The 72,089-nt window shown below is 30.7% G+C and overlaps 1 protein-coding gene across 1 annotated transcript; it reads right to left on the reverse strand.

Moving 5' to 3' along the window:
• Positions 1 to 33,983: 33,983 nt before the first annotated feature.
• Positions 33,984 to 48,582, reverse strand: LOC135949000 (ankyrin repeat and sterile alpha motif domain-containing protein 1B). Its single transcript, XM_065498458.1, has 12 exons — positions 47,572 to 48,582; positions 47,152 to 47,512; positions 47,005 to 47,084; positions 43,353 to 43,694; positions 43,075 to 43,279; positions 41,647 to 43,015; positions 41,357 to 41,580; positions 41,030 to 41,284; positions 40,794 to 40,968; positions 34,570 to 34,812; positions 34,330 to 34,461; positions 33,984 to 34,260 (listed from the first exon to the last, which is right to left on the reverse strand). Exons 1-12 carry the CDS (start codon positions 48,521 to 48,523, stop codon positions 34,084 to 34,086), a joined length of 4,515 nt encoding a protein of 1,504 aa, XP_065354530.1. The 5' UTR covers positions 48,524 to 48,582; the 3' UTR covers positions 33,984 to 34,083.
• Positions 48,583 to 72,089: the final 23,507 nt, after the last annotated feature.

A 72,089-nucleotide genomic window follows, 5' to 3' on the forward strand; every position in this document is an offset into this window, starting at 1 on the left:
ATTATTATTGTTAAAATAAATCATATTTTATTATTTTGGTTTTCCAAAAAAAATAAAGAAATCAAATTTTTGTCTAAATTGTTGTTGGCAGGTCAGGTTGTATATTATTTATGTATTTATATAAAATTTAACTCAAATTGGCATATAATTTTCGAATACAAGAGATTCAATTAAATATTTAAATTTGAGTTTTGCAGTGTAAAACGAAATGGATATCTGTGAGTGGTTGAATATTTAATAATGTTGCATGCTAATGTGTTGCCTGCTAGTGAGGCTCTCAAAGTATTGGTATACAATTCATTTCTGGATTGCTGTTCCTTAAGAAAACATTAACTCTGTTTAGTTTTATGGTGAATAGTTTAGCAAGTTTTACTTGGAAAATTTTTAATTTATAACATTTACCATCATATTCCAATATGTTGAACTAAATCTAAAACGAACCAATAGTTGTAGTCTATAATACATTATATAGCGTACTCTCAAAACTCTTTAAAACCATTAAGCGTATCAAATTGTTTCATTCAAGTTTTTCTTTTTTATTTACAAAAAATGACACCTGTTATGATATTTTTCCACATTTTAATTATAATTTTATAAAATTCACTTTTTTACATTCATAGCCACTAAAAGCTACAAATTTTTAAAATAAAACAGAAATATGCCCTAAAGCTGAAATTGTTGTTGCTTGCTAATAATTGTCATTAAAAGTGTCTATGTTTATTAAAAAAATTTAACTGTTTTTATCAATAACTCTAGCAAATATAATCTGTATTGACCCACATTTTTCAAAAAATACAAAAACACTATTTGGTACATCTTTGCTATAATGACAAAATTTTAAGGCAGCTGGATTGAAAAAAAAACATACAAAACAAGTGCAAGATTTTAATCGCTGCGCAAATTATTTTAAATTGTTGGAAAAACATTATTAAAGTAATAAAAAAATTGTATGCTTTAAATTTTAATTTGTTACACTTAAGAGATTTTCTAGATTATCTTGGTTAAATTTGTCATATTTTGATTGAAACTAACAAATGCTAAATTTATGGTTTATATTAATAACTAAAACATGTCAGTGCAAGAAGTTAAGTGTAATAGGTGACTTTTAAGTGCACTTCAAGTTAAAAATCTGTTAACTACACAAAAGAAAAATTGGTTTCAAAATAAGTATTTTGGCTCACTGTAGCGCCGACTGTGCTTAAAACTCATACTGCCAATGACTTTATTATCAAAGTCAACACCACCTCTATATATATATCTGAACGCTACAATCAGGAGCAAAAACATTTTTCTTTTAAAATTTCACTAATTTTTTTCTGAGTGTTCATCGGAAGCTATGGCCAATTATGGATCGATCGCCATGGAATTAGGCAGCCTGATTTATTTTTATACCCTTCACCATAAGTAATTTCTACATTTTTCATTTGCGACACCACAAAGTATATAGAGTGGTTGACAAAACAATGGAAACTTTTCCAAATATTTCATTAGTGGCCTAAAATCTGAAATAATTTTTTAAAAAATTTTAACATTTTTGTAGTATTTAATTTGTATACTTTTACTAACTTAATTTAACAAAAAACAAAGGACATAATTAATTAAATTCTAAAAATGAGAAAACAAAATTAAAAGATTTCTTTATTACGGCATTGACAAAATAATGGAAACTTAGGTATTATTTTAACAAATATGGTCTAAACTTTGCAATAACTCAGTATTTTGTTGGATATCCCTTATTTTTTGAACCAATTTAAGAGTCAATGGTCTTCTTTGAAATATTTTTTGCTATTCCCTTATAAGCGCCTCCGATAAATCTTCCTTCCTGTTGTAATTTTGGGTCCTTTTTTTCGATCTACAATTTCCCATAGATTTGCTATGGGATTGAGATCTGGCGATTGGGCAGGCCACTTCAAAACACGTACCTCGTTGGATTGTAACCACTCGGTTACAACCCTAGATGTGTGTTTCGGGTTGTTGTTGTGTTGGAATCTCCAAACTAGGGGCATATTTTCCTCAGCGTATGGATACATAACATCGTTTAATATGGTTCTGTATCCTATACCTGTCATGGTATCTTTTATAATATGAATTGGGCCCATACCTTGCCCTGAAAAACATCCCCATACTATAATATTGCCACCGCCAAACTTTGCAGTACTATTTGTGTACTTTGGATCTAATATTTTTCCCTTTGGTCCTCTTACAAATGTTCTCCCATCACTGCCTCTTAAATTGTATTTGGATTCGTCTGAAAAGAGGACAGTATTCCATTTCTGTATTGACCAGTTTAAATGATCCCTGGCAAATTGTAGACGAGCAGAACGGTTCTTTTTAGAAATGAGTGGTTTCTTCACAGGACGATAGCAACCAAGACCAGCCTCATTTGCCCTGCGACTAACTGTTTGGGTACTTATTTCTAAGTTTAGGCTATTAACAACCTCTCGAGGAGTTATTTTTGAACTCTCTCGCTATTAAATGATCTAGTCTAGGAGTAGTCTTACGAGGTCTTCCACCTAAATGTTGAGTTTTTACAGAACCGGTCTCACGAAATTTCTATATAATTTTTGAAACTGCTGTTTTATTTTTGAATATTTGTCACAGATACTTTTTTGTTTTAAACCAGCTTTAAAATCATTAATTATTTTGTTTTTTAAGTCTTCACAAATCTTAACTATAGCCATTTTCGTTAACTTTGAAAAAAGCAATTATGCGAAAAACTTAGAAAAATAAATTGTGAAAAATTATCAGAATTTAAAAATAAAATAAAATAACTGTAAACAGGATTCTTTTTACATCGTCCTTTAAATATTATTTTCGTTTTACACTTCTTTCTTGCGGATGTTTAAAAGTTTCCATTGTTTTGTCAGTAGCGAAATAGTGAATATTTTTAATTTTGTTCCCTTTATTCAGAATATAATTATGTTGTTTGTTTTTCAGTTAATTTATATAAATAACACTATACAAATTAAATACTAAAAAAAATAATAATAAAGAAATCTTTTAATTTTGTTTTCTCATTTTTAGAATTTTATTAATTATGTCCTTTGATTTTTATTAAATTAAGTTAATAAAAGTATACAAATTAAATACTACAAAAATGTTAAAATTTTTTAAAAAATTATTTCAGATTTTGGGCCACTAATGAAATATTTGGAAAAGTTTCCATTGTTTTGTCAACAACTGTATATTCTGGATCGTTATAGATAGCGAAGTCGATATAGCCATGTCCGTTTGTATGTTGAAATCAACTTTCCGTAGCCCCAAAATAACTTATTGATTTATACATATAAGTCTCAGTTGCTATTTAAAATCGACAAAATCGGCCCACAAATGGCTGATATATAAGAAAACACCGGGATAACCTCGATTTTTGGCTTTTTTTTATATCTATATCTTGATTATTAAGTTATTAATATAGACAATATGGATATCTAATGATAGATATTTCAAAGTCCATTGCAACGATGTATATAAGGATATAGTAAGTTGAACCTATAATGGGTCAAAATCGGGAAAAAATTCTTTAAACCAAATTTTTTTATTATCATAAATTCTGTCTCCAAAAAAAATAAAAAAAATTTGGAATAAAATGTTCATTTTGTTTACCTAAAAATATTAAGAGTTTAACGATCACTGTCGTAATTTTCGGAAGTGAGTCTTATATGGAGCTTTGGTCAGTTATGAATCGATTTGCACAACATTTTTTTTTAAATGTGATTTATTTTTGTATAAAACTTGTTTTTGGAGGAAACAAAAATATAACTAAACTATTTTGTTTTTATTGGCATAAATATCCAAACCGCTCTAAAAGCTTTATAATCATAAATTGCTTCTTCTACTAAGAAATCATAGAAAGATCTTTTCTCGAAATCATCCAGAAATATATACGACTCGAATACACACTCAACTCAACCTGAAGTTAGTAAGGCTATCGGCTGGCGAAAACTAATCAATACGCCTCACTTCGCTAGAACTTAATTATATGGTGTTTTAAATGGATGGTATCTGTACCTCTCAGCCCAGACAAATTGAGAGTAATTGTCACTCTACAAGATATTTTTTATTTTTTGTAACAATCACAAACTGTTGGGAATCGAAGCCTCAGGTTGATAGCACAGCACTCTTTTGGACACCCAAATGAAATTTTCAAAATGATTTCTTGACAATAATATTTAAAATTTGAAAAGTATTAATACCCAACATTGTCGTCAGTAAATACCTTTATTGCTATTAATTATTTCATTAAAAAATAATATAAAGGTAAAATTGTTTGTTAAAATCTATTAAATCGTTTTTTCTTTGACAAAAATGTATATATCCATAAATTTAAAATAGTGTCTATTTATTTCGTATTAATTTAAAAGTTAATATAAAACTTGTTTTTTTTTTTAGCTTTTTCGGTTAAACCGAAAACCGTTTTTTTTAATTTGTCGGTGTTTTTGGATACTCTATCTAGTCAATATGTATTTATTGTTTCAAAACTAGCGCTACTTACTACATATTTTAAATTTTGCATAAGGTTAAAATCCATTTTAAATCCTGGTTTCTAGGAAAAGTTGCTAAGTAAAATTATTTCGTGAAAACAAAAAATATTGGGTGTATCAGTTAAAAATTCGGGATATGCGGGAAGTTTTGCTTTGCTTTTTTAATTTGATTCGGTGTACATCAAGTTCAACTGATGTACACCGAAGCTTGCGGTGAATGTGCTTCATCGGACTAAAAGTCCGAGAGAAGGTTTGTGCAGTTAAGAAGTGGTGATTTTGAAACGAAAGATAAACTCATGCCAACCAAAAAAGTTTGAAGACTAAGAATTGGAGGCATTACTCCATGAAGATTGTTGTAAAACTCAACAAGAGCTTTTCAAAATCAGCTACTCAGGCAGCAATTTCAAAATGTTTGCGAGCAGCAGCATTCATATAAAAGCAGACATGAAACCGTAATATTCCGTAAACGCTCAGGTTGCAATATATGTTAAAAAAAATTTAGAACAGAGTGGTTGGGAAGATTTGCCTCATCCGCTTTATAGTCCAGACCGTGCCTCGTCCGACTACTATTTGTTTCGATCGATGCAGACCGCTCTTTCTGCGATACGCTTCACTTTGGAACAGAGTATCCGATATTGGCTTGATTCGTTCTTGGCCTCAAACTAGTTGTGAGCAGTTCATTTGTCTCGGAATACATATGTTGCCAGAACGATGGGGAAAGGTCATAGCTAACAATGGCCAATACTTTGAATAAATTTATATTGTACAAATGTTTCAAAATAAAAGCTAAAAATTTTAAAAAAATTTTCATTTTTAAGTCATACACCGATTAGAAAAATGGAACTGAAATACTATATCTCATTCTTTGCTCTGGTGATTTTATGCCTTAAAAACATAGGTCTATTTTGATTGTGTTCCTAAGGTTTGACTTAAATTATTTAAAGTGTTACAAACAAAATACAAAAATGCACAACCTTTTTAAATTGTGTTGGAGTATTAAACTCGTAGAAAACATTATTTTAATATCCACCTTAATTGCTGCGCATTGGTGTGAGTATTCCCAATATTGCATTTACTAAATTCTATATATGTATGTATGTTTATATGTTTATATGCATGTCTGCAAATAACAGCAGAAACTAATTTGCGACCACCTTTTAATAACACTATTACAACCAGATAACACATCAATATTAGTTTCTATATTAAAGCACTTTAGGTACATATACAAATACATACATGTATGTATGTACTTGTATTTATACAATTAATTTAAATTTGTCAGATTTTTATCGAAAATTTCAATCAAATCATTTCGTTTTATTTTATTTTGTTTGTATTTTAGCCAATATCTACTCGCATTTGAATAGAAACACACATACATAATATAAACGTTTATTTTTTTTAATATTTAGTGTAAAAAGAGATTAAGATTTGGAATATTTGGTTTGATTAGCATTAGAAAATTTGCATATTTTATGTTAGCCTTTAAATTTTTGGTTTGCCATTCGAACAACCTATAGTGTTTCAGTTTGGAAAATATTTGTTTAACCCAAATAGGGTTTAAAGGGGTTAAAGCTATAGAATTTTAAAACAGTAACATTTTTGGCAAAACGTGTACTAACATCTCAATTTTAAAGGTTTATTGATGAAACTATAAAGGAAATATTTCAAAAAGAACATAGAAAATACTTCATGTCCTTATTTTTTTTTAATGAAATCAATGTCCTTTTATACCCCGCTGGGGTATTATGCGTTAGTGCTAATATTTGTAACTATTAATTAGCCTATCTCCCACAGGTAGAATCAGAATCGCTTCCTGAGTCGGTATACATAGGTCTATACACAAGTTTTAATGCAAAAAATTTGAATCAGGTGGCAACTCATAATTTAACGTTAAGCTGTCAAAGTTGAAGCTTTTTTGTTTGATTTGTTTTCATACATTTCACACTTAAGTAGTAAGGAAAAACAAATTTCTAATAAATAAAAAGTATATAGCTTTGTAAACTTTTTATATCTCTCCGGATCATATAAAAATTGTATGTATGTATGTAGTTCCGAAGAAAATTTTTTTTCTACAAAAGAAAAATTATAGATACTTTTTTGGGAAAAAACTTAAAAAATACGGCCCTTTTTACATGTTCTAACTTTGGATGCGTGTAACTTTTTAGATAAATATATCTGATTTTTTCATATCTAAAAAATCAAAAAAAGTTCGTCCAAAAATTAAACAAATAAAACTAAATATATCTTAAACTAAGAGAGATAACCTACACATGTAAGCGTATTTTTTATAGATCTTCTCGAGGACTATTTATATTTTATAAAAAGATGTATATTAAGATGAGATAGGCAAGATTGAAATAAATAAAATTAAAGCCAACATATCTAAGTATCCGAAACAAGAACAAATTTAAGAATATACATATATTGTCGTTTTAATTTGAGATCGCCTCAAAAAAAAGTGGGCTATGTTCTCCCTATACTTCTTGGTTCTACGATATATTTCAAAAGGAATGAATGACAAAGTCAATATAACCACATATTTTCTGATGTAATGTATTAAAATTTGTAAGTGAATTCACTGCTTTATAACAATGACTTTACTTTATATATATTAAGTAAAGTTTATTTGATTATATTACATATCGCACTGGTTAGTATAAAGAGAGTCAACTCAAAATTTTTAATTTTCACATTTAGCCAGAAATCAATGTTCTGTTTCGGCAAAAAATACGGTTGTAAATTTTTTACCTCTGCCGAAAATTGTTAAACTTTGAGTTGACTCTCTTTTGAGGAACCAGTGCGATATATTTTATGAGAGAAAAACAAAAGTCATAAATATGAGGGATTTCATGTCAAGTGAAATATAAAGTTACAAAATATTTATTTTGATAGATATCCCATTCCACTAAGCGACTAAACTGATTTTCAAGGAAAAGATCTAAGCTTTCTTTTGAGAATTTTTTTTTTTAAAAATGGGCCCATTTTGGAAAAAAAATCGATTTTGCCAAAAAAACGTCCAAAATCGTATGTCTTGAGTTACAAAATAATTATTTTTATAGATATTCCACTCGCATACCACTAAGCGGCCTTCAAGGAATATATCTAAGCTATCTTTTGAGCAAAAAAGGGGACCATTTAAAAAAAAAATTCAACAAAGTTTTTGATTTAAAATTTTTTAAAAACATTGTTTTCATTACTTGTTTCTAAAACATTAAAGTAAATACTTGTACCGAAATAATAAAATCCACCTACTTAATTTGATTACTATAATGGCATAAAAGGGTAAGTAAAAGTATTATAATGGAAAATATTCTATATTAAATTTTAAAGTCCCTTCTCGATATGAAAAACTAAGTATGCAGTTTTAGCAGGTACAGCCTGTACTTGCAGACTGTACTTACTGTATCGATTTTGGCCATTCTCAATACTTAACATTACAACAAAGAATATATGGGGAAAATGTAATCTCCCTAAGGCGCTCCATCCATTGTGATTTCAACAGATGGACAGACGAAATGACAGATCGACTTAATATAATATATTGGCCCTTATAAAAACACAGGTCAACGGCAAAACAAGGCTTCACTATAAGTACAAAAATGATAAAATTTTTTAATTCTATGGATAGATTTTTTTTTTAAATTTATTTTTTCTAAAATTATGAATTTTGTTAGATGTTTCTCCTTATAATTTATGATAACTTAAAAAAGGTTAGACCGATATTATTGAAGTAAACTTAGAAAAGTTCAAATTTACATAGCCTTTAATCTGTTAATATATTGCATTTTAATCGGCTCAGTAGTTTCGGAGTTATAAAACCAAATTGAAGCAAAAAATATATTTTTTATGTGAAAATAGCAAACTTTTTAGTTTTAAAAAACTTATAAAAAATCGAATACGACAGAACTTGTTTGTCGCAAAGCCGCATATAATAGAAACAAAATGAGATTTCCATCATACACGCAGAGAAAAAACATGGTTGGACATGGTTACGACAACTATACTATGTTCTCTGTAACAATATATTGTTGTCGTAGACATATAATTATTGTTTTAATTTAATTTCAACAATATTATAGTTACTGTAAACGTTTATATTTTCATCGCAATTATAAATATGAATATGGTTTTCGAACAACTAAATAATGATAATTAGGAAAACATATTATTTTTATGTACAACCATTAAATGTTAAGTTTATATACGCGTAGTCATAATATGTTTAAGATGTTAACAGAATATGTTTACAACAACTAAATAATAATATATGTAGTCATAATATGTTTAACATGCAAACAAAATATGTTTACTTTTAATAGTCTGTTTTCCCACCATTTGTGAGTGTTGGTGTTTGTCTCAGCTATGTTATTTTTACAAGTAAATTTTGAGTGTCTGTAATTCCCATTCGCTCTATAGTTTTATTTGTATATTATTTTTAACTTTCCTAGAGCGAATAACAATAAATTTGATTTAATCAATAATATTTTAATTGTGAATTTAGTACTTTAAAACTAAAACCTATTAAAATTTTGTATTTCCAAAAATAAATTTTAATAATAATGTGATTATTTTGGATCATAATATGATTTAATTGGGTCATAAATATGATGACTTTGGGTCCTATTATGATTGATTTATATCATAACATGATTATTTCAAAACATATTATGATTGATTTTCATCATAATTTGATTATTTCAGAACATATTATGATATTTTATGATACTAATAATGATCATAATATGTTTTGGACTACAAGCAAAAATTTGATCATAATATGTTGCTCTTAGTTTATGGTTACCACAACCATGTTTTTTATCTGCGTGTACAAATCGATTGATTATTTTCGAATTTATTCACAAAAAAAAAAATTAAAAAAAAATCTATCCATAAAATTTTTTTTTTCCAAAATATAAAGTTGTCCTTACTTATATGGACTCGAGACTGATGACTAGGGGGCGGATTTATATGCAAATGCATTTTTTTTCTCGAACGTCCAAATACAATGTAAACTAATTATCTATCCGAATCGCACATTTTGATGCAAAATGGCATCGATTTGTTAGTGCATATTTTTGCATATTTTATTGATAATGCATATTTTGTTATATTTTACTTCAAAATGCATATTTATATCCATATTTTGCCAATTTTTAATAAAAATATAATTTTTTGTCGTTTTTCGACAAATTTTTTTTTGTCGAATTTGTTATAGAAATAGCAGTAAATGTTATAGACTATAGGGTTCTATAAATCGATTGTTCGAACAATCGACTTTTTGCTGAAAAAAGTCGAAATCGACTTTTTGGTCAGAAAAAAGTCGAACGGTCGATAAAAGTCGAATAGTCGATAAAAGTCGAATAGTCGATAAAAGTCGACTTTTTAGATTGTTAAAAAAAAATATTTAATTGCAAAATTATACTAAAACTATTGCAATTTGGTACACTATTTGTAGTGTGTGCTAATATAAATAATAAATAAATGTTTATAAATTAAAGCTTTTTTCTACACAACATTCTTCTAACTATTATTGCCTTGATAAATTTAATTTTTATTGCTAAACATTACAAAAGGCGCATCAATAAATGTAGAAACTATGTATTTTTTACAAGAAATGGTAAAAAGTTGAAAAAAGTCGAAAATAGTCGGAAAGTCGAAAATAGTCTAAAAAAGTCGATTTAACTAAAAAGTCGAAAGTTCGAAAAGTCGATTTTTATAAATTACCAAAAGTCGAAAGTTCGAAAAGTCGACTTTTTAAAAAACGGAAAAAGTCGAAAGGTCGAAAAGTCGACTTTTTGTTTCAGCTATAGAACCCTAATCGACTAACTTCTTTCGACATGGAGTAACTGACATTAAGTTCTTCATTTCTCTATCAGTAATTGAAAATTATCATTTCAAAAAATTGTTCTTCAAAAAAGTTTAGTATCATGAATTCATTAAATGTATCGAAAAACATTCATATTTGTTTTCATTGCAAATTCGATTTATAAGAGATTTCGTTATCGAAAGATTTTGTAACTCCACATACACAGTTACCGCTCCTGACAGTCATTTCCAAGCAGTTCTACGAGACTGTCGTAATCTAGTGATTTTGGATAACTTAGAGACAAATGCACTACACAATTAACGTTTAAAGTCCCTACACTAGATTACATAGAGACACTTAAGTGACAATTGTCTTTATGCTAGATTACATGGGATGTATAAAGTAACCAATTGACTTCTCTTTGCATTACAAATAGCACGTCAAATGACCCAAAATATATAAATTGGAGTCAGCCATGTTCAGCTAACATTATTAACGTCTATAAGGGATACATTTACTAATTGCTTAATTTTTGGGTTATTACGAGATAAAAATTATGGTTGGATGCTACTTTACAGCACGATCAACATATTGATGATTTTAAAAGGAAAGTCACAATATAGAAGCTCTAAAGATTATGGCTTTAAACAAGTATTCATACCAAGATATTACAATTAATATATCCATCGTTTTTTCAGAAGAAATATTATTTTAAAAATAGTTTTAGTGCATATTTTTTAAATTTTTAGGTCATATTTTGATTTTTTTGAAGCATATTTTAGGCGCATATTTTCCAATAATAAATGCATGAAAATCCGCCCCCTACTGATGACCTTTCATGAACAACACCCACGATCATTTTTTCATTATTTCTCTTTAGGGAATGTTTGGACATAAATACATCAAAAATATAGAATTTTTCTTATTTATATGGACTCGAGACTCGATCATGACCAACACCCACGATCAAGTTTTCATTATTTCTTAAATTCCTTTTCGAGGGTTAAAAAGTACGTGTTGTTATTTCATTCATAGAATTTATTGTATTTGCTTCACTTGATTATATTCATTTGTTTAATGCATTTTTAATCCAATGTTGGTTTTTTCACATACATTTTTGCATTGCAATGCACGTAAGTACATAAGTATATTGTCTTGTACACGCATTATATAAATTTTTATTTTAAACTGCAAATAAATAAAATATAAAAAAAATACTTAAGTTTTGTGTCTTACGGTTTCACTGCAACAGTGAGTAAGTGAGTGAGTGGCTTTATTATGTTTTGCACGTAAACTGGAGCAAGTGATTTAAATTTAAATGTCGTTTATTTTATTTGCGCAGTTTAGTTATTTATTTTTTAATATTATTTGTTTTTAATGTCGTATGTATGTTTTGCATTATTATGGCTACGAAATGTCTGTCTATGATGATAAAGTATTAACCTTCAAACAGGTAGTTTTAGCTTGAGCATTTTTTTTTGTTTTAATGGAGTTTTAATGCGTTTTTTTTTATTATTTGTGTGAAATTTGTTCGACAACTTGAGTGAGTAATAAGTTGCTGGCTTATTGTTAGATTACTTATTAAAACTGGAATATAAATGTTAAATGAACTTGTAACAATATTTGACCTTGTATTAAAGTGTAATAGAACAAATCCTCAAATGTTTAATGATACAGATTTCCTTATTGTTTTAAATCAAAATTAAATAATAAACGTATGGTAATGTTTTAAAAAAAGTTAAAACTGTAAACTTTCTCAGGCACATATATTAAAGTTCTAGTTAACATTATCAAATTTATCTTACCACCCTCGTTGTAATAAAATAATTTCAAAAAAATTCAATTATTTAGTTTGCATAAATGCACCTCATACATTCTCATATGGGAATATTTTAAATGAAAACTGTAAAATTTTCAAAAAAAAAAAGAACTGCATTTAAACAAATAAATTAGACACCACAAATAGTAATCGTTAAAAAACTACTACGAAACTATTTATACAGGATATAAAACAATTTCATATTCTAAATAAACGATGTATGAGACATGGATGCATCTTGTTGCAAAACACCAAATACTTCGCCATATATACATGCATCTTCTGTTCGCATTATGCCCTGCAGCTGTTTTTGTTTTTATTCAAAAGACACTAAAAATCCCCCAATAAATACAGGAAAAAAGCTAAAACTAGCAAAAAATATTTGTACAAGAACTGCATGCGAATTTGCAAATGATTCGGCTAATGATATTGCAATTTATTTTATTTGTAACAAATAAAACAACAAACCACAAAAATAGCAACACAAATAAATACACAGCATCGTCATTTAACATAAAAATTGCATGAGAACTCTTAAAACTGTTTGAAAAGAAATATTGTTGTGTTGGCCAGGATTGAAATGACCATTGAAAGACAAAAAGAAGTCCATGGAGACAAAATAGCAATGAATTTTTTTTAGCTTTGTAACTTTGTATGCCCGAGCAGACATACATAGTTTGAATTTTCTAACTTTTTTTTTGTTGCAGAAAAAAAGTAAAATTTATAAAAGAAGAAGGACCTAGTTTTGGTGTTTAGTGTAGTATTTTGCCTGTTAAGTAAAAACAATTGTCATCATCGATGTGTTACACTCGAAAAACGTTTAACGGTTTAGAAAATTATATTTTTTAATACCGTGACCGTCTTCTTATAGTCATAGTCGTAGTGTAAAGTCTGATTAGGTCTTAGTTAAGATTGAATCTACTCTAAGTTAAGCATCAATTGCAGTCTTAGTTAAGCTTTCGTAGAAGGTTTTTAAATACTTTTAGTTAAGCATCATCCTTATATGGTCCTAGTTAAGATTCAATCGCAGTTTTAGTTAGGCATTAGTCTAATGTCTTTCTTTAGTTCTAACTAAGCTTTATTCTGAGTATTAGTTAAACTTCAGTCGCAGGTAGTTTTATAGTACTAGTTAAGCATCAATTGCAGTCTTAGTTAATCTGCAATCGTAGGTCTTTATATACTCGACGTAGCCGACGTAGAATATCTTTATATAGTCTTAGCTAAGCTTCAATCTTTATATAGATTTAGCTAAGATTTAATCTGAGTCTTATTTAAACTTCAGTCGCAGTTCTATGTATAGTCTTAGTTAAGCATAAATTGCAGTCTTAGTTAATCTTCAATTGAAGGGTTTATATACTCTTAGTTTTTTTTGTTTTTTTTAAACAAACACAAACTCCGAAGCGTTTTGCTTGTCTGCAGATACATCCAGAGCCACTGGCGGGAATCGAACCCGCAACCCTCAGGTTAATAGTTCAGCACACTATCGACTGGTCTATCAGGGCACCCAAAGTTAAGCAACAATTGCAGTCTCTTAAGCACCGCACAGTGCAGCAGGATCAAATTTTTTTGGAAATAAATCTGAGAATTCTAAACGGATGGTCCGATCGTAACGTGAGCGTTTAAGTTATACAAATGGGATCTTCGACATGTATAATTTTAAAATACGTGCCATTTATTTGTTTCATCATCAGATTTCAAAGATTTTTTTGTACGGAATGGACTCGAATATTTTTTGTTAGTTAGACAACTGAATTAGCAATAATATATATAAAATATTTCAGAACAACATGAATTATGGATCCATTCATAAACGATTTTCAATTAAAAAATTTAAGATATTGTAGATTTTTGCTGTTTTTTGGGCGAAAAGGTGACTTAACTCTTTTTTAATTAAGAAAAACTTTCTTTAAGAACATATAACATATAACAATTTTATGTTTTATCTTTACGGTGATCATTTTGGCATAAAAATCATGTCCTAGTTTTCGCTCTGCGGAATTTGACCTATTTTTTTATAAAAATGTATACTTTGGGCCACGTGTTCTAAAATCCCAAAGCAGGGATCTGAAAAGGGAAAGCGACCTTGGAAACCTTGATTTGTTCTCTATTTATCCCCAAATTTCCTAGCTGCATAGAAAATGTGGACCCTATGGCAAAATTTAAAAAAAATACCATTTTTGGGACTTTCGCTTCAATTTTTAGGAATTGCGGGAATTCCCTTTGACCTTCTGACAATTTTTTTCAGAGAAATATCAATTATGGATCCAAAAATAAACGATTTTTAATTAAAACATTAAAAAATAATAGATTTTTGCTGTTTTTTGGGCGAAAAGGTGACTTAACTGTTTTTTAATTAAAAAAAAACAATTTTATAGTCTGTACGGAGAACATTTTGTTATAAAAAATATGTTCTATTTTTTGAGTATGACGCCAGTCGATTAAACGATGACCGTCTGGCTGGCTGTCCATGTAAACCTTGTGCGCAGAGTACAGGTAGTAATTTTGAAGATATTTCGATAAAATTTGGCCCAAGGACGGAGCCTATTGAAACTGGTAGAAATCGGTCCATTATTTCATCTAGCCCCCATTCAAATGTCCTCCCGAAATTGGACTTTATCGGTCATACATGTTTAATTTAGGCCGAGAAAATTACATTTACCAAATTTTATCAAAATATTTTCAAAATTGCGACCTGTGCGCACAAGGTTTACATGGACAGCCAGCCAGCCGACCAGCCACTCTGACAGACGGACGGGCGTCGTTTAATCAGAAAATGACTGCGAGTCGATCGGTATAATTTAAGGCATAGCTGTTAATTTTGGATTACGATTAGTAGTCAATTAGATTATTTTTTAAAAATAATTTAATTGATTATATAATTCTCTTTATAACAATTTCTGATTACTAATTGATTACGATTACAAATAATTATAAAATAATCAATATTAATTGCAATTACGAGAAAATAATCAAAAATAATCAAAAGTAATCAAAAAATAATCCGACTATTTTCAAAGATTACTTTTGATTATTTTAGATTATTTTCCAAAATTTTTGCATTTACATAATTTTTTTATAAAAAAACAGACGTATATTAATTTCAATAATAACACAAACAATAACAATTTTTGTAATTCCCGACTCAACAAAAGGGGAAAAATACATGAATAAAATAATAAAGAAAAACAAATACATTCAGTGTACATTAAATCATTTTACACAAAGAAAGGGCTATAATTTACAAATAATTAGCAAATATTGCAATTGGTCTTCATAACAACTAATTTGTTAAATGAAAAATCTGTCAATGATTGCATTGTTGACGTTCCCGGCAAAGAAAACAGTCATTCAACTGGAGCTGAAGATGTTAAAGGCGTGTTAAAAAAATAAACGCATCCCTTGCAAATCAGATTTTTGCCAAATCTCATCAAGACTTGCATTATTATTTAAATAATTGAAGAACCCTCAAATTCAGAAGTTATTCTAAAATAACCGTTTTCAGTGATGTTCGTCAACTTATCGACCTGTAGCTCAGTCAGTTTTTTTCCGACTTCAAATTTGTTTACGGATTTGGAAAGAAATCTCACTCTATTAAATGAATCTTCAAATGATACATTTGTATGTAATGAGTATTGTTTTTGTTAAGATTGTAAAAGTAATTCAACTTTTCATTAACACCATTTTTAGTATTTCTCGCCAGCACATATGAATAATAAACAAATAACAGACATTCGGCTATAAGGTAAAAATAAAAATCTTGTGTATCAAAATATTGTGATACACAAGATTTTCTTGTCTGTCCGTGTGCAAAACCAGCTCACGTGTTTTATTATTGCCCTAAGCAGTTTGGTGTTGAAAATCATCTAAATCAATAGTACCAAAGTTATGAACCAAAATGTGATACAACTTAAAAAAACAAATTATAATTTTCAAATATTTTTCGTAATTTGTGTAAATATATTGCAGATAATACCAATAAATTTTACACTCGTTACTGCTCAAAATTATAAGAATCGCTCCATGATTTCTCATAGCCCCCATACTAATTTCTTCACGAAATATGGTTTTATGGTCTATAAATGACTACAGAATTGCAGTATCCTCACAAAATTCAGGAAAAATAAGTTTAGTGCTAAAAGAAATCACAAGACTAAATTTTTTGTGAATCGGCCCTTATTTGACCATAGCCCCCATATAAAGTTCATTGCTGAAAATCACCTAAACATGCATAAATTTCTTAAAAATATAGTTATCGAGTTGAAATTAGAAACAAAAAATGTCAATATATGTATATAAAATCGCTGTACCAAATTTTTGATGATCGGCCCATATAAGAACCATATTAACATACGCAAATATCCAAAAAAAAAATATATACTGAACCAAAATTTTAAACCGATCTTTAATTTGTATTCAAGAATCATACTACAAGCTTTTTAAATATCGGTCCATAATTTCATAACTCCCATGTATGGTTCACTCTTGATAATAGCGTTGTTTAAATGAAATTCTACTAAATTATCCCTCAAATACTTAGAAATCACGTGCCACTTGCGATAATATCTAGAATACTCATATTTTATTGTAAAGATGAAATTCGATTAAAATAAATAGACATCACGTTAAAATATTTTATGACAATCGAATCACAGTAGGTCATAGCTCCCATATAAGTCCCACAATCCAGAAATATATTAAAGCATATAAACATTAATATCGATATAAAAAATTCCACAGAAATTAGTTTCAAGTAGATAGAAATCATACTGCTTAATTTTGTGACTATAGGTTCATAATTATATATAAGACTCATGTCAGGAATATTCATTAATCTCAAATATATATTAAAATTTTATGATATAACTCATTTCCATATGCAAAATTTTTGGAAAATAATCTAAAATAACCAAAAGTAATCTTTGAAAATAGTCGGATTATTTTTTGATTACTTTTGATTTTTTTTTGATTATTTTCTCGTAATTGCAAGTAATCTTGATTATTTTAAGATTATTTGTAATCGTAATCAATTAGTAATCGTGCAAATCTGGATATAATCGTAATTTAATCATTACATCACCTTTCAAAAAAAAGTAATCTAATTACTAATTATTATGATTAGTAATCATTATTTAACAGCTATGCTTTAAGGTGGGTGTCGGGGCAATATTTTTGCACGTTACAAACATCTGCTCAAACCCAATATAGCCTTCCCACTATAGAGTAGGGTATAATTATAAGAATCGGTCCATGATTTCTCCTAGCCCCCATACAAATTTCTTCCCGTAATATGGAATTGCAGAATTGCAGAAATATGGAAATACAGAATTGCAGTATCCATACAAAATTCAGCTAAATCTTAAAATCTTATAAATATCGCTAGTAAGGTGAAATTCGACACAAATAATCCCCAAGTATACAAAAGTCGTAGCACCGAATTCTATGAAGATTCAGACAAAAAGGTTCGACACTAAACAGTATCTGATAATCTCGTCTATCAAGGTCTCTAAAATAAGCTTGAAGCTGCTATATAGGAGACCTTTGAATAACAGGGAACTAACTTTTAAACAAGAATAATTATTGTCATATGTTTAATGTAAAAAAAGAATTTTGGGTAATCTTCTGCGGATATTTGGAGAGTACGGCGGATTCATCTCGCCTGAGAATGATACTATCGAATGATACGTGACAGGGTTTATTATAAAACTAGATGTTTTTTTACTTAAATTATTTATTTTAATTAGCTTATGCCAATAGGTTTCGAAATCCTATTAAAAACGTAGAGAAAATGAAATTAGACGTCATTTCGTCATATCAACAATTTTGCGTTTTTACATTTTTGGTTGATTTCCTTTAAATAAACCGAATTATATTAAAATTGGTAATAAAAACTTTAAATACTGCTGAAATGTATAAAGGGTCCTTATTTATTTTCATTTACATGACAACAGTTTAAATTTCGGAAAAGTAGACACAATTATCTTCTTGCGATATATAATTCCTCATGCTAGATAAATGGGCGCAAAGCTTATCGTTACACAGTAAAATTGCACTTTTCAAAGCCTTGCATTTGATAAGGCTATTCTGAAATAGAAAGTCAAACTCTTTCGGAGCAGCCCAGACATCTCTTGTTGGTATTCTGATCACATATTCTATAATCCGTCCGCAATCTCAAGATGATTCGATGATGTTAACTAGCGCTTATCTAGCAACATCTCCAGACTGACTTGAGGAGTAGAACCGATAGCATCAGCAATAATAATACAGCCTTATCTCATATCATATGCATATCTTTAGCCGAGTGTACAAATTTCAAATCGCATTTTATTGCCTGTTTATATGTTAGTTGGAGTCTGATTGCCTCCGGCTTATAAACTGTATTTCGATCATGTTTGTATAATGGTAACACATTTCATTTGTATGTACTTGTACGTATATGCCTAAAAGATGTATTTTTGTTGCTGGTGCTAACGCTGTTTGGCTTTTGGTTTTTTTGACCAATTGAGAGAGAAAGAAATGATAGAAAATTTATGCGCTGCACCAAATACCGCCAACGTAAGCAATAAATCTCATTTCATGCACCATCCGCCATACAACCAGCCAACCATCTATACTTACTCTAAGCCAAATAAACAACAACTACAACAAATACAAGGATACAAAACAGAGCAATAATAGCAACTGCAACAACAACAACAAAATGCATCTGGTAACATTGACCATTTTTAGTTTATACCAAAACCCTTTTATAGTTAACGCTAATGTGGCCAAAATGAACTTGACACTTGAATGCCCAATTAACAGTTTGCAGACTTTGCCGGTCAAAAGAAAACGAATTTAAACCACAACTTCATAGCTGAAGTTTTCAAAGGGGGAGAAACAAACAAAACTTTGTTTATAAAACACTCGAAAAGTCGTTCAAAGAAAACAAAAGAATTTTGTTTATAGATCGTAGAGACTCGTAGAGAGAAACAAATAAATAAAGAATTGAATTTGGCCAATTTTTATTCACTTTTGGGAGGTAAAATAATGTAAATTTTCTATTAAAATAAACAATTAGGTGAACTATTAAAATAATTTAGTTTACGTTTGTTTGGTTTAGTTTATGCTATGTATATTTGAATACATGTAAGTAAATATATTGAAAATACATATAATAATACTAATAATATTTATAAACTTTCTAAAAAGCCTTTCATAATTTGAAATAAAATGAAAGGTACTTTTTTCCAGTACATATTCCAGTACGTACTTATGTTTGTATGTTACTAGTGAAAACAGAACTATTTTTGGTAAACAATCATAATTCTCAATACATTGTAATATGAATGAAATAAAAAAATATTCAAATTGGGGTTATTGAGGCTTAAATCGAAGAATGTAGAAATAGTGTTAGAATATTTTTCGTCTTGAGAAAGGCGCATATTAATTAGGTTGACCCATAGTTTAGACTTTTTGCCATGTTTGATGCTCCCAAGGTCTAAAATTTTACTCCGTCATATAGAAATTAATTGCTAAAAATTTTAGCAAAGTCGGATAATGCTTAGACATTTCTCATTTTATTTTATTATTCATTGAAAAAAAAATCCAATTAAAAACATTTGTCATTTACCCCTATACACACATCCTCAGAAGTGAGTATGTGTATATACCAGTGAATTTTATTATTCAACTCAATCTCCAATAAACCGAAACCTTGAAATTTTAATCTATTGGCAGATTTCAGGATTTTCATTATCATAAAAAAAATTAAATCATTTTTGGTGTTTACTTACTTTTGAGGCTCACTGTATGTTTAAATATAAAATATAAAAAATTTAATTGTGGTTTGTTAAAAATACGTTTCGTAGTTTATTTTCTAATGATTTACTTATTTACAATTTTCTAATTTTAAATTTCTAGAACATTATTTACCCTATTATATCTGGGGTCTAAATTGTCCAAGACAGTAAAGTTAGACCTTGATTTTGTCATAGAGTAAGTTCGGGTAATATGGTATAGGCGGGTAATGTGATATAGCTACTTTTCTCTAAAACTAAGAGAATATAAGTACGGTACCAAGCTTAAGAGTTTTATGATCTCAGAAAATTAACATTGGGTGAGTGTACTTCATTTCTGCAGCTCATGGAAATAGTCTGTTGTAAAAGATCAGTGTGATCTTGTGGTAGACTATTTTTGTGATCTGTTAAAAATATTTTTTTTCTAAAATCACGTGTTTTAAACTTCAATAATTTAATTTTAAAGTCAAATGGGAATATTTTGCTATTGAATAACACATACAACAATATAGCATATTTAGGGTCATTATTACAACTTGCCGTTATAGTTAAAGTTACCTTTAAGGTACCTTTTTCTATTGCTTAAAGTTACCTTTAACTATAACGGCAAGTTGTAATAATGGCCCTTAGTGTATTTGTTTAATTTTATAATAATTTAACCATATCCATTGAAGATGATTTAAATAAAACGCAACTCATTTACAAATTAAAATATTATTTATGCATCGGTTATGTGGATTAGTATACAATATTAACAGAACATGGTATACCACATTACCCGCCAATTTTTTCAATGGCTTGTTTATGGGTTTCTTATCTTTTTCCCAAATTTCGCTGAAACTTGAACTTAAAAGACTTATTTACTTTGATGGAGGTATACCTAACACTTGTAGTAGAACACCAGCTGAGAACTGTTCCAATCGAATTAAGATTCTAAAAATTATAGTCAAATAAAAAAATAGGTATACCATATTACCCGAACTTACTCACCGTTTGTAACATATCGAAATATTGGTCGTAGAATCAAAAAGTATATGTATTCTCATAAGATTCTAACACTATCTAGCTATGTCCGTTAGTCTGTCTGTATGTTGATTACACGATAGGACCCAAACGAAAGGAGGTAGTTTATAAGGTTTGTTTGGTATTGAAAATGGGAAATATCGGTCTATGATTTCACCCAGCCCCACACAAATATCCCCCGGAATACTGTTGGAGCAGCCATAAATATGTTGATTATGCGGCAATCCTGATCAAATTCTGTACAAATGAGTTCCAAGTACTATACAATTATATTGTGAAGTATGAACGACATATATTCGCGTAATCATTTCTTGCGATGAAAAATGGATCCCTTACGATAACCCGAAGAATAAGAGATCGTATGTGAAGCCCGGCCAATTAGCAGAATCGACACCAAAGACAAATATCCATGTCGTTAAGGTAATGCTATGTAAAAGGATATTATCTATTATGAGCTTCTGATATCTGGCAAGACATCACATGGAACCTGTACCGAATGTCAAGAATATGCTGCCAGACATAAAACCGTAATATTCCAGACAACGCTAGGCCACATGTTGCAGTACCTGTTAAAAAGAAGCGGTTGGGAAGTTTTGCCTCACCAGCCGTATAGACCAGACCTTGCTTCGCCTTGCTACCATTTGCTTCGATCGATGACAAAAATTAAAACAGTTTTTAATTTGTTTTATTTTGAACATTTAATTTTTAAAATTTTTCTAAAAATATTGCCAAAACACGAATCTGCAAATAAAATGAGCAACCGCTAAATATCCGCTATTTATATTTTTTTTATATGACAGAGTAGAATTTTCGACCTTGGAAGCATGGAAAATCCGATAAAAGCAAAATATGGGCAACGTAATTTTGATGTATTAAAATGAACCGTTCACCTACGAACTCTTTTCCAGAATTTTCTTTCTAACTGCTGGTATTTATACTTTTACTACATAATTATTTTAAAAAATTAAAACTTCATTTTATATATTTTTTGTGTTCACATATTTATTTATTAAATTTAATTCAGTTGTTTATTTGTTAAATTTTTTTGGTTTTCGAAGTCTACAGATAATAATAAAAATGGTTGTATGTATTTTTTTTTAAATAAATGTAAATATTTTCACAATTTTAATGAGAGTTTTTATTTGTATTGTATTGGTTTTTTCTTTGTAATTATTTTAAGGATTATAATGGTTTGTTATATAGTTTTCATTTTCATTTGTTTTGGTTTTTGTTTTTTTTGTATAAATATTTAACAAAAAAGAACTAATTTATTGTTACTTTTGTTTTTTTTTTAGATAAAGTACTTAATGACAAAAGGTACGATTCTGATTTTTTTTTATTCAATGTGTTTAATTAATTTTAAATGAAGTGTATTGCACTACTTAAGCAGTATAATGAAACGTAGATGTTGTAACTATACAAAGGATATGAAAGGAAATGATGATACGACAAATATATATATATACTACATTAATTAAATATACAATGATAATACAATTCACAATCACTTTTAGTTTATAAATGCATTTTGTTTAAATGTTTTTGTGTTGTATGGACAAATTAGAAAATAAATAATAATAATTTTATATCAAATCAACAGGCCCAATCAGTTATTTTCATTACTTTTAAGGCAGAAAAACTTGAGACTATGCCTATTAACTAGAAGGTCATTTACATAAAATAATTTGGATTATGATTCCATTTCAGTATCAAAACTTCAGGGAATTGAAGATCTTCAACTGTTTCCATCTAATTCATGAAGAAACAAGTAAGAGATCTATATTCGACTGAGCCGAATATTATATACCCCTCAAATTTTTGCTTCAAAATACAATTTTTATATATTTTTAGGTAAACAAAATTTATTTTTTTTCAAAAGTTGTTAAATTTTATTTTTTTTTAAATTTTTTTTTTTAAATTTTATAAATTTTTTTTAAAAAAAATTTTTTTGGTTTTTAATTTTTTTTTGGGGAAAAAAAATTCGGGTTAAAAAAATATTTTTCCCGATTTTGACCCATTGTAGGTCCAACTTACTATTGTCTGATATACGTCGTTGCAAAGGTCTTTAAGATATCTAGTATCATTAGATATCCATATTGTATATATTAATGACTTAGTAATCCAGATATAAGTCAAAAATAGGTCAAAAATCGAGGTTGTCCTGGGTTTTTCCTCATATCTCAGCCATTTGTGGATCGATTTTGATGATTTTAAATAGGAAACTTCTCGAAAGCATGTCTGACAGAATTATTAAAGAATTGGATCCCGAAGATATCTGGGGTTTTCAGAAAATTGATTTCAACAAACAGACGGACAAACAAACAGGTGGACATGGCTTAATCGATTTCGCGATATACCGTTCTCACGAAGGCGAAGGGTATAAAGAAAACAGCTAAACATTATTTGCCGTACCCTTTCTGACTTTCAATCATAGATGACTTGCGATCAGTGTCCTTGGTTAGCAGCCTGATTATTTGTAAAGGCAGGCACAAGAACCTTGAGAACCTTAAGAAGTACAGTGGTATAGGAAAAAAGAGGGAAATAAATCTGTAACTTCTAAACGGTTAGCTCGTTTTAGAATAAAACGGCACGTGTGTAAAGAGGAAGTGTTTTCGAGTTTAAGTTTTGAATTTAGACCTCTTGGACCTAGCAGTGATGCTACCATGGGTCCCCAAAATATGACACCTCGGGTATGTTACATTTTTAAAATGATCCTATTACTTCGTTTGTGTTCGGATTTCCAAAAATTACATCTCCAAAAATGACATGCGAATAGGAGATATTCGCATTTGAAAATTAAATTTTAAAACTTTAAAAAAATAAAACTTTTTTATCCAGTTTTATGATAACAGCGGGTCCAAATATTTCCCGATTTTCTCCTTTTTACTTTTATTTAACTATCAATAAATGTATATTTTAAATAAAAAATTATTGTTTAAATATAATGGCCCATAATCATAGTCAGAAATAAAGAATACTTTAAGAGAATTAAACTCGACTTTACTCTAGAGTGGACTTTAGGTCTATCATAGACAAGTTAGAGTATACTTCTGACGTTGAAGTCGACTTTAAATATAAAACTAGCTGAAGCTGTTATTAACTCGTTTAACAACAGCATCAGCTGTTCTTCACCAAGTAAAAAAGTTCGGCAGAAAGCAAAAAATGTTTAAGTTACAAGATATTGGTAGAGATTTTGAAATTATTGAACAGTTATCAATAAAATTAGTACCAAAATATTCTAATTGTGATATTCATCTTATATATTTTATTTTTCCACAACAAACAACTTTTTTTCATTAGTTGTCCCGGTTACTTTTATTGTTTACCTTTTTTTTTTTTTTTAATTTTGTATGTCAGCTGTTCAGCGTTGCCACTTGTCTGTATTTTGTTGTATATTGTATGAAAACATTTTCTATATTTGCGATGGCACCCAGTTAAAGTCGGTTCAATTTAAATACTTTAATTTTGACTATAGTTGCAAACTAATTAAAAGCAGGTTTTTATTTTAAAGTTGTTTCTAAAAAGAACCGACTTTAGTGTTTGACTATGATTATGGGCCAATGAGTCCAAAGTCTATGCATTTGAATTTAAAAATTGCGATATTTCGCTAGTTTCCTGGGAAAAAAGTTTTTTTTTTCTTTTTAAGTTATCTACAAAATTTCTATGAAGATGTTTAAGGAATTTATACTTTTTGAAATGCTAACTTTATATAAAATATTTAGGTGAAAAAAGAATTGCAAACATCCAAAAAACGCCTATTTTTTATGTAAAATTCAACTTAGGGGCAACAATTTCTAAATCACATAGTCAAAATCAAGATATGGTAACTCTTTGTGTGGCGCAATATGTTCTTAATTATCTTGTGAAGGGTTCCGATAACCTCGCCTAAAAAATACCATATTTTTTTCAAAACTTTTTTGGGAAGTGCGGAATTCCAGATAACAAATTTCAAAAGTTGTTTTTATTTTTCCATTTTCAATAGAAAACTCTATATAACTGTATAATTTCTTAAAAAAATATTGATGAATAAAAATTTAATTTTAATTTGAAAAATTTCTATCTTTGCAAATACTTAATAAAAAATATTTTTTGTCATATTCTTTTAAAAAAATATCTATATCTATAATTTCTCTGAGTATGTTAGCACCAATTCTCTTGCACTCTCTACAAACATATTCATATTCTCTTTTGTTTAGTCGGCACTGAGATAGCGACGAATGCACATGCTAAACGGGCGTATTTCTATTTATTCAAGACCACTGAAAGAAATATTTAAATTGTTTAATATATTTTGATCTTAAAAAAATTATTGAAGTGTTGTTTCGTTTTCTCAGCATATCTAGGAAAAGCAAATCCTGCAATTCCAAAATATTCAAATAATAATATGGAGTAAAACTGTTTAACGCACGGTCAAATTCGTAACATTGACTACCTTATATAACGAACGTTTCAAAAATTGTATGCTCGATATAACGAATGGTGAGAAAAAACAAACAAAATGAAACAAACAACCAAATTTTTAACATTGATAACCTTATATAGCGAACTTTTCGAATATTGTACGCTCAATATAATGAACAGAAAGTATAAAAAACAAAAGTATAAAGAATGTAAAAATAAGAAAATAAGTCGTTACAGTACCGTTTTCAATGGTTACTCTCTTTAAAAATAGGTGCTGTAATTTTTTCTATAGTTTTAATTGCTTGTTTCACAATATCATATAAGCGAAAGAAAACTGATTCGTTCACATAAACATGAAGGTAGGGAATCCAAAATCAGTTTTCTTTCGCTTAGAATGCGAACGAAATCTTTCATTCAATATTGTGAAACAGGCAATAATTGTGCAAGTGTTCATGTGAATTAAATATGGGAAACCTTAGAAGAATTTCATTGAAAGAAAAAGTAAAAATTTAAATGAATGAACGAAATATGGAATAACAAAGTTCTCAACATTTTGAAGAAAATAAAACAAAAATTTTATCGTGACTTTCCTGTAAATTATCTTCACACAAATTAAGTCGACTCTTCAAAATTTGTTTTTTTTTTTAAATGTTTATCCCTCAGTTTAATTTTTAACAGGTTGAATCATTTTCAGAATCGAAATCCCTTACAATGAAGGCTTTATTAATACGATATTCATTCCTCGATTTTTACGATATTCATACCTCCTAATGTCACACAGCTCATCCAACCTAGGGATCAAAACGCCATACGTTTAGTTAAATTCCAATACAGAAAAAAAACATCTCGATATTTTAGGCGTTTTCTACTTTTAAGCCGTTTTAGGTAGCAAAGAGTAATATTAAATGTTTAAGCAAATAAATGGGAATTCAAAATTTAGGCCCTAATTTTGTAAATCGCGTCACCAAAGTGATATTTATATGGAAAGCAAAAACAAAATTTCAAAAATTTTAAAAATTTATTTTTGTTTTATATACAAAATTTTCAAATTATGAAAGGCAAATCAACGTTTGAATTTTGGTGCGTTTGTTCTGTTAAGAATTTGTATATAAAACAAAAACAAATTTTTAAAATTTTTGAAATTTTGTTTTTTGCTTTCCATATAAATATCACTTTGTGAAGTGATTTACAAAATTAGGGCCTTAATATCTATTATTTCGTAGAAAACCTTTGTAATCTTTTCATATGCTATTTATTGTTAAACTAACTAGGAAAGGATCTTCAAATGGTCGCAGAGTATTGAAATTTACAAATGAAAACAATTGAGTTTAGACGCATCTATTTTAAGCACTTTCATACAGCTAAATAAATGTTTCCAATTTTATATTGACTTGATATGAAAAACTGAAAAATAATAATAAATTTATAAATTATTGTAATAAATTAAAAAAAAATCCAATTTATAAAAATGTTTAATTTTATTATTAATCTAAAACAAGACTAGTTTGAGTGAAACCAATACAAATATTGCACTTATTTTGTATCTAAATAAACAAATAAATATTTAAAATAATAAAACTATAATACACTATTTGTTACAAATATTTAAGTAATAAAAAATGTTTAGATTTTTATGTTTTATTTAATTTAAATTTAATAAAGATTTTTAAGCCTTATTAGCGCTTATAACTGGATTTTATATATTTTTTGTTTTGTTTATATATATTTCATATTAAATACCAATTTTAACATTTCATTTTTTTTATAATATTTTTTTAAAATTTTTACTAAAGCCAATTTTTGGTTGTTGATTTTTTTTCTTTTTTGTAATTAATTAATATTATTAATGATTTTCTTTTCATAATGAAGATATGATAACTAATTGCTAACGTTGATTTAATTTCTTTGTTTAAATTGTTTTTGCCGCTTTTTTTGTGAATGAATTTTGAATTTATCTATGAGATTTGTTTTAATTAATTTTTATTACGTTTTTTTTTATATTTAAATATTCAACAACAATACAGTAACCACTTTTTTTGTTTTATTGGTTTAGTTTTGGTTTTTCATTATCAGTTTGGTATGTTTCTTAAATTTAAATAATTTACATTTTGTTTTAGTTTTATATATATTTAATGAATTGTTTAAGGAATGTTTTTCTTTTATTGTTAAATATATATGTTTTTTTTATTAACTTGTTTTTATTACTTAGTTTTTCTGGTTGTTTAATAAATGTTTGTTTTTGTTTTGTTTGTTTTATTAGGTAAAATTGTTAAATGTTGTTTGTATTTTTACCGGTTTTATTAAATGCTTATGTTTCGAATAGATAAAGTTTTTGAAATGTTCAAAAGTTTTAGAGAAATGCATAATAAACCCTTTAGTAGCTTAAAGGTTTGCTTAAATTTGGTGGGGTTGTTTTTAAATCGTCTCCATTTTTTATTTGTTATTCTGTTAAAGAGCTTTATGTTGGTGTTTAAATGAAAAACTGTTCTACAATTTTGAATATAATAATACATTTTTTGTACCTAAAGCAATAAGATGAACTGTAAACTATATAAGTGTAGACTTAATGTGCTTTTTATGTAGGAAAATCTACTCAAACTATAGAGAAATAGGAAATGCATATTTAGCTCATATGATATTGATTTTATGACTTCAACTTCAATTTCCAAAATATCTGAACAACGTCCCGATGTCCTGGGGCACCTTTCCCTTAATTCAGTTTTTACAAGCGACTAAAAACTTTCCACATGCCGAAGTTCTGGACATTTGGGTGGATTTGCCTCCAGTGATACAAAAATTACATTATTGCTTGAATACCACTCTAAGGCCATTTTTCCATAGTGGATCATGATGCCAAATCGGGCCAGAAATATGAAGGCACTCAGTGTTGTTTTAAGAAAGGTAAAAGCCGTTTTTGTAGACACTTCGTAACATATATTTCTGTGCTTATCATGCCTGATGTCAGAAAAGATTGGCTTATTTTGCTACAACTGCAAATGGATTGCCACACAAGAAACTTCTTGGGGAATTTTGTTTGTTTTTTTGTCCAGTATTATTCTTGAGCATTATCTCGTCCATCAGCCACATAAAAATCTTGACGCGGAAGTTGTGAAAAGTCTGCCACTACTTAAGTTTCATCATCCATCACACAACAGGTGTTCTTTTTTATTTTACCTCAATTTTTCGCTCATTATTTTCTGAATTGCGTTCTGGTACTTTCTGAACTTTATACGACTTCAACCAAGCATTAGCTTTGACTCTGCGTACAAAATAATCAGAGCATTTAACTTTACGACCTGCTTTTCTCATAGACGTGTTCGGTGATCTTCGAAAAAGTTGTTCGACTTCTATTGTCACAACAATATCTGTTAGATCTTTTTTTCTTCCTGATCCAGATTTTGTTTCAATGCTCATGTCTTCTTTATACTGTTTAATGGCCTTTGAAACAGTATGACGATGAATCTTCAAATCTTTTGCCTTTTTTTTTGAAAGTCCATATTGGATTTTTTTGAACGGTTATAAATATTTTATCACTCACTTTTTTTGCTTTCGATTTTGACCGCAATATTAGTTGAAAATTAGTGATTTCGAACAGATAATACCTGACATATTTTTAAAAGCTAACGTGTTAAAAATATTATAATTTGTTGGACCAAGGTTAAGTTTGATATAGAAGGAAAACACTCTGCCCTTGATTATTGCTGATTGCCTATGGCAATTTGATATGAACCAGAATATAACCGCTTGGATAGGCCACAGAATGTATAAATTTCGAATGACCCAAAAAGAAAAGACACTCTCAACGTGATATTTTATCCATTATGCAGATAACATTACGATATTGATCACATTTTATGTGAGAGAGAACTCAATGTAAATCCGCAAAGGATGGAAATTCATATGTTCATCAGAAAAGAATAATTCCAGGTTATGAATGACCTATATTTCAAAACAAGGCAAAATAAATAACAGAAAAAGGAAATAACAATCGAGTAGTTACCGATTGAAGACTATCCTGAAAACCGCACATTGATAGAATTATACAAAAAGCACACTGCAGAATTATGATACGCGCGAAGTGTAGTACGATCTTAAAATCATACATTCCTCGATAGTATGAATATTAGTATTCAATATTTTCAAACAATACTGCACTTCATAGGTATTTGTAATGCAATCGAAAAATTTGGTCTCCCGATCAGTGTTGCCAGGAGCTGGCGAAAAAAGAAGCTATATTGGCTTCAAAAAAAGGCCAGAAAAAGCTAAACCTCTTTAGAAAAAAAGCCAAAAAAAAGCTAAAATATTATTAAGAATTTTGGTTTTTTTAAATAAAAAATTAGAAAATATGTTCATAAAATTCATCTGCTTTACTTAAAGGAAGTACTAAAAAGTTAAATACTAGATTAACCATGGACATTGTTGGTTCTATATTTGTCCATTTGTAGTTTAATATATTCTGCCCCTGAGCCTTAAGCTTCGTAATTTTATCAGCACTTTAATTTTTCACTATCAATATGACATAATATATTTTTTTTGGTTTTACTACTTTATTATCAACGGGAAAAAAATTGATTTTGCGTAGAGTTTTCATATGGGAACCTTTGTCGCAATTGCTCAATTAGTTTAATTTGTCGTATTATTTTTGTCATAATCTTCACTAATTAAAACGTTCTTTATTTTATCTCTCATTCATCAAACTAGTATGAAAAATGTGTCAAAAACATTAAACAATTTTCAATTGGCGACGATAATGGATCAAATTCCTTGAATTTTAAATCAGAAAACAGCAAATGATTTATTTACTTTTTGTACTTTGTGCAATACTGGTTTTAAAAAAAGATGGTACGTCAAATTATAATCAGTGTATTAATTACTTAAAAGTTTGGCTTTTTAGAATTGCTGGTTTGACGAAATTAAAACAAAATGGGTTTTAACTCGAAGCATAGATCCACAAGACGTTTAACGGCTATTGATCGCCATCGAGTATCACAAGCCTTCAAGTGTTTGTGGGGCTCTTGTCCATTATATAATGATGAATATAATGTGTAATAACAATTTTGTCTTGAAAGAGAATTTGCTAGACATTTAAGCTTTCAGATATAAAATACTCTATTTCATTTTGAACCACTTGATATTGGCAATTGTTATTTGTTCTTTTAATACTGCACAATTCTTGAGTATGTTGAAAAGCTAAATGAAAATCAGTAATGAATTAAAAGTGAAAATGGTTCACAAATATAAATTTAGCCTTTTTATTTACTCTTTAGTCTCTAAATTTTTAGCCTTTTTTAATTTCAAAAAAGGCTATTTTGAAATTAAGAAAAGGCTAGAAAAAAGCCACGAAGCTACAACCAAAATTTCGAGGCTAAAGAGTAAATAAAAAGGCTAAATTTAGCCTCAAAAAGGCTAAACTGGCAACACTGCTCCCGATCATAATATTGTCTATCAGGCTGAGCTCATGGCAATTACGGAGAGTATTAAATGATTGGATATGATTGATAACGAAGTAATCAAGCGGTTATAAAACCAAATATATAGATACTGTTGAATGTTTTACATTGTAAGAATGAAATAAAATCTTGCCTTAATTGCAAAAATCTTAAGATAATCAAGTATATTTGTATATACGAAATGGGTAAGTCATTTCATTGGTATCACTAAAATAATTACTTAAAAGTAATGACTATATAACTCATTGATCGTATGAACTTACAGATACGGTTATCAGCAATTAAAAAAAATTCGGTAATGCATCAGTTGAAGGCTGGTTTTATACGAAGGCGGGTCAAATGAAATACAGGTTTTTGGATACAAAATCATTTTATTTTTCAACATAGTCTTCTTTGATCTCTATGTACTTTGTCCAACGCTTCTCCAATTTCTTTAACCGTTCCAAAAAATAAGATTTGTCGAGGTTATCAAAATAGGTATTTGTTTGTGAAATGATTTCATCGTTGGACTCAAATCTTTTTCCGCCGAGCCCTTTCTTCATGTTTGGAAACAAGATATAGCCACTCGTGGCTAAATCCGGAGAATAGGGCTGATCATAGTTCAAGGATTTTTGTCATGGAAACTGCACATGTGTGCATACTTGTATTGTGAAAAAGTACTTTTTCTTGTCCAAATGCGGTCGTTTTTGCCAAATGCGGTCCAACCAATAAGTTGCATAATAGTCACCATTGATTGTTTTACCATTTTGAAGGTAGTCAATTTGGATTATACCGCTGAAAAATCCACCTTGGCCTTCTTTGGTTACGATTTACCCCAGGAAACCCACTGTTTGCTTTCTGGTGTGTTGGGGTGGATTCTCATTTCCACGTCCACGTTTACGAAACGGAGCAAAAACTCGTCCATATTGCGGTTGAACACTCCTGCAAAGTTATCACACGATTGAGTTTGTGGTCGATTGCGAGCAAATGCGGCACCGATCTTGCGAAAAGCATTATCATACCCAAGTGATCATTTATCATTTAAATCACTGAGATATGTGAGATGTCTATGGCTTCCACAATTTCTCGCAAATTTTTTCGGGTGTGGAGACCTCAACTGGGCGTCCAGAAGGTTCGTCATCTTCCGTACTTCTACGGCCACAACAAAAAATCAGTAAACCACACGAAATTCACTTTTTTCCCTTTTCTTCTCAAGTCACGCGGTATTCTGCGAAGCTTGCTAAAATTTTGAAAGGGACATTGCTTCCCTTCAGTTTAGAGTAGGGGAATTCAAAAAGTCACTGACTCATTGACCCGCCCTCTTCTATTGAGAAATTTGTAGTGAATATTAAGAGAACGCGAAAAGTCTAATGTGTTTTATAATAATTCAGCGTCGACCAAATGATGTCTAAGTAATGCAAATGGTAAGTAAAGGGCCTTCCAATAGGGTCTGTCGTTTATTCGGTTTGTTTTATCAAATCTCCATGGGCTATTTTGTTTTGTTCGGGAAAAGTTCTGCGCGCTTCGTCCACTTTACGGTGAGGCCCATTTCTGGATAAATATGTACGTTAACAAACTAAATTTTCGAATTTGGGACAATTCCAATCCACATGTGATGCAATGATTCCTTGACAACGACGTTCGCCAGGCCATTAGCGTCGGCGGCGAGCTTTATAGGTCGGTAATTGCCATATTCTTTTGGCCTGAATTGAATGATATGTATACCAACGACATGTGGCTTCAACAGGACGGCGAGCCATACAGCTGATGCCACATTGGACATTCTGCAAGAGCGATTTGAGGGCATGGTCATCTCACAAGGAGGTGATGTGAACTGGCAACCGATATCGTGCTATTTGACCCCCTTAAATTTGTTCTTGTATGGTTTTCTTAAGTCGCAGGTCCATGCGAATAAGCCACAAACTACAGCGGCCCTCAAAGCTAACATAACCCATGCTATAATTCAAATCTGCCAGATTTACGCGCCAGAGTCATGGAAAATTGGATATTTCGCAGTCACGAACAGTTGCACGATGTGTAAGTGCCTAATGAAAGATCATTTAGTATTCATTCGTCAAAGATTCTTCTCTTAGGAAAAATCTTTCGTTTGATACAGCTGTCGCGGAGTAGACAATATTTGACCGAGAGAGACGGGACTCTTTCGGATCTAATTGTCTGGGTAAAATAAAAAAAGTATGTTAATCAGAAATAACATGTTAACAACATTTTTGTGGGATCTAATTAAACTATTCATTTTTAGATATTTAACTTACAGAAAGTATATTCTAACAGATTTGGAAAGGTTTTCTTATCTAATTAAGCACTGATTACCCTTGATATATAGAGTTTTAAAGCAGATCATATTGAAATGTTGTGTAAATAGTGAAGGTATTCATGTCATAATTTTTAACCTTTGCGGATTTGCAAACTTTTGAATAATCACAACAAAAGTTCGAAATTTTGAAAAACTTAAAAATGGTGACATGAATATTTTGAGTTAAAGTATCCGTATTGAAATAAAATTATTAAAATTATTTATTAAGCATTTAACTAGTTGTGGCACTAAATAATCTCTGTGTTAATTTTGATGTAAAATACAAATTTTCCTTAATAACGACCAAATGTCAACAATGAATGTGGTATGAAAGAGATCTTGTTCATAAGTACTAAAAATAGACAGAAATAGAAAAAAAGAAAGAAGATGAAGAAGAATTTTAAGCAACTGTAATTTGAATTTAGAATTTGAAATTTGTTTGTTGTTGAAAAAAAAAATAGAATAAATTTGTGATCATGCATTTCTCCAAAATGAAAAAAAGGAAGTATTAAATAAATAAAGAAATATGATTTTTAAACAATAATAAAATAGTGTTAAAAAGGTTTGATTGTTTTAAGCTCAATAATAAATAATTGTTTCTTTTTTTTTTTGGTTTGTTGTTGGTGTTTGTGCAAGTAAAAACATTTTTGTGCTAAAAAGTTTATATAAAAAATTCAATATTTTGTTTTTTTTGTAAAATTTGTGCAAAAAATTTCAATTTGTAACTTTACAACATTCCGCCCTTATTAAAGTTAAAACATTCTAAACACTTTGTTTGTATAATGGTTTTGATAAATATATTTTTGTTTAAGTTTAAGACTAGAACCGTTTTTTAAATATTTTCTGTTATTTCTTTTGTTCGTTTCATAAAACACTGACTTACTTTACTAACTTAAATTAAAAACTAAAACTAAAAAAAAAACACTCAATTATAAAGAAATAAAAAGAAGTCTCTTTACGTATGAAAAAAATACACTATTTTTGTTTGTTTGTTAGTTTTAAGATTTAAAATTAGTTTTGGTCTTCTTACGCTTCTTGGGTTTTAGTATTGATCGATGTCTGTTGATTGGGAAATTCAAGACCTTGTAGTATACTGTTGTTTAGTGTGGCCAATGGAGTGGCCGTAATGCCATCACGCAATGCCAACTGATAGGCCACCTCAAATGCTTGACCCAAAGTCAATATTATATCGGAAGCCAAGTCCTGCAAACAATTAATTCATAATTTATGCAAAAATTTCTGTCTAAATAACAATTTAACAACAACACTTACCATACTCTCCACATAAAACACATGACAATAGTGCACATCATTTTCCTTGGTGATGTAGGCAAAATGTCGTAGATCGTCTGCATCTTGACATGCACAATTTATATTTTGTATTTCATGTTCACAAATGGTGTTCTACAAATCATAAATGAAGGAAATCCCAGAAAAGACACAAAAACAAAAAATACATTTAATTGGAATTGTTGTGAGGAAAATTATTCATGGATCGTGCAACAAACATACCTTGCTGTTCACATCTATGAACTCAACACCCCTGTGCGAGATGGCCAATGACACTAGTATACGTTTTTGTTTATTAAATGATTGATTACGGGCAGCATTTGTTTCTGACTGGGAAGACATTAACATATTGGTAGCGGCGGCAGCAGCAGCAGAGTTATGCTGTTGATCTTGTTTTAGTTTTTGTATGGATTTGCGTGTCGATTCGGTGCCACGTAATTCTTTCACAACCGTTGAGCCTAAATACTGCAATGAATTAATTGGAATTTTATTTTTATCACAATGTGACACAATTTTCAATTTTGAGAGGGTAGGAAACAGTTGTTATATTGTTATTCTTAATTTCCAAAGAGCCATTATTTATAATTAATATAGATTTTAAATATAGATGTGTAATAAAAGTATTGAGGAATAAGTATATACTCTTACATGTCTTAAGATTACAAAGTTTTCTTAGGTTGAGGTATGGAAATCAATTTCTTGACATCTGTTGCCATAATACGGATGGTTGTTTTAAAAGTATATTATCTATTATGTTTTATTTAGTCAAATATTTTATTTATCCACTTAACATTTGTTACACATATGTATATTGATTTAAGAAATTCTAAAAATACGCTATATTAAATATAATTATTTTCATTGAAATCACGGAAATGTCTTTGAAACTAAACCAATTTGTTTAGTATGTATGTTTAAGGGCTGATTTATTTATCAGAAATTTTTTCAATATTAAAACAGTCCTAGTTATATTAAGCTGTGTGTGGGAATGTTTTTAAAAATTTCCAATTTGTAATGGTAACATTCTTGTGGACTTAAAGGAGACATTAAGTCTGGGCAACTTACAATATTGCCTTCATCCCCAAGGGAAGAAAAACATCTTATATCAAGGCCAAGATCTTCAGTTCAAACTTTTGAAACAATAATTGATGTTTATATTATTTCTTTTATCGATTCACGCACATTATTCAAGGCTCAATATGCCGACACGAAGAGTAGATTTACAAAAACTGCGCTATACTCATTAGTAGGGGGCGGATTTATATGCAAATGCATGTTTTTTCTCAAACGTTCAAATACAATGTTGAATAATTATTTATCCGAATTGCACATTTTCCTGTAAAATTTCTTGATTTATTAGGGCATATTTTTGCATATTTTATTGATAATGCATATTTTGTTATATTTAACTTCAAAATACATATTTATAAGCATTTTATCCAAGTTTTTAATTAAAATATATTTTTCTTCGTCAATGGAAAAAGTTTTTTTTTCGAATTAGTTATAGAATTATCATTAGATGTTATCGACTAGCTTCTCTCTATATCGAGAAATTGGCATTAAGTCTTCTTCATTTCTCTATTAGCAATTGAAAATAATAATTTCAAAATATTTTGCTACAAAAAAATTAGAATTTTTCATATCAAAAATTCATTAAATGTATCGACAAGATTCATATTTCGCCCGCTTAATAAAACAATAGTGTATATTTTTTTTGTCATTTCGAAATAATTGAGATTAAAATTTTTGTGTTAGTAGACATGTGGAACAAAGGTAATATTGTTTTATTTTTATTTAAGAGATTTTGTTACCGAACGATTTTGTAACACATGCACAGTTACCGATCCTGATAGTCATACCCAGCAGTTCTAGGAAACTGTACTGAACAAGTGATTTTACCTATCCTTTAGGGCGATAACTAGTTATATAACTAGCTACGTGACTAGTTATTTTATCACGTGCATATTTTAAGCAATAAAAAATACAATTGTCTTTACGCTAGATTACGTGGAATGTATAAAGTAACCAATTGACTTCTCGCTGATGTACGAATAGCACATATGCATCAAATTACCCAAAATATATAGATTGGAGTCAGCCAAGTTATCAGACATTAGCGATAAATACTGTCTATATGGGATTAACTACTTCCTTAACAGCTGGGTTATTACGAAATGAAAATTAAGGTTGGATGCTACTTTACAGCACGATCAAAATATTGATGATTTTAAAAGGCAAGTCGCAAGATAGAAGCTCTAAAGATTATGGCTTTAAATAATTATTCATACCAAGATATAATTAATATATCCATTAGGCCGGGTCGATGATTTTCGTGAAAAATCGTATAGCAGAACGCATTTTACGGAAAATTCTAAGAACTTTTCGCCAAGAAACCATAGGTCTAAAATCATATCCTATCTTGCGCATTTCGTCTTTTATCCAATGATATTTCAATAAATATCACTAGTTTACAATGTTTTTGCTCATGAATTGAAACATATGGGGATTTGTGTAATTAGGTCTTCTAACTTCGGAAAAAATATTAAAAAAATCCTGGACGTCAAACTTTTGAGATATTTCTTAAAAACGAAACATATAAAAATTTACATTAAATTAGTACAAAAAAATTAAAAGTGAAGTGTTTTAGTTCTATTTTTATAATTATTTTCATTTGTCTCCCTCACGACAGTCCAACAGTAGTCTCCCAGCATATTCTGATCCCAAAAACCTTGATAATTCCTCTCGAAAATCTTCAAATCTTGATGGAAACGCTCTCCATGTTCGTCACTCATGTGTCCGAGGTTTTCCGGGAAAAAATCCACATGAAAATGTAAAAAGTGAATTTTGAGGGATATATTTACACCATCAGTTCAAAATTATGTAATAAATTCACAACAATATCTCTGTAAATTTGACTTTTCTTATTCCCCAAAAATTCTTGAACAACAAGTTTAAAAGAATTCCATGCTGCATTTTCAACGTCGGTTAATAGACACTCAAATTTGGTATCAACCAAAATGTTTCTTATTTGACGACCCACAAATATGCCTTCTTTTAGTTTAGCTTCGGAAAGACTTGGGAACACGCTGCATAAATATTGAAATGCTGGTTTTGTCTTATCTAAAGCTTTTACGAAATTTTTTAATGTAAATAAGCATTTTGCAGTGTTTGTGTTATAGGAAAACCTTGATTTGACTGAATAATTTTTCCGCAAATAAAACAAAAATGGTCTGGGTTTATTTTACACTTTCCAGAAGACATTTTAAAGTAGTTTTTACTTTAGAGTTTTGTATTTAATAGCGATTTATTAACGTTTATCTACAGGAAAGATGCACTTTTAAACAGTATTTATTTTTTTCCCGTTATTTTTTTTTGGAATTTGTCAAAAGAATACAACTCTGAAAGTATCTAGTAGCTTCGCCAGAGTGTTATGTACCCAAAAACGATGTGAATACCTAATTACCACAATTCGGTACACTACAGTATGCATTAGTAGTACTCAGGTCAGGGGAAAAATAAAAACCCATATATCTCAAAATTTGGACGTATAGAAGGGAAACAAAAAATGGTCAATTAACTAGCGTCCCTAGCTCTTCTCGAAAATATAAGTTTCATTCCATGAGCAAACAAAAATGTTTGATTTGTAAACTAGTGTATTTTTTTAATTGTTTTTTTTATTGGATAAAATACGAAATGCGCAAGATAGGATTTGATTTTAGACCTATGGTTTCTAGAGGAAACTTTCTTAGAATTTTCCGTAGATTGCGTTTCTGCTATACGATTTTTTACTTTTTGATCATCCATACAAATCGACCCGGCCTAATATCCATTGTTTTCTCGGAAAAATAGTTGTAATTTTAAAGCTTTAACTATTTAATTCCTGGTATAAATTAAAGAGTCCTAATTACTGGGAACACTGTTGTGTATTTTTAGGAAATTGAGCAAGCCATAGCTAATTAGTTTATGTTTCAGCACAAAAATATATGTGCATATTTTTTAAATAATATTTTCATTATTTTGAAGCATATTTTAGGCGCATATTTTCCAATAATAAATGTATGAAAATCCTCCACCTACTCATTGCTAGTCATATAGTTTTCTATATCCTTGAACTGTAAGTATCATCATTAATGTCAAACCGAAATTGATCCTGTAGTCATATCATTTGCTGGACGAATAAGATACTAATCCATAGAACCAGCACAAGAAGAAGGTGTACTCTTCCAACTGCTGAGGAAGCCATGCTGGAATTTTGTTGCATGACTATTGCTCGAGTGGGCGATGTAAAAGTGGAAATAAATATGTAACTTCTAAACGTATAGTTCACGCGCTGTAAATATTTTATTGATATTTTGAGCAATATAGTTAAAGTATCTACACCCTCAGCCTCCTTGGGATATTACATATACTTAAAATGTCCTGGAAATATAGAATCACTGTCTATCTAAAAAAGATTAGAAATCTTTTTATCGCCTTTAAGGATAATAAGGAATCAAATCGTGGAAATTATCTGCAAAACTTAGACTATACTAAGAATACTGAAAGAAATACAATACCCCTTTGTTTACGAATCCGCTATATGACTCCAAAACGGAGAATGGTCGATGAATACTACCGAAAAAAACGAAACATTCGATAGGTACTTATAAAATGTATTTACCCCAAATAGTACACCCTCTTGTATTAATCCGACGATTATTAATGAGGTGGTTCCCTCAAAGGTCTCAGAGCATGACAATCTACTCCAATGATAAGTAACCTGCCTAACTAAGAACTGCAACATGCACTAATAACAAACATAAGGCGCAATTGCAGAGTTGTCAACAAAAACTTTTCTCCTTCTTTCACCACCTCCTTCTACAATCTATACCCTTTCTAAAGAAAGTAACACAACTAATATATAGGCATATTAAATGCCTGTGTTACTTCTCCATATTACTCATATTGTGTTTCCCGACCTTATACCATATCTTGATACATATAACATTACTCATGACCATCAATTTGGTTTCAGAAGGAGACACTATACAATTGAACAGGTGCATCGAATAACAACACTTATCAGGAAAGCAAACAGTATAGCTCTTCATTATTTATAGATATATCTCAAGCATTTGATAAAGTCTGCCACGATGGACTTATATATATATACATCACTTAAAAGTTATATAATAAACAGATCTTTCCAAATAAGATCAAAAGATGTCATATCTTCATGTCGACAAATATCGGCTGGTCTACCTAAGGGATGTATTCTAGAGCCGCTCCTATATAAATTATAACTCACATATACAGTTTTGCATCTGTAGCATCTGGACAACTTCAGTCTCACATCAATGAGTTGAAAAAGGGCTTCACAAATGAAGATAGAATTTAATGGAAGTGTTCACGCCATATTTACTTTAAGAGGAGATAGTTGCCCCTCAATACAGATTAACATAATCAAAACAAAACTATGTGAGGTATCTTGGTGTTCACCTTGACCGCCGTCTAACATGGATCCACCATATTGAATCGAAAGTGACACATTTAAAACTAAAGTCTTTTAAAATTTAATGGCTTCTTAGTCCTCGGTCAGAGCCAGACGTGGACTACAAGGATCGCCCAGGCCATCTAGAAATAAAACCTAGAAATGGAGGCATTACTCCATGAAAATTGTTGTAAAATCCAACAAGAGCTTGAAAAATTATTGGGAGCAATTTAAAAACGTTTGCAAGCAGCAGAATTCATTCAAAAGCAGGGAAATTGGGTACCATACAAATTATGCTTGAACGTTATAAAAGAAAATCATTTTTGCACCGAATCATTACTTGTGATGAAAAAATGGATCCATTACGATAACCGAAGCTTAAGAGATCGTATCAGAAGTCCGGCCAACCAGCCGAATCGAAACCAAAGCCAAATATCCATAGCGCTAAAGGGTCTATTATGAACCTGTACTGAACGCAACTAATCCGTTTGAAGGGTACATTGTCCGATAAATGCCCAGGATATGCGGCCAGACGTAAAACCGTAATATTCCATCATTACAACGCTAGGCCACATGTTGCAATACCTGGTTTGTCCCGTACGACTACGTTGTTTGCCTCAACAGATGAGCAGTTCTTTTGTCTCGGAATCCATATGTTACCAGAAAGACGGGAAAAGGTCATAGCTAACAATGGCCAACAGTTTATATAAAAAAAAATAATACACCCAATAATATCGAAAATATACATCCATAGGGAGTCAATGTTCCTATAATACGTGAGGAGATCAAATACTCTACATAGAACTCATGGCAATGTAAAATTAAAAAATAATTCAAAACCCCTTACAAGTGAATTTCTCTCTTTTGAGCGTCCCAGACGCCTTAGAAGCATGAATATCAGCTTTTTGTTGAATATTAAAATTTGTACACGAGAGCAAATATCAGAATTAGTGCTTTTAAAATTCGTAATACTTACATAAACTTCATATTTTATTTGTTCGTTGAGCAAATCATTTGCAGAATGACGCCACTTTGTGCGTACGTTATCAGGTAAACCCAAAAGTAACTCCGAAGGAGCACGTATATCCAAAGATGTTTGAGCCGTTGGAGTTTGTTGTGTAGCCTTCTGAGTGGGTGGTTGAGGAGCAGGTCTTTAAAAACAGAAAAATTAACCAAAAAACAATTAAAATATTAACAAAAGCTGTAACAAACCTATTTTTGCGATAACCACTAATCGATTGCCTTTGAGTGCCATCTTTGTTGGTGGTAACATTCAAAGAAATCTTGTTGGTCTCATTATTTTCAGCCAGGGGAGTTTTGGCAGATTTCGGTTCACGCATATGTTTGATAAAGGCTATCGATTGTAGTATACGCCGACGATGACCCAGTTTATTGATTTCCAATACAGTTTGTAACTCAACATCCCAAACTCCACAAACACTATCCAGAGTGTTATAGAGATGTTTGCTTTATATAGAAAAGAGAAGAGGTAAAACATAAGTAATTTTGAATGTTTTAAAATTGTAGCATTTAACTTACTTAAATGATTCAATATATTGTGGCAATTGTATGCTGTGTAGCCATTGCTGCAGAGATGAAATACCTTTCAATTCAGTTAGAGATTTGTTTTCCTGTTGATTTTTCTGGGGAACTTGTGGTAGAAATTCTGCTTTAGGTAAAGTTCTTATAAACCTAAGTAATTTGGCACCATCCTGCTGGGAAATATTTAAACACTCTATATCTGATTCCTCGAAAATAGCATTCTGAAAAGAACAATTAGAAAAAAATATTTAATAGTATGTTTTTTAGATGTTGTGTTAGAAACTCACCATAAATTTAACATTATCGTAACCATGCTCAAATAGTTTCTTTTCCAAATGCATTAGACCTGATTTCCTTAAACGACTTACTAATTCTTGCCTTTCCACTGGTATTTCGGTATCGTCGAAATCCAAATCATTTGTAGGAGAAATGTCCGAATTTAGTATACTACTACCAAATGATTCGAGAATTTCCGAGATTTTCTTTCTAGCTTCTTCGGCATTGAAAGGACTTAGAATGCTGCTCTCGTGAGACGTTGTCGAGTTATTGGCTATGGAACTTGTGTCTTCATTGGAACTTTCATTAGTAGGTTGTGACGAAGTCAACTGTGATTGTTCTTCATTTGAAGAGCTGTTGATGGAACTCTGATGACTTAAAATATCACTGGGTGGTTTCTCCTGGGATTCTTGCTTGAGTTCGTTTATTTTACTAATGTTGTTCTCCACAATCGTCTTTGTTTCAAAGATATCCTCATACAGGTCTTCAGAGTCATTTTTCATTTCTTGATCTTGATTTTCTATTTCGTTGTTGCAGTCAGACGTTGTGTCTTGCGGCTCTGCCGTTGGCAGTTGTGGTGTTTGTGCTTTGAAAAGTCTTCTCTCGGGTACAACCGGTTTGGCTGGTATAGGAGGTCTTGCTTTGTAAGCATTTTGCTGTTCTGCAGCTTGAGCTGTTATCGATATACCCCGTTTTTTGTGTATGGTTGCATAAACGGGCACCTGAGCTTGTGGAGGCAGTTGTTGTTGTGGTCTAGGTGGTGGTAGTTGGACTTGAGGTGGGTTCATTTTGGATGCTTTATTAACCGTGGCATAAGCCGGTTCTATTTTTTGCTTATTACTACTATGGGCAGCCGAACCCTTGAGGAGGCCGGCAAATGGTTGATCTCCAATAAATTCTTCTACATTTTCGGTGGAACCACTATGATCAGATAAGGAAACACTGGAACTCAGTGAACCCATGGAACCTCTAATGCCACCGGATCCTATAGTGGAATAGATGTTGGATGAAACAGTATTGGTATTAAGTTTAGTGGGTGAGGGCTGTATGTAGGCGTAATCATAGTGTGATGTAAGATTCGTGTTGTTACTATTGTTATTGCTGTTGCTGTTGCTGTTGCTATTCATATTTATTTGCCGCAGTGGTGAAGTACCCATATCAACCAATAATTGTTGCTGTTTTTGCAATTGCAACAACGCCGATCGACGTTTGTATTCTTGACTCAAAGGTCTTATGCGTTCGTGTATAATTTTTTCCGCCTGACTTGAAGAGGGAGGAGGATGATCTGGAGTGGGTGGTTGTTTATAGTTTGTAGGACTTTGGGGTATTTGAGGCTTATTCTCATCACCCTTTTCATCTTTCTCACCCAAAGTTAAGGAGCTGCGAAAATATTTCGAGTTATAAATACCGGTTTTTAATCAACTTGTCCAAATACTTACTAACTATTGCGATTCCTCTTTAATTTACGATTTGGATTGTATGATTTCAGGGTGGAATTTTCGTTACTTATTGTAACCTCATTAATATTATTTATATTTCTTGGTGCTGGTTTTGGTCTCTTCATTGAATTTGTAATTTCCTGATTTGAATTTGGCACTAAATTCTCTACATCATCACTATGATGACGTTTCTCCAACATATCAGCTTAATGAATAGAATATTTGTTTTTTTATTTTGTGGAAATAATTGAAATGTTTTAAAAAGTTTTAGCACTTACTACTTGAGCTTAATGATATTCCGCCCGATGTGCGTGCAGTTTCCCGGGCACTAGCAAACAAGCGATTTCCTCTCTGACGTTCTGTTAGTTGCGATTCATCGAAACTTATGCCACCAACACTGCCGTGACTTTGATGGGAATAGGGACTGTCATTTGATGGACTTCGTGTCTGTCTTCTGCCATAGTTGTTTTGTTGTTGATGATTGGGTGAAGTGTAACTAAATGGTTGGCCACTGTTTGTGGGTGATACCGATAGATTACGTCGCGGTGGTTTTTTAGGTGGTCCTCCGGGTCCAAAACTACTCATAGGCGGTAGATTGCCTACGAAACTAGAAACGCCTCCTGAAAAATATAGTTAAAGCAAATTATTACCATATTTTAATTTAAGAATATCTATCTATATTTTAGAAATTATATTAAATTGGATATCTAGAGATCATTAAGCTTGTTTTGTGGTCTAATCTATCTGCAATAGAGTTCTGATAGCCTCATTAGGTCTTCATTCATAATGAGGAAAAGGCTTTCACATTACTTATGAGGAGTTTAGAAAGCTATGGACGATGTCTATAGATATATATGGAAACCTTTTGATATTTTTGATCTGGTTGGTTTAATCCCCCAATATGTGGGCACATTCGATTTGAATTTTCCTACATTGAAAGCGACAGGAAAGGCTTCAGCAAGAAATTTGTTCCACAGAACGACTAAAGAAGGAATTTTCCCTGTAATATGTTATGCCGTCCACTGGGAACTTTTGAAAATAAGCGTTTTTTTTTGTGTAAGAGTTATCGGTTGTTTTGAGGTTAGTTTGATTTGGTTTGATTTGACATACTCATTTGGCATCAGAGCGATTAATTTGAGAAACTAAGGATCGTTTTCGCAATAGGTTTACTCTGAAAGAAAATAATCTATGTTTGAGTTCTTAAAAGATTCAATTCGTAGAGGAATTGAAGCCACGCGATCGTCTTTCTCGGCGCACATTGACTGAAGGAAACATAGTTATTAGAGTGACAGTCGATTTTTTTTTAGATTTTAATGAGTACCGGGTGGAATATTGTGGCACTAGGCCTAAAAGTTAAGTGCTGAAAATTTGAGCCAAATCGGACAACGATTTCTGGAAGCGCATCGAGGTCAAAGTTCAAATATAAACAAAATTTTACTATTTATATAAAATAAATAGGTGAAACTCGTTAACATTCTGCATTGTTTTCTAGAAATATATAGATTTATTTATACTAATGAATATTAAATTAAAAAAAAATGGAAATTAACCTTGTATCTCCTTTGGGACAACATGACCAAAAACGGTATTATTGTAAAAATTCGGGCCAAAAATATATAACATTTCGCTATCTTTTCATTAGAAATTCCAAATATTGAAAAATTTGACTTTGACCTTCACGATTTAAAGGTTAACGTTCTCCGATTTTAGTAAAACTTTCAGAACATATTTAAAATTACCAGGTCTATAATATTATGAATAGGTTTTACTTAAAATTTATAACAGTAAGGAAATTGGGCTCATTCGCCAAAATATGGACAAAAAATTTGTTTTTCTTGAAAATCACAAAATATAAATCGCAAGTACGGAAAAACTGTAAGAGGTATTAACAAAATTTGTTCATATTTTTATTTCCTATTCTGATCTCAATAAATCCCAATGTGATGATCAAAAAATTCTGAAATGTGTTTAACAAAATTTTTAAAAATATGAAAATGGAGATTCGAAACAGCCGTTAAAAAAATTTTTTTTATGGCCATACCTGCGAATAGGTTAACGCTATCCTACGAAGACAAAAACTCATACACAAGTAAATACGGATATATTTTAAATAAAACTTAGCTTTTATTTTAATTTTTCTCGATATATGTTAATTTTGTTACTACATTTCTAGTTCAAGTGGCCTGAGACACGTTAATGGTCTGGCGAATTTGTAATAACTTTAACATATTTTAACCAAATTTTATCATTTATATCTCATTATATCTTTTGCATGCAATTGCAAACGTATTTATTCAGTAGCAACATTTTTACAAAAACTGAAAAATTTGCATTTTTTCCGAACTTTGGCGATAATACAGTTTTTGGGTCATATTGATTTGGCTAAAATTTTCAGCACTTAATTTTTAGGCTTAGTGTCACAATATTCCACCCGGCACTCTTACAAATTTTAACAAAATTTTTTTTCCATACAACTGATTGTCACTCTAATGGTTATTTATAAAGCCATTTGTAAAATTGACGTTTTTACTTGTAACTTTTCGGAAATTAGCAATTTTTATAACCATCACCAAAAAGGTGCGTTGATTTTATCATTCCGTTTGTAAAACATCGAAATATTTCTCGTAAAGCCACTATATACTACTGGGTCTCTATGAAAGTCTATGACCATAAGACCATCTGTCTGTTTCTGTTCAAGGGATGATAGGACCTAAAGAGACCTAAATTCGTCTGATGGAACCAGCGTTATGGGCCAACATGTGAGACAGTCTCCAAAAAAGTTTTAATTTTTAAAATGTTACTGCTACGAGGGCGCATAAATAAGTCCGTGCCTTTCAAAATTTTCCCGCCTCTTAACTGTAAGGGCAACAATGTTCAACAGGCATCTGTCACTTGGCATCTGTCAGTTAGTTTGACAGCCATTGATAGCAGACTTGAGGTGACAATAAATTTCGCATTATTTTTTCCGAAGAAAAACATCACTAAAACTAAGGCTAAGCATGGTTTACTGAATTTCGTTGTGGCCGTACAAGAACGGAAGATGCCAAACGGTATGGACGCACAGTTGAGGTGTCTAAAAAATCTTATCTCTGGAAACCAACCCAAGGTTTATAATATTTTGTTTTCCAACCATCGTGTTTTCACTCAGAAGCCAGTTTTTCTTTAGGAACACAAAAATAGCAGTCATCATGTGGTACACCAAACTTCAAATGACTACATTCTCTCACTGTCTCACTGCACAGTAAGGCAGAATCGAAATCTTTTGGAAATAAATCTGGCATTTCTAAACGGCTGGTCCGATCAGAATAAAGTTTGAAGTGGGCATAGCCAAGGAGAATTCGAGTTTAAGTTATTAAAATGGGGGCTCAATGTAGGGTACCTTCGACATGTAAAATTTTTAAACACGTGGCATTTTTTTCTTTTCCATCCGATTTCAAAGATTTTTATATATTTGGAAAGCGTTCGGCTACGCTTGCGTGAGCTATTTATCTCTTATTATTTCCAAGTTAAAGGCATTTCAAAATTTAATTTTTAAAATTTTGCCATACCTTGGTACGCCTTTTTAAAAATATAGGGCGTACTTTTGGATCGAATGGAGTCGAATTATTTTTTCGCTAAGGGTACATAATGTTAACATCAATTTATTTAAGGAAATGTATTTATTACAGCCAATATTGAAAAATGAAGGTAAATCGAAGGCTACACGTACACGTACAAATCAAATTAAAGTTAAACTGTATTTCTATGTTATCACATAGAATTGTATGAAAATTTCTATAGCTTTCATATAAAAATGACGATGAATGATTTTTGAATCTTCTAAATAGTTGTTAAAAAATGCATATTTAAAATTTTGAATTTGCCCAAAAAATACCACAAACATTAACAATTACTTTAGAATTTAATCATTATTAAATCATTATTTCTTACCAGTTGAGCATCTAGATCTGGGCGAAATTGAAGCTGGTTCAAAACTGCTTATTGATGATGAAGGACTAACACCCATGTCGCTAGAAGTGGATAAAAATAGATTAATTACTAACTAAAATTAAGCAACAATTTCTTAGAATAACTTACTTTTGAGACGTATTCGATTGACTACGCACGGGTGAATTTAAAGTATCATGATAGAAACGATTATTGCCACTACCACCCGTACTGGGAGAGTTTTCATCCAATTGTAAACCACTATCTAAAGATTTGCCGCCACCATTGAATGTGGCACCGGAACTGAATCTCTGCTTGTTATAGGAAGATTGTTGCATAGACAGCGAATGATTGAGTAAATGATTATTGGAATTGAAATGATAATGATTATTATGTTGTTGCTTTTGGTAATGACCAACCACATTGTGATTACGTTGACCCGGCTGGGGTGGTTGCTGATGACGATAGATCACCTCCTCACTGTCATCCGTATCCATTTGATTGCGGAAATCTAAAAAATTAATTAGTTTTTTTGTTTAATTTTATAGTAATTAAAAAATAAAAACTTACTATTTATAACATCTATAATGTGTTTGGTTACATGAGCTGGAAATTCTTTAAGTATATCCAAAACAGTGCGATCTTCAGCATCTGTGGCATTAAGATCAATACCAGCTTTCAATAATGTACGCACCACAGACTCTTTGCCACATAAGGCCGCCTCATGTAATGCCGAGCCTGAGGGTGTTAATAAGTTGACATTCACACCGGCCCCTAATAAAACCTCTACCACTTGTTTGTGGCCATTACGACTGGCCAAGTGTAGACAGGTGTGTGGGAATACACAGCGTGTAGGTGTAGCTGGTGAAGATAGCACCGATGGTGAGGATGGTGATGGTGTTGATATTGAACCAGAGTGTGGCAAAGGTGATGAGTGTCGTGATCTATTGTTAACTTGATTTTCAGTAGCTTGTTTGGTGTAGGGCGCTATTAACTCCGGATGTGCTCTTATTAGCATTTGTACTGCCTGTAAACGTCCATATTGACAGGCTAAATCCAAAGGTGTTTCACCTCTTGTATTTCTCATATTAGGATCTGCTTCGTGTGCCAATAACATAGACAGCACCTGTGTATAGCCATGTTGTGCGGCACAGTGTAACGGTGTCTCTTTCTCTATGGTCTGCAGATTGGGATTTGCTGGTCTATATGGATGTGTTAATAGCATTTTTACAATTTCTTCTTCTCCCGCCCAGGAGGCCAAATGCAAGGCAGATGAACCTCTCATATCGGGTAAATTAGGTGTGGCTTCATGTGCCAAAAGTAACTTCACAATATCCGTATGTCCATTTATGCAGGCATGATGTAATGCCGAGTAGCCTCCACTATCCTGTACATTAACTCCGGTGCCTCGTCTTAGACTTGCCAAAGGGCCAGCACGTTTGGCTTTTTGATTAAGTACTTTTTCGATAAACGAAATATTGCCATTGCGTGCAGCCTCCAGAAATTCTTGATCTTTACCCATTTTATATATATATTATTATTAGGGAATTTAAAGAGATAAATTGGTAGTGTGATGTGCGATTATGTTTTATGGTAAAATTTGAAGATTATCTGAAAAAAAATTTTGAAATAAGTTTTTAAATGAAATGTTAGTTCTTAGAAGGCCGGCTGATTTCTTTACATTATCTATATACATATATTTAGTTTATGTTAAAACTAGTTATCTACTTCAATCACAAGTAAATTGTAAGGGGGCTATGTGAAATAATGAACCGATTTTATCCAATTACAAATGCACACAACAAAATGAACATGGAAAACCAGCCAGCCTGACGGACAGACCGACGGATGGACATTTTTAAATAGACTCAGAAAGTTACTATCCGTATACTTTAAGAGAGTGTTATTCCCTCTCCCTCTAGGGTGGCGTATAATATAAAAATCAACCTTTCAAATCATTTCGGAAAAGAGAAATTGAAATAAACTTCAACTACTTTATATTTCACCTACAACTGTAATTATTTATAGTTATTAACTTTTACCCACAAATCTCTTTTAGTGCGACAAAAAAACTGATTTAAGGTTTTTTTCTCACGATCTTGGCTTTTCCTATTTTTAATAAACAATGCAACCTTAAAACAATAACACAATCTTAAGTTTAATTGTCAGCAATAATTACAGCAACAAAGCAACATATGAACACAACACGACAATTCACAAGTCCATTATCAAAGACATTTGCTATTATTTTTTGTTTCATAATTATCTTTTTTGTATGGCAAACACGCACTATTTAGACAAACTAATTATAGAGAAATAAAAAAATAAAGAAGATAAAGGTAAATGAATAAGAATTAGGTTAGGATTATTGGGTGGTATTTATACAATTAAACAATTACAAGTGTGTGTAAATTTTAGATATAATTTAAGAGGAAGTGGCAAGGATATGCAAAACTCTTATTTCGATTTTCCTTTTATAAGCCATTCATAATTTTTGTAAACTCAGTCCCTTTTCAATTTTAATTGAGAAGGATATAGCATTTGTAATAGAACATCATCTTTGTGGCTGCTTTAGAAACTTTAAACGCATCCAGGACTTATCTGAAGTGTCAGTATGAACTATGAACTATTCTGTGAAATCTGAAAAATGCCCTTCCTTTTTTGTACCACTGGAATCAGGAGTTCCTAAAATAGTGACACTTTTTGTTGCAGCTCATTGAAGTGTAACGCTCATGAGTAACATAGATCATGAATAGGCAAAAATAATGATACCTGCAAGTGATACGCAGAAATTCAAACCGCATATCTTGGTCGAAATGATATTCAATCTGAATGCACTAGCTGACTTATTAGATAAAAACATTTTATGAGCAGGAAAGTCCAGTAATGTGTCTGACCACGAGAAAATATTCATTGATATGTAAACCATATTTTCCAGAACAATAAATAAATTTATTTCGAATAGAAACATAATGGTAAATAGCATATCGATTGCTTTAGTTTTGCATAATTACTATTAGTGGTGACATATATAGATGTGATATTACTGATGTCATTAAAACGATCAGGCATCTTCGTATTCTATACTTAGTTTTTTTTTAAGTATGTATTCCTGGAGTAGCGACATGAAACTTAATACGATTATATGATTTCGTTAAAGTGAAGTCTATTCAGGAAAGTATTACTAAGATTTTGCTCAAAATCGGTTGCTTAGGTCATGATTTTCCTGGTATCAGGCAATGTTGGTAATTTAGCCATTTTCCGGCTAGATCTAGCGATTTTATTTTCATTTAGCCATAAAAAATGTCTAGATTTAATCTAGCCATTTTATTTTGTCCTAGCCTTTTTTATTTTAAACTTTTCTTGAAATTTTTTTAAAAATAAAACAATATTTTTCTTATTTTCTACATAAGATTTTTTTTTATGAGGATTTGATGAGAATAGGCTGCGAAATTGTTTCCAAAGCAAACACATCAGTCATATTCAAAATTAAATTTTGCATTTATTTAATGGACTTCCGGACGAATGCTGCGACTTCCAGGCGCAAATCTTGACGGCTTCAGAAACCTGGGAATTGATAATGGGGAACGCCAATGGGATCGAAAATGTGACTACTATGTCGAAAGACTGGCGGTGCTGAAGGCGTTGAAAATTCATATGTTTATCTCAAAAATAGTGGGAAACTTTTAGAGAGCTTTACGTGGGCTAATGGGTTGATATTTATACTGGGTACCGGGACACTGTCACGTACATGTTGAGGTAATGGACAAACTATCAACGCATTGTTCGGGACTGAACTGTGGATGAAAGTTGTTCACAAAACTATTTTGGACTTTCAGAAACAAACTAAAAAATTTATTCAATCTTAATATCTAAGATAATTGTAGCAAAGTACTGTCGGTAGGACAAAATATATTTTTTGGAGCAATTCTGACTGCTTTCGAAAAAGGAAGATCGGTACAGGTCCTTGTGATGGTCTGGTCAGAGTTCATAATAGATGAGACTCTTCTGCTGCCACCAAATACAGAGAATTACCTTAGCGCCATGGATATTTGGATTTGGTGTCAATTCGGCTGGCGATCTTTGTCTTCCGTGTCAAAATCACCACTTCTGAACCGCACAAACCATCACTCGCACGTTGAAACCGATGGAACACATTCACCATAAGCTTTGTTGAGTAATCAGTCTGCTTCAGCGGCACTTATTTTTAAATTAAAGAAGTAAAGTGAAACTTCCCGCATATGACGGTTTGTTGGTAAACAATTCGACATTTTCGAATATTAAGGCTTTAGCCTTTGCACTTCGTACCCAGCTCCCATCAGCTTCTCTCAATCCTTTGAAATTGACTTAAAAATTTCAAAGAATAAACAATTATCAAACAATATATATATAAGAAACTGTTTCTCTTTTGGAATTTTAAAGTCCATATATAAGGACATCTGGACCGACGAGGATAAACTGAATACACAGTGATACTATGAATGGACTCTACTCTAACGTATATATATTGAATTTTCCTTGTGCATGAAAAAATATTAAAATTTTTACAGGGTGTTTTAATTCAGAGGATATGAATTATTGTAACTATTAAACTAAGCAGAGCTACCTTCAACCTTTTATATCTTAGTAACTGAAAATAATTCATAAAGAATCATTACCTTTTAAATAAGTAAAAAATTTAGATAAACAAATTTAAGAACCTAAAACAAGACAAAATAAGTAAGCAGAACTTAGTTTTGTTCATTGTACTCTCAAAACAATAACAATAATAAACTTTTTCTGTTTTTACCGCAACAGTTAAACAGACACAGACAATAAAGGTGCGCGAACACAGATACAAACACGCACATACACATACATACACTTAAAATTATACGCATACAAACAAACAACACACACACCCAACATTTCACGCTCGTACACCATGCACACTAAATTTATGTTTAAGGATACTTTGTTTACTACAAAGGTAGGTTATGTACGAGTATGTCCTGTGGACAGATACACTTCACAAAAAGAGAACAAGAGAGTAAAAGGAATTAGTAGAATGTGAAAAAAAAGTTGGAAAAACTTTGCAATTTTGTTTTACGCGCACCACGTTTTTGTGTTTTTTGTTTGTTTGCCAACAACACAAAATGTATTTACTACAACACAGTTTCTATGTTGCAAGGACCACAAAAATACTTGAGCGACATACGAAAATAACAAAAAGCGACTGGGAAAAAGTAACATAGCAGACGTACTGTATGAGGAATAACTGGGCGAGAATAAGGATATACAATACAAATACGTACAGATATATTTATATATATGTGTATTTACATACGTATGTGTATGTATCTGGTTATTTGGAGTAAAAGGAGACAACTCCCAAATAAATACGTTTATATGTATCTAAGTTTATACGCATACAATATTTTCGCTTCCTCTACTCCTTGTTCTCGTTCATTTTACTCCAATACGAATAGTAATAATGGAATTTTCTGTTGTAGGCTTTAATAATAAATAAATCTCATGCAGACACAACCGTATACATAAGGACAGTGTTGAGAAAATAAATAGGTACTATAATGGGATTAAAAAAATAATAAGGTGGGAAAAATAAAAAATATTAAAAGCGCTAGTGCAAAACATCTTTTTTATACGTATAATTTTCCTAAGCTGAATACAAATCGTTCCAACATTTTTAAATCGTTTGGTAAGCTTTCGAGATATTTTCATTTTAAAACCTAGATGGCGTATCTTTTGAAAGCGGTTTTTGTTTTTAAGAACTTTTATATAATTTTGAAGGATACATATCTGGACAAAAATAGAAGGAGTTATTGCATAAAAATTAGAAGAATATTACTTTTGGTAAGATTAAGAAAAAATATAATTCTTGAAAAAATCCGTGAAAGGACATGGGTACCTCCCATATATCCTGAACATATAATTTTGAATAAAATTCACAGTTATACTCCTAACATTTTAAAATTTGGTTATAATCATATTGTTGTTTGTGAAAATTTTTATTACAATCGCAGAACGGATTCGGGTTGCTGCCTTACATCCTTTTCCTTAAAAAATCTATAAACCTGAATAAAATTATTAATTTTCAGAAATTATTGTTCTCTTATAATAAAAAATGCAAAATTATGAAAATTTTATCAGAAGGATATTCATAATTCGTAGACATCAAGATTTCAATATCCTGTATAACATCTAATTTTTTTTAAAAAATTCGTAAAAATCATTTCTTATTTTGGAACCAATTTGGTTATAATAATTTTAATAAAGTTATTGTTGTTTGTGAAATTTTTTATTACAAGCGCAGCAAGGATTCGGGTGGCTGCCATACACCCTTTTCCTTAAAAAACCTATAAACCTGAATAAAATTATTAATTTTCAGAAATTATTGTTCTCTTATAATATCAGATTAATTTAGTTATTAACATTTCAATTCTAGCAAGGATTTACATAACTGCCATATATCATTTTTTTTTTTAAATAGTGAAATATTGTATATATTTTCTAAATTCGGAAGGACGGATGGACGGACATTTTCAAATGTTGATAGCCTTATGATTCAGCTGTAATATTAGAAACTGGATGTTGGATTATACTTTAAGTGTTTCTAATATCAGCAGAAGATCATATTACTATCTCAACCTAAGGATATGTAGGTTATATTCAATTATTGAGTTACTTACATTTACGGTAAAAATGTATTATTTATGGGTGCCATCAAAAAAAAAATTTAAAGTTCTAGTCAAAACGGACAAATAATGATTTCACATTATAATAAATAAGAGATAGGCATTAGATAAAATTAAAGAAAAATTAAAATTGATTAATAGTTTTCATACGAAAGGACAACTAATGATTACATTTTCTTATAGATAATACTTAAGGCTATTTTGTAGTAAAACATAATCAAAATCGATTAACATATATTTTACTAATATTCCAACAAAATTTTAGAATTTCAGGCTTACAATAAAAAAAATGTAAATTATTAAAAATTGCGAAGATTAAACTGTTAATCCTTTTTTGACAAAAACAGTAATTTTCCATAATTCCACATTCATATTCATTCATTTTCAGCCAATCGCGAGTTTATATCTTTTAAAAAGAACTTTTAACAATGATTTTATAAAATTTATGTTGAAAATGTACTTAATTTAGTGACGACAAAAAGAGATATTTATAAAAAAGTATTTTTTACACGAATGAGTTATTTAGTTGTCTATTGAAAAATATAAATTTCATTAACATCAAAGACATGATCTCGTTTTTGATTTTTGTCCATTGAACAAAGCACTGTGCGTCATTGCCACTCTATTTACTATTATCTGGTATCTCACTCTTATACTAACGGAACTTTTATACGTTTTTTGAATCACATCTGAACGAAGTCACATGTGAACAGTATTGTCCCCCAATAGATTTTGTGAAAAAATTTAATTAAATTCTGATATTAAAAGGAGAAAATTAAGTAAATATAATCCTTTTAATTTCTTTATTACAAAAAACACGAAATAAAGCACTTCAATAAATTTTCAGTTACTTTACAATGGATAAAGCTATAAATTCAGTTTTGAAGAAAAACATCCTAGAAGATATACAAAATTGTGTTTCGTACCGATTAATGCCTAAAAAAATACAAAGTTTCTATCGGACTTTACAATAAAATAAAAAAACAAAATAATTTATCATTCCCACGACATTGTGGTGGTCGTCCACCGAAGCTATATTCTGCTGATTCTCCAATTTCAAGGCGTTTAATAGTTTTAGGAGCCATAAGTACTGCAGTTTCCACTGCAATTAGATTAATAAAGTGCTTAGAGAGGCCCATGGAATCAATGTCAGTGACAAAACAATTCGAAGATGTCTTAACAATGTTTATAAAAAAACATTGTTAAGTCAAAGCATCGTAAGGCTCGATTAAAGTTCGTTAAATCGTACAAAAACTTGACCATTGACGATTGGAAACAAGTTAATTGGTCTGATGAAACTAAAATTAATCTGGTGGTGTCAGATAGACACACATTGACATGGTTTCTTAAACCCGTTGGGGTACAAGATCGCAACATATGTCCAACTATGAAATTTTAGGGGTGGATCATCATCATCAATCGGCGTATCAGTGGTATTAGTTGTGTTCGCGTACTTGATAATTTGTAATAATTTGTACAAATTATCACTGGGAGTTACAGGATTCCGTTCGTTTACTTTTCAAAACTTGTAACGAGAGAGCAAGAGAGTGTTAAAAGTGACAGTTCATAGATAGAGAACATGATATTTTTTACTGGACATTTTTTGTCCAGTAAAAAATATCAACATGAAAAATATTTTTAAAACAAATTGTTGTAAATGTAAACAAAACAAAAAAGTTGAAAATTAACACAATTTACAAGTCTTGCAAAGAAAAGAAGTAAAATATCACAAAACAAACGTTTTAAATTGATTTATAATAAAATACAACTTATTGTTACAAATTGTTGTTAGCGTTCTATTTGGATATTTTTTTAGATTGAGAGTAAATGTATTTTTACGCTCTAAATTAAAGTTACTGGATAATTTTTACTGGAAAATACGCCAACACACTTATTATGAGTACCACATACTGTAATACCATATTGGAGGCCTCTTATCTACAGAGTCTGGATATATTCGGTGTTGAACGTGGTCAACAAGAAATGTTTATGCATGACAATGATCCTAAGAGCTCCGCAAAAATAAAAAACAAGTAAGAAAGTATGGTCGGTCAAGCCCGGCCATATAATACCCTACACTAAGTAAAAGAGCAAAAACATTTTTCTTTTGAAATTTCAATAATTTATATTTTTGAGTGATTTTCGGAAGTGGGCTTTATATGGGGACTATGACCAATTATGGACCGATCACCATGAAATTAGGGCGTGTCTATATGAAAGTTTAACGATTTATGCACGTTAAAGTGATTTTCGGAAGCGGGTCTATATGGGAGCTATGACTAATTATGGAGCGATCGTAACAAAATTTGGTGACATGAATTTTGTATATATAAAACTTATTTGGAGCGCAACTTGTGGAGATACATTTATAAATTAAACATTTATGCCCGATAAAGTCCAATTTCGGAAGGACATTTGTATGGGGGCTAGGTGAAATAGTGGACCGATTTCAGCCAGTTTCAATAGGATTGGTCCTTGGGCCGAAAAATAAAAAAATAATAAAAAATAATATGTACCAAATTTGATCGAAATATCTTCAAAATTGCGACCTGTACTCTGCGCACAAGGTTTACATGGACAGCCAGCCAGCCAACCAGACGGACGGATGGACGGACGGACATCGTTTAATCGACTCAGAAAGTGATTCTATGTCGATCGGTATATTTTAAGGTGGGTGTTAGACTAATATTTTTGGGCGTTACAAACATCTGCACAAACGCATATGGTGTAGGGTATAAATAGGTTTGTTGATAACGAAATCAAACTGGTCGAATGGATTTCCCAGGCCAAAGTTTTATACCCTATCGAGCAACTTTGGACAATTTTGAAACGGAACATTTTTGCCGAAAAAGACTCTCCAAAAGCTGTAGTTGAAATGTGGGAGCGACCTCCTCTAGCAAGGCAAAATATAAGCCCAAACATTTCGGAAAATCTTGTAAATAGTATGCTGGAAAGAATCAAAGCTCTAAAAAATCACGTGGTGGTCATACAAAATATTAATTTTAAAATTACTCTGTTTTTCAAACAAGGGGCAAAACTGTTCACACCGACTTTTGCTTTAAAATTATTATATTGTATTTAATCCAATTTGTAAATTTAGTTTTTATGCTTTGTTTAAGTTAGTAAATTGATACTCTTTTAAAATTAATTAATATTTTTCTTATACTTAGTGAATAATACAATTTTTCTGTAATACACAAATTTCGGGACTTTTTGTGAACGATTTTGTCTTCTACTGTAAACGGGGAGACCATGAAAGAATTTAGCACAAATAGTTATTGCTAATAGTTATGTCCAAAAATTTACAAAATAGGTTGAACTGTTAAACCGTTTTGAATCAAAAAAACATAATTCTTCTTGAGAAATCTGCATTCGGATTTAAATCGTTTTAATAATATCTGGTACTTTTTCAGCTAAAGGAACTTTTTCTATAATAACCCAGTAAAAATTTTGTGAATTTTTGTAATGACAACTAGTTATTTCATGCATTCTTTTGTAAGGAGTGGTGGTTACCCAGCACATTATTTTATTTACTAGAATAAGTACTTATTTTTATACAGACTGGTAATGAACTTTTGCATTTAGCACAGCTATGTAGTGTGTTTGACTGGAAAACGGGAGGTTAGTGGTTCGCCACCTGTCAAAGCCATTAATTTTTTTGTTCATATCATATTCATTTATATGTTGATGTTAAAACTATTGTTAACTTACAATAAAATAACTCGTACATGAGCAGTGAGCAGCTTGACTATCAAACACATGCAAATAATGTGACTGTTCGATTCCCACACAAGGCAATATTTTTTGTGTTTTTTTTAGCTACATATTCATGTTGTGAATTTACTACTTATTTCTCAACTGATTGTAAGTACATTTGTAAGCTTGACCCATGAATTTTTTAAAAATCTCGAACAAAGATAAGTAGTGTTTCAGTCAAATAATAAGTAGTTATGCCTTGGCTCCAATGTTACTTGCTGGCTGACTAAGTAAAGTTTTTGCTGTTTCTGAATGAATTAGAAATCGAATAGCATATTTGCATTTTTCTAAAATAATGAAGCTAAAATACTTGAAATTATCATAACTGAGTTGAGAATGTACAATAGAAGACGGGATTTAAAAAAAACAAGTAAGAAAGTATGGTCGGTCAAGCCCAATAATTCGTATTTTTGAGTGATTTTCGGAAGTGGGCCTTATATGGGGGCTATGACCAATTATGGACCGATCACCATGAAATTAGGTCGTGTGATTTGTGTTTATATGAAATTTTTAAGCGATTTATGTACGTTAAAGTGATTTTCGGAAGCGGGTCTATATGGGAGCTATGACTAATTATGGACCGATCGTAACAAAATTTTGTGACATGAATTTTGTATATATAAAACTTATTTGGAGCTCAATTTGTGGAGATACATTTATAAATTAAACATTTATGACCGATAAAGTCCAATTTCAGAAGGACATTTGTATGGGGGCTAGGTGAAATAATGGACCGATTTCATCCAGTTTCAATAGGCTTGGTCCTTGGACCGAAAAAATGATATGTACCAAATTTGATCGAAATATCTTCAAAATTGCGACCTGTACTCTGCGCACAAGGTTTACATGGACAGTCAGCCAGCCAGCCGACCAGACGGACGGACGGACGGACGGACGGACATCGACTCAGAAAGTGATTCTAAGTCGATCGGTATACTTTAAGGTGGGTGTTAGACTAATATTTTTGGGCGTTACAAGCATCTGCACAAAAGCATAATACCCTCCCCACTATGGTGGTGCAGGGTATAAAAAATGTTTTTCCAATGGTACTTTTAGGATTTTCTATAATAATGAACCTAAAATCAGAAATGTTCTGTGACTACGATGGAACTTATATATTGAAAAGTTTCTATTATTTTACTCCAAACTGTATACACTTCACATTATTTCCGTTCTCTGAGTTTGTTGTTTTTTCATTGCCTACTTTCAACTGGCGTCACACAATCTATAGGGACAATTTTGAATTGAGTGAGTCGGGTTGATGTTGATGTTGGCACCAACTGATAATTATGTTCGCAGACTTTTGGGTTGGGTTTTTTTTACAAACAAACATAAAAAAGAACGAACAAACAAACTGAAACAGAATAAATAACATTTTGGCAAATAATCATAACAACATGACCATATTTTTTATGTACACAAAATACATAATATATGTATGTCTTTATATATATACTTCGACTTTTACATATAAGCGACTACATAAAAGTTCAAGAGTCTAGCATAAACATCATCAGCTGCACAATGATGTGAATGAAATACAATCGAGAATGAACAAAAAAATTAAAACATTCAGCAGTAAAACAGCAAATTAAGCATATACAATTTTTAAAGTCATTTAAGTATATACGACCAAACTCATACAAAAGAAAAGAATCAGTCACATAAATACTCTCATATACAGAAACATACATACACACACACACATACAAATTTGGGTCAAAGGATATTGACCGAGGAAATGGTTATAATATTTCTATTTCTTTATGATTTTTTGTTAAAAAAATATTTCTACAGGAAATTTGTGTTAAAAATTTATCAAGATTACAAAAAGAGCACAAAACATAATCTTTAATTTCCACTAAATAAATATTTTGCGGAGGGGTAAGAAATTATTAACGAATAATTTGTCAGCCAACCTCAAATCAAAATGAGAGAACTTGGTTAACAAGGGATTAAAGGGGTAAGTGAAAGGATATGAATGTAGTTTTGTTCTTTTGCAATAAAATATGTGAATGTGTAAAGTTTTGTGATATGAATGTATGCAAATCTTTATGGTTTTATTTTGGATTAAATGTCAACATCTACAGTAATGGCAAACTTATGGTACAGTGTAAAAATTTTAATTTGTGTGAGTGTAATAGATGGGCTTATATTTATGTAGCAATAAAATGAAAAAAACACTTCCTTTAGATATAAACACATTTATGTAAACTTACTGTTTTATATCAAAAGCCAATCGGAAACTAAACGTTACGTTTAAAAAATCGAATAAATCCAACAGACTTTTTCATATCTTATTTGTTAGACTGTACTTTTAAGTTATATTATTCTTGATAATAGATAATTTAAAAGTGTTCTAAATTTTGCACTTCTCGAGATATTAAAAACAATTTAAACAAAAGTGAAGTTTTATAAAATAAATTTTCGAGTTTAGAATCGTTAGAACCGTTTAGCCGAAGTACGACTTAATTCTTAATATGCCCCAAATTAGAGTACTAGGAAGTAGTCTCATCATTTGAGGTATTCCTACTGACAACGACTCTTTTAATATTCGACTAAGGATATCACATTGAAAACAACTTTTATTGGGCATGGGATTATACCAGTATACCCAAGGCATTATCTAATATGTAGTCTCCCTAAATCCGTATTCGGCACACATAGCTAAAAGGCCAGAACATGATCGTTTACTAACTTGTAAACAGCACGAATGTTAACTAGAATCATAAAAATATCATATAAGAAACAAGAATCATAATCAATAACAATAGAGAAAGAAAGTAACATATTCATCCATTTCCCTCAAATTGAAAATTGCTATCCTGATATCCCCATGAACTTTTCATTCACAATGGTCGATTTTGTTCATAACAACTGTTTATGGTATATAGAATTCCATCTAAAAATTTCACAACATGGTGAATTTTTTTCACATGAACAAAGTTGTTGAGCGAAAAATGAGAAAAGGGAACCTATTTCATGTGAAATATTGATTATTGTTATCCATGTTTTAATTATGCTGACAACTGCTCTCAACACATTCATCATTGCACTCCATAATGAATACGAGACATATAGAGGATCGCACCATTTAAACGGAGAGTTTTATGTTTCCACGGACGATATTAATAAAATATAAAAATTAGCAGTGAATGTTTGTCATTAATATAAATGGTAATTATGTAAAAAACTTTTAAAACATTCGAGTAAATTCGAAGTATTGACATTTCACATGGCGGATAAATTACATTATGTCTCAGTGTTTGATAATGCGACTCATTGAGAAGACACCGTCAAAATTCTCTGTTCTCGCATATCACTGCTAGTCATTCCTATCCAGCAGTGTGCGAATATAATCGGTTATTTACCTAGTAACAATACGAATGGCAACGAAGTTCATAAACATTATTAAATACTTAAGTAGCAATAAACAAATTCAATAGCTGGTCATATTATACCAGAGAAGAAAAGTGCATAATACATGTTTCATTTTTCCTTTATGTCGAACATTGTTTTATATCATTTGCAGGCTCTCACCAGGAACTGAGTGCAATCGGATATTTACTGGAAGATGTGTTTTCGAATATCAACGAAACTCATAAAATAAAATGAGAAACATAACTTAAAATAAGTAACTCCTTATGTATCAATAGGACAGGATCATGTCTTTCTTTTTTATGTGCATATGTACGAGCAATTATGGGTGTCCCTCCCACAACTTAAGCAAGGTTTGAACTGGTAGTTTTCATTGTTGAAATGTTTCACAAATAGTGAAAGTTTGGCGACCACAGTTGAAGCAAAAAAGCAGTGGATGATATTGATATGGACGACAAGTTGTTTCAGTAAGACCATGCCTCATCCCATAAAGGCAATTTAAGGCATATCCCGGTCATGTATTACTTAGTTTTTGTGACCAAAATAGGGCACTTTGATCTAGGGATTTAACACCATCAGATTTCTTTTTATGATATTATTTGAAGTCACCCTCGAATTGGAGGAGGACATTCAGAGTAGCATCAACTGCAATTCAACAAAATTTATGTAAAATGTTCATGGAAAATTTCGACAAAAGTAGCAAAAAAGTGCCCTAAGCCCTGTACCCTGTACTTTATAAAAAAAACTTGTGTTTTATATTTAAATAAAATCTTTTGTAACACACCCAAAGGACACCCTTTATGTACGCTGAATGAAGAAATATCACAGCTTCTTATTATAAAAAAACCAGAATCACTTTCTAAATATCTGTTCAAATACATAAATGTGCTAATGTCATTCAGTGTCGATCATTGATCAACAATAATAAAAAAACATAGGTGTTTGTTCACAAGCGATTAAACAAGGAACTGCTACAAAGAATAGTCAATTAGACTTACTTTTGGAGGACATTTAGTTCCACATTTGCGTAGAAATATGGTAAAATAAAGGTTATAAAAAGGAGATAAACAGGTCAAATTGATACTTCATTACATATTTCAAACTGCTAAATTGATTTACTTTTGGATGACATTTAGTTCCTTGATTTCTAAGAAATATGATATATAAAGTTTAAAAAAGAAGATAAACGGTTCAAACTGATACTTGTTTACATATTTCAATACAATAAAACTGTGGATTTTACATTCTCTGAAGAAAGTACTTTTTGCAAAATTGATCTCAAATTATAATACAAACAGGTGAATTTTGAGTTTCTAGAACTGCTTATAGCTAAAGCCAATAATAACCCAGCTGATTAATTACGAAATTTTTTTAATAAACATGAAACAAAACTGAACCTGCTACTGCTTTAACGATCACTACTGAGTTAATCAGATTACAGGCAAAGCTCGTTATAACGAATTTTATAATAGACCTTTTCGTTTATCATGTTAACATGTTTATCATAACAATTTAAAATTGTTTACATGTTTTTAACAATATTGTGGTCATTTTTAATATATATATGATTGTGGTAACCATGATATGTTTAAGATACCATTTACATGATTATAGCAATCATGTATTTGATTGTAGTAATTAAGTATAAGTTTGTAGCAACCATTTTAATGATGTAATACTTCACCATATTGTGTTGTTCACCGATCATAGTTTCCTAATCTGAGAACAACATGTTACAATATAATGATGAACATGATTGCCATAAACATATATTTATTTATCACAATCATATATGTGATTGATACAATCAAATGAATGGTTACTTAAGAATATTATGGTTGCCATAATCATATAAATAATTACAGTGACCATAATATTGTTAAATAACTATTAAACATGTAGAAATTGTTATGATAAATATGTACAACTATATTTTTTCTGTGGGTGTGAATGTTATTAATTACTTAATCAGACATAATTAAACATATTTTATATTTTTTAGACGACTTTTAAATGGTGTATTTTAATTAAATTTATCCTCGCATAGCTTTTTGGAATAAAAGTTAATTTTCCGAGAAATGGTTCCGATAATTTGTCAAGTATTTTCTCTAAATGTATAACAATATTGAAGTATTTATAATACGAAGAGCTTTTTAGATTATTTAAAAAAATCAATGTTAATTTGTAAACTCAGTCCGATTAAATTTCAATAATGTTGTTCTTCCTTGGACCAGACAAGTATTATCATTGTCATATTGCCATTGGAAAAGAGAAAATATCTATATCAAAGGCTTAAAATAAAATATATAATGAGCATCTATAGCTTGTATCTAGTCTAACATAAGTAACTACAGACAAATACATATATTTCGGATGTAATTAGGATCTGATTGAATGAGTTAAATAATATTCCTTTGATTTTTGTTCAACCTACATAATGTACAGGAAACCAAATGAACCTGGATCTCTCAAAATGAACCAGAATATTAAGAATTTCATACATCTTTAGAAATATAAATATCATCTAGCTGTCATTAATCAGTAATTTAGGATATATTTAAGTTAAGTTTAACAATCACTAAATAAATTAATAAAATTTATGAAATATTTTAATGCAATTTTTTGATAATAATATGAATTTTTTTAAACCTTTTTATTATTTTATAATTCTTTTGATATTTTAATATAATTTCATATTTTTAGCCAACTGATACACAAACGATACTATTTTAAATATTTTTTATTTTTTGCAACCACAAATCGCATAACTTTGGCATTAATTTTTATTGTTAACCGTTATTTGTCATGATTCATTTATTAACACATTTATTTATTTAAATAATTTTTTCTTGGTTTAATAATACTTTTTCATACATTTCTATATTTTTTTGCGACAACTTCCATATAGGAAAATATTCTAACGTTTTTTCTGTTTTAGTACTCGTACATATTTTGTGTATGCACTTAAAAGGCGTGTACCCGTTTAACATTTCACTTTTTTCATACTCGCACATATAGATAGAAAAATATTTTTTCACTACCAGGCAAGATTTTCTTTAAGAATTTCATACATTTTCTTTTAAATTGATTTTTTCTCAAACACTTCAATACCTTTTATTTATTTTTTTTATTAATTTTATGTATTCATTATTTAATATATTCCACACTTTAGCGTATATTTTTTTCTAAATATTTTTATTTGTGTTTTTTTTGTTTGTTTGTTGTTCAATAAACAATTAATATAGCTTTTTAATATTTTGTATACGTTTCGGGGTTCTTATTAGCTGCTGAGTCGTTGCAATTCTATTTAAAATTCTATTCATCGTCACTCAGTCAGTCAAACACCCAGCACACAAAACACCCAGTCAGTCAACCAGCCAACCAGCCTTAACACACAGTAGCATTAGCTCCAACTATGGATTCGTCATATTTGTAAAACTTCAAATGTCTGTGTCTAATATGAAAAATATTAAACTAAACGAAAATGATGAAGAAGAGGCCAACAAAATCGTACTACTCTGCTCATTTTTCGTTACATGCGAAACTAATTTATCCATGGCTTTCACTCACTGTGAGAATAATTTTTTTTTTTGGGATTTTTCAATTGACAATAGAGAGAGAAAGTTTTGTTTTCTGGGCGGTAAAATGGGGGGAAATATAATATTGTGATTGAAAGAAAAGCATACGGTGAGGAGAAGAGAGAGAGAGAAACAGAGAGCGAGCGAACGTTTGTAAGTGTTTTGTAAATATAGGAAGTAGTAATGGTGATGCGTGGGTGGATTTACATTACATTGGATTTACATTACATTGAAAAATTTATAATTTAAAATTTTAATTATCGACTAAACTCTAGTTTTTAATGTGGTCCAAGAAATATACAGACAACCTTGAGAATTAAGCAGGGTCCTCTCCGATAGTATACGAAGGTCGTTAGAAAACTTAATATGTCGCCTATTCCATACCATTGCATACTTAATTATACCTTCCACCACCATAAGTGGTGAATGAGGATATATAAGTTTGTCATTCCGCTTGAAAAGAAAAATCGTATTCTTGGGATGAAAATAAGAAACTTTGCCCAAGTAACCATACCTCTTAAATGTATCCTGATGTTCATTATTTTGACCCAAAGGTCAAATTTTAAAAAATTTGGAGAATTTGACTTAGCATATTTTTCCTAATTTGTTTATTATGACACGAACGCTGGGGCACTTTAAATGTGTCAAAGTGGGATTTTTCAAAATTTGACATTTGGGTCTAAATAAGGAACAGTACGAATTTCCTTGTCACATGGGTGATTTATTTTGAAAGAAGTTAGATTTTGCAAAATAAAAATCAAAAATTTTATGTATTGAGTTACAAAATATTTATATGTATTGATAGATATCCCACTAGTATCAAACTAAGCGACCAAAAAGGTGGCATGTCACAGTGTCCATTGACATAATGACACTCCAAATGTGACATTAAGTCCATGGACATTATGTCACTTTTAGTATTGTCATAATGTCCATGGACAGTAAGTCACTTTGCGTATGGATATTATGACACTTTAAACTCTGGGGAGAATCGAACACCGGCTTTGGTGAAATCACTTTTTCTGTATTTATTATAATTTGCAAGAAAAGCTTCATTTAGCGAAGCCGCCTGCAGCGTTCTATATAGAAGAAAGCCCCTAAGAACGGCCGTAGGCCACCACACACGAAAACTTTATTTGTGAAGACAATTTTTTTGCACTCAGTAGCATGGCGAAACTATTCGGTTTCACAGAAAAGGGTTGTTCTTATTGGCGGCCTGCTGCAGCTCTTAGGGGCTTTCTCCTCCATGGAACGCGGCAGACGGCTTTGCTAAATGAAGCCTTTCTTGCAAATAATTATATTTATAAATATATATGTAATTATAACAAGCTATTTTACACTAATATGGCATTATTTTCATATGGCCTTATTACCTAGGGCCTTATTTCACGGCGCCCATAATAAAAACTTTCTTGTTAAAATTTTTTTAAAAAAATATTTTTTTTGAAGTGGAATTTTTTTATTTTTTCCAATAAAACTTCACTTTTTAAACTTTAAATTTATGACTTCTGAACTCGAGAAAAAAGGACCCATTTTGAAAAAAAAGTAAAAAAATTTTTTGATTTCGGAAAATAAATATCAAAAATATTTTATTTTATTTTTCGAAAGATTGAAGAAATATGTAGCTATCTATAATATTTGAGACACCTTTTGCTAAGAACAATAGGTAATAAGTTACATGAATGAGAAAAAAACACCTGCTTGACGAAAATGTCAAATTTTGACCCCCACTAACTCAGAGAGTTCTCAACCGATCTTGTTGAAATGCATCAAAAGTTGGTTCACTTGACATGAAATCCCTCGTATATTATAGATCCTTATGAAATTATATCTGTGTAGAACTGGTTCTATCTGTGTAGAACCAGAATTATGAACCAAAATGTGAGATAACCAACCTAAAAAAAAATATATTTTTTTGTTATTTGTGTAAATATAGAGCAGATAATACCAATTTTATGCTCGTAATATTTATGATAAAGGGATTAACAGTGATGAAAATTATAAGAATCGGTCAATGATTTCTCATTGCACCTATACAAATTTATTCTCGAAATATGGTTCCATGGTACAAAAATGTCTATAGAATAGCACTATCCATACAAAATTCAGCTAAAAGAAATCACAAGAAAAAATTGTTCGTGGATCGGCACATATTTGACCATAGCTCCATATAAAGTTAACTTCCGAAAATCACTTAAACACATAAATATCGGTATTGAATTGAAATTCGATACAAAAAATCCCCATATATACAAAAGTCGCTGCATCGAATTCTATGAAGATCGGCTCATAATTGTTAATAGCTCTCATATAAGCATCTCTTCCGAAAAACTAAACTAAGTATCTAAAAATTATCATTATCAAACCAAACTTTTACACATATCCGTAATTTATATTTAAAAATCATACTACAGGATATTATGAATATCGGTCCATATTTGATCATAGTTCCCAAATAAGGTCCACTTCCGAAAATCAGTTAAGTGCTCATAAATTTCTTATAAATAATTTTATCATGCTAAAATTCGACACAAATAATGCTCATATAGGTAGAAATCACTGTGCGAATTTTATGAAGATTGGACCATAATTGGTCATAGTTCCCATTTAAGGATCACTTCCGAAAAACACATTAAAATGCATAAATGTATAAAATATATCGATATCAAAATAAAATTATACACAGATCAGTGATTTGTATCCAATAATCATACTACTGGATTTAGTGAATATCGGTCCATATTTGACCATAGCTCCCCTTTCAATTGAAGTCGCCAAGCTTTAATTTGTGCTTTAATTTCAGGAATTTTTACCGAATGGACCACCTAAAGCGTGGTGCTATATATTAATGAAATTATCTTTAAAAAGTATTGTCAGAGATTGTTCTTCCGGGTCATAATAAAGATTCCGATATTCAATTATATTTTATGTGTATTATTTAAAATTCTTTTTCTACTTTTTCTGATTTTTGATTTTTTATGATTTGTTCATAAAAAACATACCTTACAGAACTTCGCTTTAGTTGAGAATCAATCATCCTGAATTTAAACTACAGTAACCGATCTTTATAAATCTTTTTCTATATAAAAGATAAAACTCATATTTTTCAAAGTTTTAAAAGTTGTTTCAAACGAAAATATTTATAATGTTTACCTTTAAGAATATCGCTATTTCACAAAAACAACTGCATAATTTTTTTGTTAAATTTAGTTTCACTGTGAATTGGCAAAAAACGGTCCAAACAAATTTTAGAACAAAATGTCCGCCTTATGTGTTTTGGATCAAAACATATACATATGAAAACTTTGTTCGGACTTACCATATTTTGTTCCTGATAGCATTTAAATGCTCGAATTGAGCAAAATTAGATTTCCCACTGATATTTTATAGAAAAAAAATTATATTAAACAGATAAATGTTTTTATACATGATCTCAATTGGTGAACGTTTTATATTGGTGACGGATATAGTTATACGATTCCACACACCTGAGTAAAACACTATTACTTATTTTAATTCTTTAAAACAAAACTTTTTTCTAAAATCTTAAAAAGATGCAACGCACTTTTAAAAAATTCCCAATTTACCCACTCACAAACACTAAGTACCACTTGACATTTTCAAAAAAAATAAGAAACTAACCCAAACAATTGTTAAAATTTCAAATTACAAAATAATTTTCCAATTACATAATTAAATTTAATTAAATAAAATTTAAATATTTTCTAATTCTCTGCAATAACAAAAATTTAAATTGCTCACTGGCGGACACACAATGTTTTCAAGTTTACTCAAAGTAAACAAAAAAAATTTTACAATTTACAATACACCCGCTCGTTTTAAACAAACTTATTTACAACGCTCACTTCTCTCTGTAACAGACTTAATGCTACAAACTTGTAACGCTCTCGTAATTAATTTCTGGCGCAGGTCTATTAAGAATTGTTTTGTGTTAGAAAAGTTTATTAAACTCTCTATAATAAACAGTAACAATTGTCAAAACAATAGATGGCGACCAAACAGTAGCAACATGAAAATAAAAACAACACCAGCCAGTCAGCCATCACAATAGACAGTTGTAACGAATTAAAAGAAGTGGACGAAGTGGAAGAATGAATAATAAGATAAAACACTTTAATATTTTTATTGTAATAGAAATAACAAAAACAAATCATATGATATGTTGTGAGAATGTTTAGCGTTTGTTTATTATGTTTATGCTAAACATTGCTGTGTGCGCTCGCTACACGCTGCTCATTCTTAAAGTGTTCAAACATAAAACAGATGTAAATACAAATTTGAAGAATTCTTTATAACACTAGGAGATCGGTTTCTGGCATGTGGAGACTACAATGCCAAACATACATATTGGGGTTCGCGATTGGTAAATCCCAGAGGTAGACAGCTGTATAAAGCTCTAGTTGATCGCAAAAATTGCTTAGATTTTGTGTCTCCTGGACACCCAACTTATTGGCCAACTGATCCTAGAAAAATTCCTGATCTAATAGACTTCGCCATATGCAGAAATATTATTCGGAATGCAATATCCACAGAAATATCCTATGATCTATCTTCTGACCACTCTCCTGTAATTATTAATTATTGTGAGAGACCCAACACCCCAAGATTTCCTAAGGACTCTTTGTATTTTAAGACAAATTGGCTAAAATATAGGAAATATATCAGCAGTCATATCCACACAAATCCTAATTTACAGTGTGAGGAAGACATAGATAGGACCGTTAATGACTTCACGTCACTGATTGTTTCGGCTCTGGAACACTCTAGGTGCCAGATCCCTCCAAAAACTAATACGCCTATTTCAAGTTCGGATATTGAAAGACTTCTTCTCGAAAAGAGAAGACTCAGAAGAGAATGGCAACATAATAGATCACCTGCTGCAAAGCAGAGGCTGTCCGCAGCAGTACGAAAACTGAAAAGAGCCCTTCATTTAGAGGAGGATCGCATAAACGAAAAATATATTAAAAGTTTGACGAGTACAAAATACACAAATTTCTCTCTTTGGAAGGCAACGAGGAACATTAAGCCACCGGTAGAGGCACAAAGCGCTTTAAGAAAAGCTGACGGAACCTGGGCACGAAGTGCTATAGAAAAAGCCTCAGTATTTGCTGAACATTTAAGTGAAGTATTTCAGCCCAACTCCACGGCAAATGAGTTTGAACTAGAAGAACTGCCAGCTTCAACAATGTCTAATGCAGCCCAATTCGATATTAGTCCTGAGGATGTTAATAGAGTAATTAAAAATAAATTAGACTTGAAAAAATCACCGGGATATGATTTAATAACGCCATCAATGATTAAGAACCTACCAAATGTGGCAATAATTGTGCTATCTATATTGTTTAATGCGATCTTGAAACTAGGAATTTATCCAAAAAATTGGAAAATTTCTCAAATAATAATGATACCTAAACCGGGTAAAGATTTAACCCTGCCATCTTCTTATAGACCTATTAGCCTACTCCCTTGTTTGTCGAAGTTATTCGAAAAAATATTCCAGGAAAAGATAATACCTTTTTTGAATGATGGAAACATTATCCCAGTACACCAATTTGGTTTCCGTGAACATCATGGCACCATTGAACAGGTCAATCGTTTAACTGGAGAGATTCGAAAATCTTTTGAATTAAAGAAATATTGTTCTGCCATCTTTTTAGACGTTGCTCAGGCTTTTGACAAGGTATGGCATAAGGGTCTAATACATAAAATCAAATGTTTACTACCACTATGTACTCATAAATTGCTGGAGTCTTATTTATCGAATAGACTTTTCAGAGTTAAGTACAATGATTATGTGACGAGAGAATGCAAGATTGGAGCTGGCGTTCCACAGGGAAGTGTACTAGGACCTACGCTATATTTGATTTACACCTCCGACCTCCCTACGTGCGATAAACTAACAATTTCAACATTTGCTGATGATACCGCCATTATTAGCTCAGACGAAAACCCACTCATGGCATCTAGTCAACTACAGAATTACCTCGTACGTGTGGAGTCATGGTTGAAAAACTGGCGAATAAAGGTAAATGAGCTGAAAAGTAAACATGTTACGTTCGCTCTAAGGAGAGAAATTGCCCACCTGTCACACTCAACAACGTTAATATACCGCAGTCTGATTATGTCACCTACCTTGGTATTCATCTAGATAGACGGCTTACTTGGCGCCGACACATAGAAACCAAGAGACTTCACATGAAGTTAAAAGCCTCTAGCTTTCATTGGTTAATCAGTGACCAATCAAAATTAAGCCTTGAATATAAAGTTATCCTGTATAAGACCGTTTTAAAACCAATTTGGACATATGGAATTCAATTATGGGGAATGGCTAGCAACACCAGTATTGATCTTATACAGAGGGCCCAATCTAAAATTCTTAGGACCATGACGGGAGCACCATGGTACATAAGAAATGAAAACATCCACAGAGACTTAGAAGTGACATTGGTAAAGGAAGAGTTCGAGAAAGTCCGTGAGAAATATATTGTGAAGCTGCGAAACCATCCCAATTCCCTTGCAAGACAACTTGTGCAGACCCAAACCCGATCCAGGCTCCGTAGAGCAGATCTACCACCCCGCTAAGATGAGTGACAGTTTACCATAATGGCTCTCTTGCTGAAGAGCAAATAGTTTTAATTTTAGTTATAAGATTTAAATACTTATTGTAAGGTCAAAATAGACAGATTCAATAAATCAATAAAACGTTAAAAAAAAAAAAAAAAAAAATTTGTTTATGCCCAGAAAGGGGTCATTTGGCTGTGTTCCATGAGCATTATTTTCGAATAAAATTCGTAAGTTTCATAAACGTACTAGAACGGAACGGAAGTTGACAAAAGCTTTTGTATCAGAATAAGTAAACACACATATGAAAGCTTTTCTCTAGCTTTATAAACGGTAATAAAGTTTACAAATTTGAATTTATAAAAATTATTTTTTGCTTTATACAAAAATTGCCAATATTAATTTAATATGGGATTTTAAAAGCTTTGTCTCACTCGAGGTAGTCAACATTGACAATTTTTCACAAAAATTATTTTTTTAAATCTTAAAAGTGAACTTTTGCTTGTAAGTGGATAATATACATACTTTTTTTGTACTGACCAAATTATTTTGGATTTCATTAAGAAATTCACAATTATTCGCCGGAGTTTTTAGGATTAATTTAAAAGCTTTCCCACTCGAGAAAGATATTTTAACCATATTTTCTAGGAATTTCCGAATTTCCTGTTATGGCTTCAAATATGAAGTTCAATTTCGATAAGAACATATGAGAGTATTGGCCAATTTTGTTCAGAAAATACTGAATGGAATATATTTCGAATAATAAAATGAAAGTCAGAAAAGGAACAATAATTCGAAAAATTTAAATGCTTTATTATGTTTGAATATTTATAAACTACTAGCTCGGTAGCGAGGTTCCCATATTTTTTTCGAGACTTATCCCCATTAAAATTTTTCATCCCTGAAATTCCCCAAAAATGTCCCCAGTTTGTGATATCCCCAAAAATCCCCAGTGTAAATACTAGTACAATTTTAATTCATACATATTTATATGTATTTTATTTGTTCTACAATTCTTTTTTATTTATGTAGTATGCATGTATAATAATTTAAAAAATATAATATAAATATACATATATCAAGGTTACTTATTTTAAAA

This window comes from Calliphora vicina, chromosome 1 (assembly GCF_958450345.1).
Source record: "Calliphora vicina chromosome 1, idCalVici1.1, whole genome shotgun sequence".
Lineage (NCBI taxonomy): Eukaryota > Metazoa > Arthropoda > Insecta > Diptera > Calliphoridae > Calliphora > Calliphora vicina.

Coding starts and splice junctions, on each gene's coding strand:
- LOC135949000 (XM_065498458.1), bottom strand. CDS start 48,523: ATGGGTAAAGATCAAGAATTTCTGGAGGCTGCACGCAATGGCAATATT. Junction 41,285..41,356: donor CAATATATTGAATCATTTAA/GTAAGTTAAATG, acceptor TTCTATATAAAG/CAAACATCTCTATAACACTC. Junction 34,462..34,569: donor TCATAGATGTGAACAGCAAG/GTATGTTTGTTG, acceptor TATGATTTGTAG/AACACCATTTGTGAACATGA.